At 57.9% G+C, this 52,136-nt stretch overlaps 2 protein-coding genes across 2 annotated transcripts; one reads left to right on the forward strand and one right to left on the reverse strand.

Moving 5' to 3' along the window:
* Positions 1–272: 272 nt before the first annotated feature.
* Positions 273–12,662, reverse strand: PLPP7 (phospholipid phosphatase 7 (inactive)). Its single transcript, XM_040963091.1, has 2 exons — positions 11,996–12,662; positions 273–1,218 (listed from the first exon to the last, which is right to left on the reverse strand). Exons 1-2 carry the CDS (start codon positions 12,444–12,446, stop codon positions 854–856), a joined length of 816 nt encoding a protein of 271 aa, XP_040819025.1. The 5' UTR covers positions 12,447–12,662; the 3' UTR covers positions 273–853.
* Positions 12,663–20,286: 7,624 nt separating this feature from the next.
* On the forward strand, positions 20,287–31,193 carry FAM78A (family with sequence similarity 78 member A). Its single transcript, XM_041004304.1, has 3 exons — positions 20,287–20,379; positions 20,738–21,681; positions 28,932–31,193. Exons 2-3 carry the CDS (start codon positions 21,359–21,361, stop codon positions 29,458–29,460), a joined length of 852 nt encoding a protein of 283 aa, XP_040860238.1. The 5' UTR covers positions 20,287–20,379; positions 20,738–21,358; the 3' UTR covers positions 29,461–31,193.
* The last annotated feature ends 20,943 nt before the right edge of the window (positions 31,194–52,136 follow it).

Here is a 52,136-nt window from a genome sequence, read left to right on the forward strand (position 1 = left end):
AGAGCCAGGCTCACTTGGTCCCAGGTCCACTTTCCTGGGGTAGGGGTAAGGAGATCAGCCACAATGGTGGGCTCTGCGTCCCAGGGGAAATCTCCATCAGCACCCCAGGGGCCTCCCCGAGGCACAGCAGTTCACACCCATAAACCCGGATCTCAGGAAGCTGCCTGTGGACCAAGACCCCAGTGTCCCCCACTTCCGCCCCGCCCGTCCCAGGCTGGTCAGTGTGCCCAGAGCAGGTGCCTCCTGACCAAGAAGAAAGCACAAGAGAGGACCATTTGCATAGGGTCTGTATTGTCCTGTGAAACACTTCCGCAACAGCTGTTTCGGAAAGGACTTATTAGGTCACACAGGAGCCAATGTCCCTGGGCTGTGGGCTGTGGCTGGTGCTTTTTGCGGAGGGGCTGTGGCCTGGGGACCTGGGCACCTGAGCACCCCAGCAGGCATCCACGTGGGCCTTATCAGAGCCTTGCGGCCTCTGTGGAGCCAGAGCTGCAGCACTTCGCGCCGGTATGGAACCACAGCCCCCTCTCTGCCGCTAAGCACCTTGAGAGGCAGGTGGCCCCTGGGGTGGCTGGCGGCTGGATGTCACGCTGGGCATCGTGCTGTGGCAGGATGGGAGCAGCCGGAAACTCTGTTGAAACGACGGTGGAGGAACAGGCCAACCTGGAGCTCCTGGCACCACCTTGCTTCTCGCCCGCCCCTTCTAGAGCAGGAGCAAAGCAACCAAGTTCCCACCGCGGGCCCTGGCCACCAAAGAGCAAGAGGCTGGGCGCCGCTGAGGAGCGAAGGAGGGCAGGTGAGTCGGGGCTGGCCCCGCCCCGTCCCCACCTGTTCCTGCGCCACTGCGGCAGGCTCACCAGGCCGAGATGAGCATCTGGCAGGTGTTGGAGGACATCCAGACCAGCTCCACCAGGCGGAAGTGGAAGTAGCCGATGATGAAACCCGAGATGACGTCGGTGACGTGGTGCCGCCCGATCATGACGCGCGACAGGCCCACGCAGAAGGCCCAGAGTACCAGCAGCACGCGCAGGGGCACGGCCAGCACCAGGTGGCTGAGGAAGAACTTGGACACCATGGCGGCGCGGCTGGCGTGGCCGGCGGGGAAGGCGTACACGTCCATGGTGAGATAGTCCAGCAGGCTGGGGCTCGTCTCGTAGGGCCCGCGGCGTTTGATGAGCTTCTGCACGCCGGCCACCGCCATGATGTCCAGGAGCAGGGCTGCAGGCGGGAAAGAGAGCTCTCAGGGCCACCCCTCGGGCATCTGTGCCCCCAGTGCCCTCCACCCACCCACTCGGCCTTTTCCTGTTTTCTAACTTCCTCCCCTCTCCCCCATGACACAGATGGTCCACTTCCTGTTCTGCAAAGTGCTAGCCTGGGAAGGTCCCAGTCCTGCCAGATGCAGTGCTCTGGGCCCCCGTGGACGGGCCCCCAGTCCTGGGAGCCCCACACTCATCGCCATGCTGTTTCTCTCCAGAAGAGACCCCCTACCACCACACCCATTCCCAGGTCATGCCGGCTTCCCCTCCTCCTGTCCCCAGCAGCTCCCAGCCATGATGCACCATTCCCTATGAGCACCAGTTTGCATCCCAGCTGCTCCACTTCCGGTCCAGCTCTCTGCTAATGTTCCTGGTAAAGCAGGGGAAGCATGGACCAAATCTTTGGGCCCCTGCATCCACACGGGACACCCAGAAGACCCTCTTCCGGGTCTCCCACGTAGGTACAGGGTCCCAAGGCATGGGGCCATCCTCTGCTGCTTTCCCAGGGCATAACCAGGGAGCTGGATGGGGAGTGGGGCAACCGGGACACGAACCAGTGCCCTTGTAGGATGCTGCGCATGCAGGCAGAGGATCTGCCAGTTGAACTATCACACTGGCCTTGTAACTCTGCCTTTCAAATGAATCACTCAAGGGATTCAGGGAAAATGTGTTACGAGAACCTACCCATACTTACAAAAAAAATTTTTTTTTTTTGCACTGAAATCAACTTCTCTGTTAATTCCGTTCCCCAGGCTCAGCTCAGCATTTGTCGGTGCCATTGTCAGACCTTGGGGTGGCTCCCAGAGTGAACTTGTGGGGTCGTGGGGTCACCCTATGTGTAACTTTCTGGGGACCCTTCAGAGTGAGAATCACAGCCACGGCTCTTTCCTTACTTTAAGGGGTTACAGGGAGACCTGAGCCTCCACTGTGTTGCAGGGCATCCCTCTGCTGTGTAGCTTCAAAGCCACAGCTCAGCCTCTCTGTGCTCAGATGAACGCACTGCTTCAGCAACCCCAGCACCCCCAGCTTCACCCATCTGGTCACATAGCACCCGGCCAGTTAGTGCCGGCAGCACAAACGCTCCCTGTCCTTGGGGAAACTCCTGGATGCCCGTGATCTGTTGTGGGTGGGGGGCTGGGGATATGGGGAGGGTAGGGGGTATTTGCAGCAGCCAGGCTGTGCCCCCAGGGCAGGTGCAGTCATCAGGGAGCCAGCAGCCTTGTTGCCCCGCTGCCCTCTGACCCCACTGAGGGCACAGCACCCGCAGGCCCCTCTTCAGTGATCACACAGTCAGCCCAACCGAGCGAGGCAGAGGGCCGAGTTTACAGAGACCCAGGCTGCGTGACCCTGAGCGAGTCATCGGACTCTCCCAGAGGGGCCAACCCTGGGGGCTCTACAGGGTGACCGCTGTGTCCAGGACGCGAGACATGTGGGCTACCGCAGGGAGGACCAGCAGTCCAGGCTGAGCCGGTGACCCTGGACGCCTGACCCAGAGGGAGGACTGCTCTGCAGGGACTTGGGGCTCCAGACAGGTGTAGTGGAGCCAGATGTGGGAGCAGTGTGGTAGATGCTCAGAACAAGGGCCCAAGGCAGACAGGGCAGCCAGTCCAGCTCCTTCTTGTTGGTTTCATAAATGTGGACCGTGTGTCCTGCCGTACCACCTCCCCCTAGGCACACCAAAGGCTTTGCAGGAGCCTGGACGCCAGGCAGGGACAGAGGCCGCTCTTTCACGTACAAGCGCCCCAGGCATCCTGCCCAGCAGGTCCGCCCTGTCCTCTGCCAAGCAGGGGTTTGGTGGCGGGGGCCTGGGAAGGTGTCTTGCACCACATCTGCGGTCCAGTCCTGCCTCCTGGGGCCACTGGCAAAGGCATGCGCAGCCTTATTCTGTTTCCCCCTCCTTGGGGCCACAGGTCCATCCTGTCCCTGCTTCTTTCATTCATTTGGGTACATACTAGGCCCAGGGCTGCGGTCTGGCTGGCAGCGTGCCCTACGGCCAAGAGATACAAGGGAACTGGGAAGTGGTTGTCCGAGGATACTTCCGAAAGTTTCTGGAAAATGTGTATCATGGGAAAAAATGTGTGGACTGCAAACACTGCTTACACCTGACTCAACTTTTTAGTTGCTTTTTAGTTCCATTTTCCCTAAGAGCTTTCTGAAGTCCTGGCCCATGGAGAGTGGGGGACCGTGGGGGAGATGGGAGCACAGGAGGGCTGTGACTACAGGGCACAGACAGCAGGAGGGGCCCTACCTTCCCCCGCCCAGATAGCCACCCCAGCACGGCCAGCCAAATGTGGCCAGGACTATGTCGTGGGCCAGTGTACAACCTTGTGTCCTGAATAGGCGTGCCAGCAGTGCCACCCCTGAGGGTGCTGTGTGTGCATTCTGCCCATGTGCCCCAACAGGCTTCCAGACCTGCACCCCCGCTTGGCTCAGACATGTGGAGTCACTGGGCAGGAAGGAGGTCTGCCTGGCAGAGGCTATGCCAACCTGACTTGCTGAGTGACCTGGGCAGATCACAAGCTTCTCTGGGCCTCCCGTGGTGACCACACACTCAGAGGCCAGTAGCAAGGTCAGCTGCTGTGGAAACGGCAGGGCCTTGGTGAGCCCATCCCTACAGGCCTCCCACCCCTCCTGCAGACCACAGGACCCTGCCCCAGGGCTGGTGCAGTTCTGTAAGAGGCACGCATAGCAGAGGGCAACAGAGTTTGTCTCCCCCCCACCAGCTCTCACTCCCTCTGGCCCCAGTCATCTCCAACCTCAGCCTCTCTCCGGGGGCAGGACCTGAGATGCTGGAATTTTCCAGCAAGCAGCACAGCTGTCTCAGAGTCCTGGGGAGCAGGTGAGAGCCTGCCCTGTATCCCTCTCACTTCCTGGGACCTTGGCTGAGGAGGCAGAGCCCTAGTGGACCCTGGGGCGAGGCAGCGGTCAGCCAGGGAAGTCTTAGTGGGAGCTGTTCCTTAGTGGAACAAGGTCCTTCCAGGGCTGCAGGAAATCAGAGTGGCCCCGGTGTGCAGAGCCATGATTGGGGCAGAGCAGGGGCTGGGCTGGCCTCAAGCAACCCCTCTGGGGCTGGGTGCTTTGCCCTTGGAGGTGTAGGTAGTTGCAGGACAGGGTCTCCAACCCACCAGGCCTGGGGTAGGAATGGGTGGGAAGATGAAGGCTGCGGACAAGGCCCGGGCCTCCCGGCTTCTCTGGGGACAGCTATGTGGACCCAGGTCCCCAGCTGGCTGCTCCCTGTCCTGGCTGTGGGATGTGAGCTCTGCTGCAGGGGACATCAGAAAGGTGTCCTCTGACTCAGCTAATCCACCCGCCCACCTGCGGGAGGCTCTCTGCAGGAGACAGCGCCGGCCCAATGGCTCCCAGCTCCTGGGCAGGGATGTCCACTGCGCTGTTATTTATAACCCCCCGGGAAGCAGCGAACAGCCAATGCCCTCCAGCAGGAGACAGGCCCGGCTGCGGCCAGTCTAGACAGCCAGCACCGGGTGGCCAGGGCGGACACAGTGGCCTGCATGTATTTATAGCTGCAGAGAGCGGGGATGGATGGCGGCAGCCTCGGGGAGGGAGCGCAGGTGCTCAGGGCGGGTGTAGGGTGGGGGTGCTGTGACTGCATTGACACTTCTGCTTAACAGGAACACACCTCATCCGTGTGCTGACAAATCCTGAGGGTTCTGGCTGCTGGGAATGACTGAGAGATCAAATGCAACACAGAAAGTGCGAGGGTCGGGGTGTGCGGATGCACACAGGCCGCTGGGGACAGGAAGATGGCAGGGTGACGGCTGCACCATGACCTGGATGTGAACACCCAGGATCTGCACCCTGAGAACGGTTTTCTGCAGCATGTATATTCCACGTATGTTACACACATGGAAAGTTAAAGATCAGTACAATGGTCCAGGACACGGCTGCTGGGGGGCATTCGATGGGCGGGGGCCGCAGTGCAGGGTGAGTCTGAGGCCAGAACGTGCTGTGTTGGTGCAGAGGGGTGTGTGTGTCCTGGGGCACACATGTGCCCATGTGTGTACATGAGTGTGTGGGTGTGTGTCATATGTGTGCCTCTGTGTGTGTGGTGCATGTGGGTGTGGGCACGACTGGCATCTCCTGAGCAGTAGGCCTCCTTCCCATGAGCCGGTCTGAGCGCTCTGACCCTCGGCAGCCGCAGAACTGGCCGCAGGTCCTGCCTGGGCCTCTCGGTCTGCTGTCTCAGTGGCTCTGAGGAACCACAATGTCACAGGTCTCCATTTTCTCACCTGGAGAATCCGTGTGACAGGGGCAAAGTCACAGGCCTTAGGGTGACTGTCACCCAAGCCCAGGGAGTCGCACGTGCTGGCAAGTGAGGAGGGGCGGTGGAACGCAGCGTGGAGGTTGTCTAAGGTAACCCCGGGGGGAGACCCCTGAGAACTGGGAGCGTGGTCTTGAGAGACGTTGGTGCCCCTGTGCCCCCAGCAACATCGCTCGCTCTGATGCCCCGCCCCAGGCCTTTCAGTGGAGGACAGGGCAATCATGGCAGGGGCACCGCAGAGTCGAAGGAAATTCCGACCCAGGCAACAGCAGGGACGGCCCTTGGGGACATTCATAGTGAGATCTGGGGCGGGCACTGTGGGCATAGCAAGTCAAGCTGCCTCCAAGCGCTGGCATCCCATATGGGTCCCAGTTCCTGTCCTGGCTGCTCCATTGCCAACCCAGCCCCTTCTAGTGGCAAAGCAGCAAAGGATGGTCCCAGTGCTTGGGCCTCTGCACCCATGCGGGAGACCTGGTTGCAGTTCCCAGCTTCCACTTGGCCCAGCACTGGCCTTCGTGGTCCTTTGGGGAGTGAACCAGCAGACAGAAGAGCTCTCTCTCTGCCTCCCCCTCTTCTCTCTATAACTTTGATTTTAAAATAAATAAATAAATTTTTTAAAAATGTGCTTAATCCGAGTGAAATTGGTTTGGTGACATCAACATCAGAGAAGTGGAGATGGGAGGGCGGGGGGCCAGGGGCTGTGGTGGGGGAGGGGAGATGGGGGCCAGGCCACACTAGCCACTTGGAGAAGTTGTCACGGGAACCATTCCCCACAGCAGAAAACGGAGAGCAGCGGTTGGGAGAGGTGACGAAACAGGCCCTCTTGGGATCAGCCAGGACCAGGGCCGGGGGCAGGCTGGCTGGCTGGGGGAGTTGGTTCTGGTCCCTGAGCCCTGCCCCTCCCCGGGGGCCGGGGCTGGGGGCAGGCAGCCTGGGGGAGCTAGCTCTGGTGCCTGAGTCCCTGCAGTGTGAGGTGAGTGTGAGGTGAGTGTGTGAGTGTGAGTCCCTGCAGTGTGAGGTGAAGAGACCAAGATCCCGGTAACCTCGCAGTCATCCCCTGAGCCCAAGGCTGGATAGGCAAAGCGTAGTGGGGGAGACCCTGATTTGTGGGGTTTAGGGAACAACCAGGAGGCCTCTGGTGCCCTGCAGCAGAGGCAGTGGGGGGCAGAAAGTGGAGGCAGTGTCTCTGTGGTGTCCAAGGTCATTTCTATGGAGGGGCTACTTCCCAACACTAAGCATGCTAGGCCACGGTCCCGGACGCTGGGAGACACCGCCTCGTACGTGGGAGGGCAGCCAGGGTGTGGGCCCCGGAGCCGAGGGCAGGAGCATGGGTGTGGCTACAAGCCCCACTGAAGAGGAAATGCAGCAGTGCCACTCACACCTACAACTCCGAGGATTCAACCTGAGCTCTAGAAGGCAGGCGGGACAGACACAAGGACTCCCATCCACATGCATGACAGCCTTGTGCCCAAGAGCAAGAGACCCAAGCTGCAGGAGACGCATGGTCAGGAGCAGTATGGGGCAGCCATGCCAGCAGCTGCCACACGGGCGGGCCTTGAGGAAACATGCAGCTGGTTTTGCCCATGGGAGGACAGGGCAGTCAGCGATGGGTGACTGCCAGGGGCTGGCCTGGGAGACTGGGCATGGGCTCTGGAGATGGATGGATGGAGGTGATGCTGGCAGAGCCGTGTAAACGCACCAGTCCCACTGACCTCATCGACACCTGAAAATTACAACCGTGGAGGCAAGTGTTGGGTCTGGCCCCTGAGAGGCCATTTGGGCTGCCTGCACCCTCTCTGTCAGCACATGGCTGCTCCCTTCCTGATACCCACAACCTGCTCGTGGGCACTGTGGGAGGCAGCAGGGGATGGTGCCAGTGGCTACGCCCATGACACCCACGTGGGGGACCTGCACTGAGTCCCTGGCTGTTGCCAGCACTTGGGAAGTGAATCAGCAGATGGAAGGGCCTTCTCTCTAGATCTCTCTGCCTTCCGATTGAGTGAAAAGAACAGATTCACATGCTCATTTTCATATACTTTACAACAAAAGATGACATATTCAAATTCATAGCTTTTTTTTAGAGATCTATTTTGTACTTGAAAGACAGAATTAAAGAGAGAGAGAAGGGGATACAGAGAGAGAAAGAGGTCTTGCATCCACTGGTTCATTCCCTAAATGGTTTCAACAACCAGAGCTGGGCTGATCCAAAGCCAGGAGCCAGGAGCTTCTTCTGGGTCTCCCTCAGGGGTGCAGGGACTCAAGCACTTGGGCCACCCTCCACTGTGCTTTCCTGGGCACATTTCAGGGAGTTGGATCAGAAGTGAAGTACCCAGAGCTTGAGCTGGCCTCCATAGAGATGCCTGTGCAGCATTTTATATGGTGGATTAGCCAGCTACATCCACAGTGCTGGTCCCCAGAGCTTTCACATTCAGGCAGACTTCTGTAGAGACACTTTTTATTTTTCATCTACATAAAAGGTAGAGCGAGAGCTAGCGAGAGAGGTGCTCCCTCTGTTGATTCCATTTCCAAATGCCTACAACCAGGACTGGCCAGGCTGAAGCAGGAGTTTTGCTCATGGGTCACCCTCATGGAGTGCAGGGGACAGGGCACTCGAGCCATCATCGGCCACTTCCTAGGTGGGTCAGCAGGGAGCTAGACTGGAAGTAGATGCACAGAACATGAACCTGAACTCTGACACTGGGTGCAGGCATCACAAGCCAAGGCTTAATGTGCACACCACAACACCTGTCCCCAGGCACTTTTTCCATAAAGTCCATAAAGTCCTTTTTCCATAAAGTCCACAGGTGACAGCCATGAGGCCACTCTCCAGTCCAGAGCCTGCCAGTAAAGATGAGGGTGTTGTGAATGGGATGTGCCTGGCCACCGCCACCTGGGCTCAAGGAGGCAGGTGCTGCAGGGTGGGGGTGGGGAGATACAGAAGTGGGAGTGGTCACCTCACAGGTGTCTGAACTTGCTGGGCACCTGGCAGGAGGCTGGGTCTGGGCTGATTTCTGATAACGATGGTGGTAATGTCTTCAGGAGAGAGACAGGAAAGGAAGGGAGCTTCCACTTGCTGGCTCATCTCTCCGATGCCTGCCAAGGTAGAACAGCCAAGGCCGCGAGCATGGAGCTCAGTGCAGCCCTGCATGAGGGTGACAGAGGTTCAAGTGCTTGCCTCCCGACCACTACCTCCCAGGATGCCCAGTAACAGGAAGCTGGGATGAGAAGCAGCTCTGGGATACAAACCTGGGGCTCTCATGGCATGAAGACCGCTTAACCAACTGCCTGCCCAGGGATAATCATTAACTGGCATCAGGCTGTGCCAAGAACTTTGTGTGCAATTCTCCAGTGAAGTGTCCCAACCATCCCTGAGGTCCTGAGGGGCTCCAGGAAGGTGGGTTGGCCCCAGCAGGGCTCCCTTACTCACCCCCTGTAGACCCTGTGCTTCCCCTACAGGGATGTCAGCCGTTCCTTGAGCACGTGCCGCTTGCCTCCAATCCCCATTGCTCCAGGCCTCAGACCCATTGCCCACATCAATAAAACTGAGTTTCAGAGAAGGGACCCACCCTTACACAGTGAGGGTCAGTGCAGGTCCCTGGATGACAAATCCGTCTGACCTGGACCCTGTGCACCAGGGAGATGTGGAGTCTGCACAGTATGCACGGGGAGAGGCCAGCTCTCCTGGGCAGTGCAGAGGTCCAGAGCTGTGCAGCTGCTCGCTTCCCCCAGGCTGAGGGCTGGCCCACCTTCCACCGTGCGGGCAAACCCAGCCATCTGTTCTGGGTGGCTAGCAGCTGCTATGCACCAACCTTTCTCTTGCCAGTCTCAGCGCCTGGCTGTGCAGCTGACCAACCTCCTGAACTATTCCACCTGCACGCCTGGGGTCAGAGATTTGCAGTCAGGAGGCCTCGGACGGGTTCCTGGGCTGGTTAATTCCCCAAAATGTCCACAACAGTTTGGGCTGGGCCAGGCTAAAGTCAGGAGCCTGGAACCCAATTAGATCTCCCAACCAGGTGGCAGCAACCCAAGGACTTGAGCCATCCCTGCCACCTCCCAGGATGTGGTCCAGAGGAACCAGAGCTGGGGATCAACTCTGGCTGTTGCGGCCACTTGGGGAGAAACCAGTGGACGGATCTTCCTCTCTGTCTCTCCTCCTCTCTGTACAACTGACTTTCCAATAAAATAAGTAGATCTTTTAAAAACAATAGGAAACAACCCCTGCGCCAAATCTCCCCAGCAGGCTTTCTCCATCACACACAGTATTTGGCACCTAATGAAGTTCAATACGTGATGTTTTTGAAGATTCAAAATTCAATTGCCGGGCCCAGCAAAAAAATTGGTGTGGCCTAGTGGCTAAAGTCCTCGCCTTGAACGCCCTGGGATCCCATATGGGCAGTGGTTCTAATTCCGGCTGCTCCACTTCCCAACCAGCTCCCTGCTTGTGGCCTGGGAAAGCAGTCGAGGACGGCCCAAAGCCTTGGGACCCTGCACCCGTGTGGGAGACCTGGAGGAAGTTCCTGGATCCTGGCTTCAGATCGGCATAGCATCGGTCGTTGCGCTCACTTGGGGAGTGAATCATTGGATGGAAGATCTTCCTTTCTATCTCTCCTCCTCTCTGCATATCTGACTTTCCAATAAATAAATAAATGTTTTTTTAAAAAAATAAATAAACAACAATTCAACTGCCATCTTTCTCAAGAAGGAAGACTCTTACACCTGCTCACCCTGTGGAAGACCCCTTCATGCCCATAGCAGCTGGTGGATGGAATGTTCTGGAAACATCTGCTTAACAAGTTGGCTACAAATGTTACCTGCTGGGGGCCGGGGAAGCTTTCTTGGTACCAATACCCATATGCCCTGTGAGCAAAGCAGAGTCACTGGGGGTGATGATGATGGCAGCCTCCCGCACACTTCCTGTGACGGGGAGCTCATTTCTCCCCAGACAGCAGCTTCCGATTCTAATTCTGGCTCCATCAGAGACCAGCATATAACTGTGGCTGTGTCTTCTCCCTGAGCCTGTCTCCACCTGCTCCATGCTCTGGGGCTTTATGGCAAAGATGATAAGGGATGCTGAGGGGCCAGCGCTGTGGCATAGAGGGCTGAGTCGTTGGCTGCAGTGCCAGCACCCTGGTTGCTCTACTTCCGACCCAGCTCCCTGCTAATGCAACGGGGAGAAACAGCACAAGAAGGCCCACATGCTTGGGCCCCTGCATCCACATGGGAGACCCAGAGGAAGCTCCTGGCTCCAGGCTTTGGACTGGTCCAGCTCTGGCCGTTGCAGCCATTTGGGGAGTGAGCCAGTAGCTGGAAGTCTCTCTCTGTAATTCTGCCTTTCAAATCAATTTTAAAAAAATAAAATTACATATAAATATATAAAAACAAAATAAAATGGAAGTTTCTGTTCCTTTTCCCCTACTCCCGCAGACATCGGGCAGCCTAGCAACTCAGCCTTCCCGAGCTCAGCCTGGCTCTTGGGAACTCCCAGCCCAGTGCTCTGGCTACCTGGCTCAGATCCGCCCCCGGGAAGCTTGGCTGGGCACCTACGCAGAGCATCAGCCGGCGAGTCAGGGGAACCTCGTGCAAACCCCAGGCCACGGCTTGGCCAGGTGGCTTTCCATGTAAAATGGGAATGATAATGGCACCAGCCCCGGGACTGTTTTTCCAGGATGGAAGGCTCAGGACTGAGCATGGACAGTTTAGTGGGAAGGACAAGGCAGCCTGGCTGGCAGCAGACCCCTCCCTGCCCCCTACCATCTCCTACACCTGGCACCTGATGCTGCCTGCTCCTCCGTCACTGGCTTGGCTTCCTGTAACTTCCCCTGGGACCATCCCACCCACTTTTGAAGTGAGACCCATTTTCCTGTTTGCTTAGCCTGATTTCGCATCCCCCCAGCTGTTCCCCAACTAATGGCCACACCAGGTAGAAATTTCAAGGGGGTCCCCTCAGTGCGTATGTGTGTGTGTGTGTGATTCGGGAGCTCAGAGGTGCCCACAGGGAGCCGGGTAGGGTTGGGCATGTCTTCCAGGATGGAGAGGACGGCTCGCCCTCCACAGAGGTCCCAGGAAGTCCTTGGCTCAGGACACGAGCTGGTGGCAGAAGCTTCAGAAAAACCCAGGAAAGGCACACCCCAAACCCTGTGGGGTCCCTGGACCAAGCACCAGGTCCCAAGCCGGATGATCACAGGCCCCCAACCAGTACCTCCCGTGAGAGGCTGGTGTGGCCAGAGACGCCCCTGTTCCCTGACGACCCTTCAAGGCCACCACACTTAGGCAGTCCTCAGGGGTTCACACCGGCCCTGGCATGCTTGTGGCGCCCCCAGAGGTCTGTGTGTCCCCGTGCCCAGGCCCTGCCCGTTTCTGGGGCACCCTTGCTGCCTAACCTCATTACACAGCTCCAGCTGGCCGGGGCCAGGCTGCGGCAGGTGGGCCCCTCCCCGAGGAAGGGCGCTCCAACACTCACCCAGCAGCAGGTTCAGCAGCACCTCCTGGCCGGCCAGCGTGCTGCTCTTCACCAGGCACAGGATGGTGCCCCCGATCCAGGGGATGCCGTGGCCCGTGATGCCGATGAGCTTGACCATGGAGCGGGCACCGGCCCAGGACGCAGCCCGGCCAGCGCACACGCCCAGGCGTTTGGACACGCAGATGTCGATGGCCAGCAGGGAGTTGAAGGCGATGCCCCTGAAGGAAGGGTTCAGCTGCATGCAGTCCTCCTCCGGCAGCTGCTGCGACTGGCGGCGCTCACGGGCCCCGTCGCCGGCCGGAGGGGGCTGCGCCGAGGGCCCCGGCGCCTTGCGGCCCGAGCAGCGGGGCTCCGGGGCCCCCTTGGGGGGCTGGTTCAGGGACAAGAACTCGGCCCGGTTGAGGACGTTGCTGCGGTCCCGGGCGCGGGCCCGGCTCTGGGAAGCCGGCATGGTGACCTCGCCCCGGGGCCCGAGAAGGCCGGTGCCAGCCGGGCTCCCAGGCCCTTTCGGATCCCCCAGGCGCTGCCAGACGCCCCGGCTTTTTGACGGCCGCCGCAGCTGTTAAATATAGCGTGCAGGCTCGCACGTGGCTGTTTACCTCCGCGGCCACCGGGCTCTGCGGGCGGACGTCAGCGCCAGCGGGACAGCCAATCCAGGCCACCCAGGCGGGGTCAGCGCCAGCCGAGCCCAGAGCTGCAGGCTGGCCGCTGGGGCTATTTAAAGCAGCCAATGGCTCAGCCCCGGCTTGGGGGGCTCTGGGAAATGTAGTCCTCTTGCTGCTCCGTGGGCACAGGCGGGTTGAGTAACATCTCTGCTTTTTCCGGTGGCTTCCCTCTGACCCCTGTGAGCCGAGCCTGCTGCCCCGCTAGCCCAGGGCAGCGTGGACATAGTCCCATAGCCTTGAATGCCAAGGCCAGCCTGCAGACCCTTCCAGGCGCCTGTAAAGCTCATGTCACAGCAAGCATCGCATGGTCTTGGATGCCCTGAGCATGCTGGCTCCTCCCTCTCTGATGAAGTTGGCAGCCCCACGTCTTGTTTGCTTTAATTAGTCTCCAGTGCATCGCATTCTAATCCAACCTGTGAGATGTGATTTGTTAGAGGGAGGGGAGATTGCTCTGCCGCTGGGCTCAAAGGACTCGAGAGTCTCCCCCCCCCCTTCCCCCCCCCCAGGCAACAGCCCAGGGGCCCTAGCATTGTGCTGGCAGGGGCCCTGCAGGAAGGGGATCCCACTTCAGCCCAATCCTGGCGAGCTCACAGTCAAATGTGTAACCCACAGGCCTAGAGCAATGGCTCAATGGCTCAGCCTCGCCTTGCAAGCGCTGGGATCCCATATGGGTGCTGGTTTGTGTCCCAGCTGCTCCATTTCGCTTCCAGCTCCCTGCTTGTGGCCTGGAAAGCAGTACACTGTTGATCGAAAGCTTGGCACCCTGCACCTACGGGAGAGACTTGAGGGAGAAGCTTCTGGTTTCAGAATGGCTCAGCTTCAGCTGTTGCAATCGCTTGGGGAGTGAACCAATGAATAGAAGATCTTTCTGTCTCTCCTTCTCTCTGTAAATCTGCATTTCTGATTAAAAAAAAAATGCCCCATGCCCACAATACCAAATGTGGGATGTGTGTATGCCTTTCATGACAGCCAGGCACCAGGCCTGGCCCAGGGAGTCCCAGAGATCTTACTCCTGGAAGAAGGGCAGGTGGAAGGGCCTGGCAAGGGTACGGCTACCACGGGAGGACACGGGGCGTGGCTGTTGCGGGGAGGGGAAGCAGGGGAAGAGGCCACAGCCTGCAGAAGGGGACACAAGGCCCACTGAGGAGTCAGGATTTGAGCCAGGCCCCTCTGAGCTGCCTGGGAACTCAGGGGTCCCCTGAAGTCTGCACAGTCCTGGTTGGCCTGGGACGCTAACCTGAAGGGTGACAGGTGGACCCTCTGCTCCTGTGGCCATATCTGTGTGCTCTGCCACCCCCTGCCCCCACCAAGAGCTCGAGGACAGTAAGATGCCCGGGTCTGGGGGCTGCTGTGTGGCCACGAGGGAGCTGCTATGACATGAGGGCCCCTACCGCCAACTGGGTCTCTGTCTGCCCAGCTGGAATCTGAGTGCAAGAGTCCTCCTCTTAGTGCTGTTGGGGCACTCGGTGCAGTGACATGTGGCATGGTCAGCAGGCTCCTCGTCACGCAGCGAGATGGACATGTGGCCCTCTCTCAGTGCCCCCTTAGAAGGCTCTGCCCCCTGGGGCTGGCACTGTGGCACAGTGGGTTAAGTCACCACCTACAGTGCTGGCATCCCACATGGGTACCAGTTCAAGTCCCAGCTGCTCTGCTTTCAATCCAGCTCCCTGCTAACACACCTGGGAACGCTATAAAAATGGCTCCAGTGTTTGGGCCCCTGTACCGCTGTGGGAGATCTGGAAGAAGCTCCTGGATTCAACCTGGCTGTTGCAACCATGAAATAGTAGATGGAAGGTTTTGTGTGTGTGTGTGTGTGTGTGTGTGTAACTCTGACTTTCAAAGAAATAAATATTACAGAAGGATCCACCCCTGCAGTCAGGTCCCAGCCACACCCCACCTGGTTCCTCACAGATGCTCTAACTGGGTCCTGCTGGGCTGCACACTCGCCTTTCTGGGTGTTCCATTCAGACCACGTGACCATGGAGGGGCCTGTCCCTCTGCCACAAGCTGCAGATGCCTGTGGACACTCAGGCCAGGCACTGGGCTCCCTGCCTGATCAGCATCGCCTATCCGGCTTTCCCGTGAGCTGGCGTGATGTCTGCCTCTGGTCACAGATGTGGAACTGGGACCTGGAGGAGTGAAGAGGGGACGGCCCATCCCGAAGCAGCCCCTGGGGCAGCGCGGGCCTGGGTCGGCCTCTTCAGGCCAGGGGACCATGTTTGTTCAGCTGTCCAGCAGGTCACCATGCCACTGTTGCTGGAGGGCGTCCAGTGTCCGGGCTGGCGGCGGGTAGGGGTCAGGAGCCCGGCCTAGACAGGGGTAACTCACAGCCAGGAGCTGGGTCAGCACCTCGCTGTGGCTGGAGCTGGCAGCTGCTTCTGAGCACACAGCGGGACAGGGCTGCCGGGCCTGCTCTGGCTCCTGACAGAGGCTGCAGACAAGGCCTGCCTCAGGTCAAACCAGCCGCTTAGCCCCAGGGCTGCCTCTCCTGGCCTGGGTCTCCCCCTGGGGGCTGGTGGACAGCTTGATCATGGGGGGGGGGGAGGGCACCGCGTGGCCCTCAGGCCTGCACCCTGCGCTGTGACATCCTCGCGCTTATGAGCAACTGTCACAGGCTACACAGCCCCACGTGCTTCATGCACTCGGTCAATATTATCATTGATCTCTTCTCACTGTCTCGCGGAGACACACAGCCACAACATAAGTCATTGGGTTGCAACACGGTCTAACTCTTTTTTTTAAAGATATATTTTTAATTTTTATTATAAAGTTAGATATACAGAGAGAAGGAGAGACAGAGAGGAAGATCTTCCATCCGATGATTCATTCCCCAAGCGACTGCAACGGACGATGCTGCGCCAATCTGAAGCCAGGGGCCTGGAGCTTCTTCCAGGTCTCCCACGTGGGTGCAGGGTCCCAAGGCTTTGGGCCGTCCTCGACTGCTTTCCCAGGCCACAAGCAGGGAGCTGGATGGGAAGTGGAGCTGCCAGGATACGAACCAGCGCCCATATGGGATCCTGGCATTTTCAAGGCAAGGGCTTTAGCCACTAGGCCATGGTGCTGGGCCCAACTGTATAACTCTTACCAGTATCCTTACTTTACTCACAAAACAGGATAGCTTATTTCAATAAATTAGATAGATGCAAGATGACACAGGTATGATGTGATGGCCTAGAGAGACCGATTCCTTAATCCTACAAAGAGTAAGGTGGAGATTATCATGTTATCACTCGCATCATTTCCAATGGTTGAAATATTCTACATCAATTATTAATAAATCAGAATATTATTAATCTATATCTGTGTTTGTGTGTCTCCCAGAAATGCATTTGCGTAGAGCGTCCAGGGAGCAGTTGTTTAGCCTACTGCTTAGAACACCTGCAGCCTACATTAGAGCATCGGGTTCGACTCCGAACTCCAGCTTCCTGGCAACACACACCCTGGGAAGCACCACCAGCTGCTGGCTTCATTCCCGGCCAATCCTGACTGCGTTGGCATTTGGCCAATCAGCAGGTGGAGTGCTTTGGTTTTCATAAATATTTAAAACATAATTTAAAAAAATATGGCTGCTTTATTCAGCCTTACAAAAAAAAAAAAAAGAAAGAAAAGAAAAAGATAAAAACTAAGCCTCCCCCTTTCCCTCAGTAAGATAAGCCTGGCCTTGTTTCTATGACAACCGTCATTTGTCAGTGGCTGCCTGGGATCTTGTCCTGTGGGCGTGTCACCTGCCTGCGGAGCGTGTGTCTGTTGTGGACTCCCCGGGGCTGTTCAGGGCGGCTGTCCTTGCACACATATCCCTGTGCACCGAGAAGCATCCAGAGCAGGGATTACACCAGCCAGCGAAAGGCTGTGCACTGGACATGCCCCGGGGCTCGGCAGCCCAGCCTGGGCCACCCACCACAGACGCAGGCAAGAGGGACGGGCTGCAGATGCTTGTCGCGTACAGGACAAAGGCCATCTCCTCTTTCCCAGAGTGGTGATGGCGTGTTCAGGGTCCGTACATGGGACTTGGGCTGGCTGGTCCCTCTAACTGTAGCTTGGCAACTTATTTCCCGAGCCACATCTCCCGTGTCTCTGTTCCCTGTCTGCCTCAGTCTCAGACCCGTTCATTCATTCGTGGGCCGCTTCCTGAGGCCAGAGCCCCAGCAAAGAGCAGGAAGAAGGGACTCTGCTGCCCCATCACCCGTACAGGCCCCAATAACCTTCCCAGGCTCTGACGCAGGTCTCTGCTTGCAGCACAGTTCCTAACCAGTGAGCCACATTCCTCCCTCTTACTGGAGAGTAGGAGGAACTCCATGACAAGCTGGTGAAGCCACCTCCATTTGGGCACCTGTTGTCTTTAACAGAAATTGACTACCAATGCCAACCGGCCTCTTTAAAGTGACTTGAACTTGACCGTGCGGTGTGCCAGTCTTGCAGCTCAGGGGTTTGACTTTGCATCAGCTCCGATCACCACCACAGCGACGTGAGAGACGGACCTTGGCTCTTTGTACAGCTCAGTCTGAGAGGTTCAGGAGTCGCCTGCAAGCAGAACGCACCCTGCCCTTTCACCCACTCCCGCTGTTTTCTTCTTGCTGTTCTTCGAAGCCTGTTTCACCTCACTTTCACTCCAAGGTCCGCATCCTTGCAGCAAAATGGAAAGGCTGCCCTAGGGACCCCCGAGGCCAGCGGGTGAGAAGCTCCACTCCCGCGGAGGACCCCCTCCAAGGCGGGACCGAGAGGGCTGGGGAGCCCCACTGAGGTTGGGAGCAGGTGTCAGCAGCGCCTCCCCTCCCCGGGCGCCCGGCGGGGATCGCTGTCTCAGTTCGCATTTCTAAGGCCGCGCTGGGTTATTTTGGTGGGGAAACCTGATCCTTCGCTGGGTTTATTTTAGCACCTTGGAGAACTCCCAGTGCCGCACCCGATCCGGCCGCGCCCCGCCTGCTGTCGCCCCGCTCGCTCGGTCCTTCCGGGCGGGTGGCGGGGGGACGGTGCGCGCGGGGGCCCGGCAGCTTCCAGGCGGCGGCGCCCGTGTCCTCGCACCGCTCGCATGCGGGCTCCTTGCCCCGGGGGCGGCCGGTGCTGCGGGGACCGGGCGCGGAGGCGAGCTTGGCACTGAGCGGCCTCGACCTTGGGACGCCCGAAGCCGCTGGGTCTAGAAGACTGGGCCAGGTGCGCTAGGGCGCGCTCACCAGGGTTGGGGAAGAGGCTAGGAGCTCAGAACTGAACCTGGGCGGAGCTGGGGGTGTCTTGCTGGAATCTGGGAAGGCACCCCCCATTCCCTGAGAACCCCAGAGGGAAGTGCGGCTCCAGCTGGTTTCTGTGACCCTATCCAGCCTGGGGGCCTCTTATCCATCCAACAGCTTGCTCCGCGCTGACGTGACACATCTGCCCACATAATCTGACAAATGTGCACACACACCTGAGGCATGTGCACATAGACACACAGCTACACATGGGCATGCACTTTCATGTACATGAGACACATGTATGTACACACATCCTGACAAACATCCAAGCACATACACTGGTGTGCACCCACCCACCCCTGACACACCCCACGTACACCGTGCATGCCCGTGCCCGGCACCTGCCTGGCTGGGCAGCCCTGCCTGTCTCCCCAGTGGACAAGCCAAGCCTCCCTATCGGTTCTCCCTCTGTCCCCAACAGCCAGGGGAGGGGACCTGGTCACAGGGTGTCACAAAGGCTGCACCAAGCATTTCCATCTGTACAACTCTCTGCTCTCCCTCTTCTAAAATGCCCTCGTGGCCTTGTGCCAAGCTCACACTCCACAGTGGTGGGCCCTGGGGGGCAGAGCAGGGGGGCAGCAGTGGCCCTGGACACAATTGATCCATCTCCTGGGGGCCTGCAGCATTCACATCTCTCAGAGCCTGGTGGCAGGCTCCGACCCCTGCCTCCCCCTCGCTGGGCAGTCAGCAGGAAGGAGTTCCCTGCAGAGAGGGGTGATGGAGGTCTGAGAGGCCAGGGGCTGTTTCCTTTCAGAAATGGCATGAGGGGATTTGCGGTGTGGGGTGTCCTACTGTGTGGTGTTAACACAGCACGGGAAGGCCAGTGGCACTGGCTCCACTGTCCAAAGTCTGCAGGCTAGGAAATGAACTCCCAAGCAGGTGACATGGAAAAGGACGGGCCCCTTGTAAGCCGGGGGGGGGGGGGGGGTATGGCTATGGCAGGGACCGGGGGGGGGGGGGGGGGGGCTGGGGAACAATGGCTGCCTTCAGTAGCTCACCTCGACTCTATGCGATGGACAGCCAGGCCAGGCTGCTCATTCTCTCAAAAGAGGACCTCCAAGTGGCCAGAACCCTGTGGTGCCCAGCCACCTGCTACCCGCACAGCTGTTCTGCACGGGCTGCTCAGGCCCCTGCGCCTGCCAGAGATCACCTTAGGGGTCAGGCTCCTGGGCTGGCAGTGGGGGATGGGGGCTGCTAGGTTTCCTGATGTCACAAACCCCGGTGGCCTTTGCCCACTCCGGCTGGCAGGGGAGGGGTGGGGCTCCCCGCCAGAACTGCGGTCCAGCCTCAAAGCCTCTTTGAGTCTCTGCACACAGACAGGCGGACCGCGGGGACACAGGCCAAGGTGGGGCAAGTGCTGGGGTCTCCCACTGGGGCTTCCTTCCTGGTAAAAACACTCACCGGCAGGCCTGTCCCGGAGTGGTGGTCGGGAGTCAGGCACAAGTGGGCAACGCTTTAGCAGACACTCACTTAGCTGGGACCCAGCAGGCGCAGCGTGGGCGTCACAGACTCCCACCTCCCCGGTATTTCTTGCTCCTAGTCCCCAAGCCTCTCAGGGCCTCTGTGCAGTCTTTACCCAGGGGCTCTCCTCCGGGTGCGCGCTGAGCCCGGGAAGCCCCTGACCCCGCGGCCCTGCAGGGGTCAAAGGGCACGGGGAGCAGCCCACCCGCGCCCGAGACAGAAACTAAACTACACTTCCCAGAATTCCTGAGGCTCGCCAAAAAGGAAATGTCTTTTTTTTTTTTTTTTTTTTTGCAAGGAGAGGCTCAGCTCCTACAGCAGCTGCAGAGAGGGCGCGAGAGGGGGGAGAGGCAGAAGGAGAGGGACTTCCAGGGGGAGGGTAGGCGGGCTGCGTGCCGGGAGCGAGGGTGGAGAGAGCCTGGCGGGCAGGGAGGAGGCGGCGGCGCCCGTCCACCGCCGCGCCGCCTGCGGACCTGCATCCCCGCGGGGCGTGCGAGCGCACGGTGGTCCCTGCGTGTGCCGGCCGCGGGGGCCCAGGCCGGCGCAGGGACGAGTTTCTGCAAAGTTTGACCTGGTTGTCTTTCCGATGCTGCAGCAGAGCGAGGCAGCGCGGGGCGCGCCAGGCGGCTGCGGCGGCTCGCTCGAAATGATCGTCAAATAAAGGGGACGCGCGGGGTGGGGGCGAGAGAACCCCCCAGCTCGACCCCGACCGCCCCCTGTCCTCCTGCCCCAGCAGCCGTCTTAAGCCGGGAGCCGCAGGCGCCCACGCCGGCGCCAGACGTCCCGGAGCACCCAGAGACCCTGCCCTGGGGACGGGGGGAAAAGCAGGTGGGGGCGCTCCGAGAACGCGCCCGCGGCGGGGCCAGGCCAGGGGCGGCGGCCCGGGCGCGCGGAGCTGCCCGAGGGGGCAGGTGAGTCGGTGGCACCGCCGGGGTAGGGGCCTGCGCGCCAAAGTTGCCCGGTTGCGGCGAGCGCGCCGGACGCGTGGGGATCTTGGCGGCTGGCAAGAGGGAACAGCGCTGCTCTCTCGGTGAGCCGGGGTGCGGTGGGGGAGGCGGGGAGGGATCACCCCGGCCGGGAAGGGGCTCGCGCGCGCCCCCCACCCCAGCTGGCGGGCAGGGTCCCGAGGGGAGGCAGCCACGCGCCCCCGGAGCCGGGCGGGTGTCAGCGGAGATGTCACGGGAGGCGATTATTCGCTGGTGCGCGCGGTCGTGCGGCCGCCACTGACGGGGCGCACTGGGGACGGGGGCGGGGGCGCCACCTCCGGAGAGACCGCCTTAAGCTGTGCCCCGCGCACAGGCGTCGCCGCCCCCCTTGCGCCCCCACAGCAAAGTTCGGCTCAACTTCGAGGCGGGCCTGACGCCCTCTTCCCTCCCACCTCCCCCCAGGTCCTCGGCGGCATAGCCCGTGGCGCCCGCACGGTGGGCCGGCGGCCACAGCGATCGCGGCGAGGGGGCGTCCGGCCCGCGTCCCGAGTGGGCGCCTTCGGGGACCTGCACCCGGCGCGCCACTCGGACGCTTGCTGCTAGCCGTGGGTCGGCGCTCGCTCCGCCCGGGGCGTCCGGAGCTCGGCGGCGGCCGATCGAACAGAAACTTCTCCGGGCTTGATTGGGCCCCCGCTGGACCCGGTGCCCGAGGGAGGCGTGCGGAAGGCCAAGAGGGGCAGGAAGTCGGCGTGCTGCGGCGGCGAGGAGGGCGCGGAGCAGGAGCCTTCCTTATTCCTGCCTCTAGTTCCTGCGAAGGCTTGCTTGCGGCACACTCCCGCAGCTGCCCCCGCCGCGCGCGAACCCCGGAAGGGAGGCCTGGGGACCAGGGTAACAGGATCATCTGCTAAAGCTCCCGACTCTGCCCCCCTCCTTTTTTTTTTTTTTCCCCAAACCTCAAGAGTATCGGTGACTTTTGGGGCGAGCGCCCCGCGGCAGGCATGCAAAGGCCCTGGGTTTGGTGAAGCTTCTCTCCTATAGCTGTCAGCCTTGAACTTTGCAACTGACAAACCGCTGCGGCCTTCCATGTTCCCGACCTCCTCTGGACCTGCTGGTCTTCTCTGGATTGGAGTGGTCCTGTGTGCCATGGGCTGTATTCAGAGCATCGGCGGCAAAGCCAGAGTTTTCCGCGAAGGGATAACGGTCATTGACGTCAAGGCCTCCATCGACCCCATCCCCACCATCATCGACGAGTCCTCCAGCGTGGTGCTGCGCTACCGCACGCCACACTTCCGGGCCTCAGCGCAGGTGGTCATGCCGCCCATCGCCAAGAAGGAGACGTGGACGGTGGGCTGGATCCAGGCGTGCAGCCACATGGAGTTCTACAACCAGTATGGCGATCTGGGCAAGTGAGTACTACCACGTGCGGGAGGGACGGAGTCCCCTGGGCAGGTGTGGAGGGGGGATGTTGCCGTGCTCCCTGGTAAGCAGACGGACAGGTCCTCCGTCTTTGGCCAGGGCCAGCGGGGTCGCTGCAGGGGCCACAGCTCTGGGTCTTCAGGCCTAGGCTCTTTGGACACACGTGGCAGCCACCATGGGGAGGGGGGTTGTTTGTGCAGGACCCTAGGGAGCAGCTGTGTTGTTGGGAAAGCAGGGTCACCTTCACTCCCCATCTACCAGGAACCCCCACCCCCAAGATGGGGAGTTGGCCTAAGGAGTGGAAGACCCTCCGTTCTGAGGGAGCCACAGTCCCCCGCTCCAGCTCTGGCTCCGCCCTCACTGGCTTCACTTCCCCGTTATGCGGAGGAGGAAGAGGGGAGAGCCTCCCTGGAGTTGCAAGTGGTGAACATCCTGGGCCACGTGTGCCAGAGGGAGGCAGAGGTAGCTGCTGGCGGCTCGGTCCAGTTCGGAGGGGTCCAGGAGCACACGGGGCAGGCCACATGGCCAGCAGCGCCCTGCTGACCCCTCTGTCCCTTCCCCTGCACCACAGCAGCTTGGGATCTAGCTCAGGGGCAGAGTGAGGGAGAGGCGTGTGCCTTGTCCCCTCCCCCAGCCTGCCACAAGACACTAGGACAGCTGTCCAGAGCCCAGTTTTCTGAAGGGTTTTATGCAAAGCCTCATCCCTTTCCTATAAGGGCAGCCAGAGGCTGCTCCTGAATTTGGAACAGCACGTGTGCTGGGAGGGACGGGTGGTCCCGGTGGTCCCTCTGAGCTCAGATGTCCAGGTGCCAAAGCCTGGTTTCTGTTCGGGGCTGGGACCTGAGGTGACCTCGCTGTCACCGTGCCAGCTCCCGGTTCCTGGTGAGAGGGGCTGTAGTCGGCGGTCAGGCAGGGCCTGGGTGGGAGGCCAGCCCTGCCGCTCTCCAGCGTGTGACCCTGCAGAGGTTCCTGCGCTGCTGGGAGCCTCGATTTGCTCATCTGGAAACCAGGACCAACCCAAGTTTCCATGGCTCCCTGGGAGAAGTGAGAGGACACCTGTCCGACCACTGGCGCCACGCTGGGTTCACAGCCAGGATGTCGTCCTGGATGTTGTTTGGGGGGAGGGAGTTGTGGCAGTTGGCTGTGATGATGGCTTTGGACAGATGTCAGTCACTTTTTGTCCTGAATTCTCGCCCTAGCCCACACCTGGTATTTGACTCAGGACTCCATTATAAACATTTGGGAACAAGTGGAGTTTCAGAGTGGCTGAAGGTTGTTTGCCTGTCCTGCTCTGCCTGGACCCTCCCCTTTTCTAATCTGCGTCTCTCATGACATCCTGCTGGGTGCATGGGGTCACGACTCCTGTGGGGCCAGGTCAGTAGGCAAGCTCTCAAAAGACGACCCTAGGAACAGAAGAACAGAATAGCCACCTGCCCTGGCGCCTGACCCTCGGGCCAACCCGGCAGCTTTACCACTTGGGAGTGGAAAAGTCAGGAGAGAAGCCCCCGAGGGCCGGTGGGCGAGTGGGCAGGTGCAGGGGACGGTGCCGAGGCTGCGAGTGGCTCCCGTGTGCCCACCCGTCGTCAGGGGAATGAGTAGCGCGGTCCTGCAGTCCGCAGGCTGGGCTGGCAGCTTGTGTCCTGGAGACGAGAAGGGGTCATTTGGAGAAGCTTGGCTGCAGCTATGTGAAGTCAGTGGAGGCGTTTCGAAGCTGCCATCCCTGAGCCCCACACTGGTGGGAGAGCGAGCCGAGAGCTTAGAAGGGCGGATGGCGGGGACAGGTCAACCTGAAGCCTCCACCAGCCCAACTTGGTGCCTTGGCTTTTGGCCAGGCGCAGATGCCGGGTGGCACTTCTGGACTCTGCTCGCTCCGTCCCTGCGCATTCCCAAACCATGTGACTGCTTTGAATGAGACCCTGGCTCTGGGCATGAGTGGTGGGAGTGGGGGACAGCCAGGTGACCCGGGCAAGGGCGCTTCCTTCTCTCCTCTGTAAATGGGCTTATCTTCCGAAGCTTAATACCAAATGCTTAACTGCAATCCCTAATGCCCCAGAGTTCGCCTGGCTCGAATTAATCTCTGAGCTATGGAGGAGATTCTGTGTGTATCCCACTAGGGGATTGGATGGTTAGCAGCACGCGCCCCACTCTGTCGTACCCCGATTTGTGCGGAGTGGGCTGGGAAACTCAGAGCTGCTCCCTGCACCACCGTGAGGCCCCTGCATGGTTTGGGTCCAGCCTGCAGTTGCACACCCCCTAACTTCCTCTCCAGGCACTGTAGCAGACACCTGCCTGCAAAGCCTGCCCCCGCAATTCCTCAACCACCACCTGTCAGCTGCCGCAGAGTCTCCTCCATGACAAGTCAGTGCCTCGCCTGTGTGGGGGACACTTCTCTTTGTCCCCTACGTGCCCTTCTCTGGAGGCCCCCAGGAAGCCTGGCCCGTGGCCAAGGTCAGCAGCAAGGCTGAGGGCTGCCATGCTACCCAAAGGAGGGGACAAGCGGAGCAGCAGCCTCCTGGCTTGACAAGGAGGCCACCTTCCCACTGTGCCCGGGTCCAGCCAGGTCTTAGGCTGTCCGCGCCTCACGCTTCCCGTCCGTGGATTGGGAACCTGCACACTGGCCTGCTGGGCTGGCTGTGAGCTAATGTGAGCGGATGTGGGATGAATGTCCGGTGTGCTCCGAGCACTCCATGAGGGTGATCGGCAAGTGCTGGGTGATCCCAAATCCCAGGGGCTCAAAAGTGATTACTCCTGGCTCTGCACCGCCCGGCCAGCTGAAAGATGGCTGGGTTGCTATCACCACGGGATGCTCCCCTCTCTCCCTCGTCCGTGAAGGGCAGAGCCGGGGACTCCTCTGAAGGTGCTTCTGGGGCACCCCCATGCTAACCTCTGTCAGCACAGGCTTAGGAGAGGCTGCACCTCCCGGCTGTGGCTGCCTGGGCTCTCTCGCTGCCCCAGCCCCAGTTTTAGGACGTGATGAGAACCCTGTGCTGCTTGCCGGAGGTGGCCTGCTGAGTGAGCGTGGCACATGTGGGGGACGGGCCCTGAAGGAATGTCCCCAGGACCACGTGGCCACTTCCTGAAGCTGGGGTCTGAGTTCTGGGCCCCATGGAGAACAATTGAAGACGAGGCTTCCTCTCTCTGAGCTGACCGGAAGGCGGCTTCCCCGCTCTGGGTGGAGGCCAGGGTGGGGTGGGTGGGAGAGGGAACTCCTTGCTTCAAGGCTTTGGGGGATGGGGAAGAGGGGAGGCAGGAGGTTGCCTGCCCCTCCCCATTGACCCCTGCTCCCATTGACCCCTCCCCCATGACCCTTCTGGCTAGTCACTCACTCCAGCCCCTGTCATTGGAAACCAAAGCTGGCATTCCCCAGAGAGGGGACCCTGAGGCCCCCTGCCGGGTAGCCGTGCCTGTGCCATCAGGGAACTGCTGGGCTCTATCTTGAGCCCTTCTTTGCTGGTGGCATCTGGTGACTGTGCCAAAGATGGTTTGAGGGATGCACTGGTCCCAGTGTCCCAGGGAGGGGCACGGTCTCCCTGTTGACAATGGAGTGGACTGAGGCTCTCGGTGTAGGGGTCGGGAGGGTAGTGGGCCTGGTTCTCCCATTCTGGCTTCAAAGATTTGTGCCCGCAACCCAGGGCCTGGCCTGATGGGGTGCCCAGAAGCAAATCTACCGGACAGTTGGCCTGCTGCACGGAGAGGGCCAGAGGCTGGGACAACTTCAGGGTTTGGGAAGAGGGGGAACCGCCAAGCACGGCGCACAGTGGGGTGAGGCCGCCACAGACAAATGACGGGATATTCAGCAAGTGAGCGACTGTTGGTGCCTGAAAAAGAGAAGAAAAAAAAAGGCTGTCTGGGATGGGAACCCACTTTGGTGCAAAGGAAAATGCTGAGGACAAGCACACATCCGGTGTGTGTCTGCAAGGATGTTTATGGAGTCACGTGGCAGGGAGTGCCAGGTGGCCGCGCTTGGTGGCACGTGGATGGAGCATGCGCTGTGCCTCGCAGTACAGACCCAGAGCTGAGGCCTGGGGCCCCAGGAGTGCCTGGGCAGGAAGAAGGTTGGGGGCAGGCCGGAAGGAGCAAGTTCCCAAGGGGCTCCCCTCCCCCATCTCCCCACTGGGGGCTGGGGTACAGATGCCGGGGATGGTCAGGCGCAGGCTGAGGGCAGCCTGGAGGTGGCAGCCCAGGGCAGTGAGACCCAGGTCACTGTGGAAGTGTGTAGGGACCTGAGCTTCTGTGAGCTTGGGAGACTTCCAGAAAACATGCTCCATGGACAAATTTGTATCAAATTGTAAAATCGATGCCGATGGGGACCCCAGTGAGGTGGTCCTTGAGTTCCAGGCTGAGCCTCAAGGGGGTGGGAGCCTGGGTTGTTCCCGGGCAGAGCCCCTGTCTTTGGCCACCAGGCCTTACCTGGGCAGGTCTGTCTGCCTGCCTGCCTTCCAGCCAGGAGCTTCTTCCAGGTCTCCCATGTGGGTGCAGGGGCCTGAGGACTTGGGCCGTCCTTTGCTGCTTTCCCTGCCCAGGAGTAGAGGGCTGGATGGGAAGTGGAGCAGCCGGGACACACAAATCAGTGTCCATTTGGGATGCTGGTGCCTGCTATGCCGTGGCACCAGCCCTGGGAGAAATCATTTAAAATTAAGGCCATATTTATATTAGAGTTGGGACGTGGAGCCACTGGGATTAGAACCAGTGCCCATATGGGATGCCAACATGTGCAAGGTGAGGACTTTAGCCACTAGGCTACTGCAGTGGGTCCAAAGCTAAGTTATATGTCAAAGCAACACATTTAATGCATCTTAACAAATGTATCTCTATGTGTTCAGTGTTTTATGACAAAGCTATTTTTTAGCGGGGACTCAATCAGATTGCATTTCAAATACCAATATGATTGATTGGAAAGGAACACGTGAAATGACTAAGACTTGAGGGGATGACTAGACGGGACCGGCGTGAAGAATTAGAAGTAGTGTCTGGTGACCTTCACCTTCAGACAGGGTGGTGGCCTGGAACTTCCCGGCTCTGAGAGGTCACGGCTGCCACCCCGTGGCCTGGGCGTCTGTGGCCTAGACTGCACACAGCCTGTGGCAGTGCTGGGGAGAAGGCCAGCCCCGCACGCCTGGCAGGAGGAGGGCTCAGTGGTGCAGTGGCGCACAGCAGAGCCAGCTGCCAGACCCGGAGGAGTGGAGAAGAGGGGGTGCTCCTGGCAGCTGACCCTGAGGTTGCAGAGGTGGCTGGCCCATCTGCTTGGGGCTGTGCCAACCCCTGGCGGGCTGACGACTGGGCCTGGAGCCCTGTGCTGAGCCAGCTCCACACGGAGGCCCAGAGCAGCCCACGTGCCCCAGACACGTGGGGACCCCATGAGGCCAGGGCCTGCAGCGGGGTGCCAGCACAGGTTACTGCAAGGGCCTGATTGGCCAGGGTGCCTGCCCTGCTCCAGTGCTGCTGCCTGGGGTAGTGATAGCAAGCCAGCCATGGCTCTGGCCCTCTCAGCTCTGGTGGGCTCCCTTGGGGGGAGGAGACTGCCCACAGATGGTGGCAGAATGACTGTCACCTGCTCAGGTGTCTGGAGCTGGGGGTGCAGCGTCAGGGGCCCCGGCCAGGGTGGAGCTCCTAGACGCAGCAGCACGGGGAGCTGGTGCCACGCTGAGATTCTGTGTCTGAACAGTGTTCTTGGGTCTGAGATGTGCGTGAGCTCTGCTAGTGCGTCACCAGCCTTATCTTGCGGGGTGGCGGAGGCCAGTGCAAGGGATCTGCCTCATTGGGAGTTCAAGGTCGTCTCGGAGTGAGATGTGACGGAGGGAGCGGGAAATGGGCAAACATGGCTGAGGCTGGAAAAGTCTGCAATCCTGGTAGTCGTCAGGGGACACCTCTACCTGCTCACCCCTTCTTCAGGGGTTTCCAGAAGTTTCCATGTATTGTTACCAACCATGCGTTTATAGAAACGTGGCTGCCTGTGGAGGCCAGATGAGGGAGTTGGCGGCTCAGAGAACTTGTGGCGTGAGCCCGGAGCTGGTGGCCGGGGCTGAGTGTGGACCCCAGATGTCTCCCTGTTCCTCAGAGCAGGATCCTTGACCACTGTCCCTCCTGTGTCCCCAGCCATGGGGAGACCCACGCTGGCCTGGTGAAAGTGCAGTCTGGCCCTGGTTCTGAGTAATGAGAGGCTGCTGGCTGCCAGCTCGTGGGGTTGTCACCTGTCTGTCTGGGCCAGGGCTTGGGCATTCAGGGGTTAGGGTCTTGCTCCATCCCCGCTGTCCTCAGGGCTTTGGGATGGTGTACAGAGGCCAAGGCCAGAGTGGAGTGTCATCTGCTTTCTGCCTGAGGGGAGGGGGAAGTTTCCAAGCCAGAGTGGACTCTGGCGAGAACGGAAGTGGCTCCTTGCAGGCACACAGGTGACACTTGCTCTGTGCCTCAGCTGTTTCATGGTACAGGTGGGCACGCCCACCTTGCTGGGTGGCCATCACCCCCACCCCACCCTGCCCCCTGCCTGCCTCTGACACTCTGTCATTGCCCCGAATGCAGACTCAGTAAATGAGTTTCCTGTGTTCCCCCAGGCCCGGGCAGGTGCCCATGGCATCGTCTGCTGTGTCTATGGCTGGCATGTTCCGGCTGGCACCATGTCCTTGGAGTGTCTGTCCCCTTCAGAGCTAAACCACACCTCATGGATGCCAGGAGGGTGCAGGGGTGGGGTGGGGAAGGGACGGGCAGGAAGGGTGGTATCTGAGGTAGCCCCACAAAGTGTGTAGGGGCCAAGAGTGGGGCTCTGCAGACACCTGCCGGGGTGTGCTGGGAACAGGCTGGAGCAAGCCAGACCGCTCCCTGCCCCTCCCTGCACCAGTGGTCTTTGCAGTAACCACAGGGATAAATGGGACGAGTTTGGGGTCCAGGTAATGGAGGTGGAAGCTTGCCCAGAAGGGCTCCCACGCTGAATTCTCTACCACTTGACCACCCATTACACCCTAAAATCAAGCCTCCCCCCTAACTCCCTCGCCCCTGCAGCTGGGCCCCCGACAGTGCAGGAATCCAGACCTGGCATGGTGTGGAGTCTTGGGACAGGGAGGGGCAAGGCTGGCTTGGGATGGAGCTGGGGCAGGGCCTTAGCTCATCTCTCTCCCTTCTGTCTCCTCTGTGAGGGCTCCCACGGGGAAGCCCCAGAGATAGGGGACTGGGTGTGCCTGAGTGCCCTCCGGCGGGGGGTGGACACCAAGTGACCATACGTGTGACCTGTGGCCTCCTACTCCAGGTCCAGCTGGGAACTGCCTGACCTCCAGGCGGGCAAGATTGAGGCCATCAGCGACTCGGACGGGGTCAATTACCCCTGGTACGGCAACACCACCGAGACGTGTACCATCGTGGGCCCTACCAAGAGAGACTCCAAGTTCATCGTCAGCATGAACGACAACTTCTACCCCAGCGTCACGTGGGCCGTGCCCGTGAATGAGAGTAACGTGCCCAAACTGACCAACATCTACCGGGACCAGAGCTTCACCACGTGGCTGGTGGCCACCAACACCTCTACCAACGACATGATCATCCTGCAGACTCTGCATTGGCGCATGAAGCTCGTCATTGACGTGAACCCAAACAGGCCCCTGGGCCAGCGCGCCCGCCTGCGGGAGCCCATCGACCAGGTCCAGCCCAAGATCCTGAGCAAAAATGAGCCCATCCCACCCAGCGCCCTGGTGAAGCCCAACGCCAACGATGCTCAGGTCCTCATGTGGCGGCCCAAAGACAAGCCGCCGTCAGTGGTCATCCCCGCCAAGCACTGGTAGCGGCAGGTGCAGAACGGGGGCGGGGGGACGCAAATAATAATAGTGCTCAGAGCAAGCCCACGTGCTCTGTGCTCATTCACCGCTCTGCAGCGGCAGCGGGCAGGGCAGGCGGGCAGGCGGAGCGCGCTGTGCAGCGCCCGCCAGTGGGAGGGACCCCCACCCCATCCCACCCCACGGGACGTGCGCCCTTCCAGGTCACCCCATTCCCCTCTGCCCTCTCCCTCTCCTCTCTTAATCTCAGCCGTTCACTTCGCAACTTTTTTTCTTTTTAAATTTCTCAAGTTTCAGGGGGCGGGGCATGCTTTAGCCGGGAGTGGCGGCGGCTAGCCTTCTCCGTTCTCGCCTCTGACATGCGGCCTTACGTACCTAGACTTGCTTTGCCAAACTTTTGCCTTAAGCTGAACTGAGAAGAGCACAGCCTGGGTTGGGGTGCTAAGGGCTGTGGGGGCAGAAAGCCGGGTCTGTCTCCTCCTGGGCTTTCTTCTGGGCCGAGGGGCTTCTTCCAGGGTCTCCTGGGAGAAGGGCAAGGGAGACCCCAAACCAGCTGTTCCTTCTTTGGTTTCTGCACCCTCTGTCTGGGCACCTCTTCTGCCTGCTCCCAGGCGGGGGCCCCTGCCAGGTACTTGTCGGAAGGCGGCTTGCTGGGGCGGGGGTGGGGATGCACCCTTGTAGCCTTAACTTGCCTTTGGTGGTTCTGGAGGGTGGGAGATTGTGGGGTGGGGTCCAGGAGCTATGAGGTTCCGGGAAGAATTTCTGGGTGCTTCCCTTCTTCCTTCCTGCCCCAGCTTGGGTTCCAGCAGGGCTTCCCCCCCTCCTTTTCAGGGGTGCCGCCCCCAGGCAAGGAGAAAGCTGCGGAAGGCCCCCAAGGGCTTGCCGGGGGGATGTGGCAGGGTACGGTCCAGGGCTGCAGGGGTCTTCCGAACCACAGTTGGGGGTCCTGGGCTGGCACAGCAAGGGCAGGGAAGTCTCAGGGTGGGCCTTCTGGTGCCCAGGGACCTAGTCCTGAGCCAGCAGGGTGTATGCCTGCAGGCTGCCACACGGCATGCTTGGGTGACACCTGCTAGAAGTCCCATTCTGTCAGCTTGCCAAACCCGCTCAGCCCCAGCCCCGGGTCCCACATCCACATGCAGCATAACCAAGCACAGAGCACTCATCTCTTCCTGCTTCAGACGAGCCGTTTGTGGGAGGCACGTGGTGGGTGGCCACATGCCAGGGTATTAATTCCAGGGGTGCTTGACTTCCAGGCAGTCAGGGAGTCCTTGGGCCACACCAGGGGTTGCAGTTGGCCTGGCTCGCACAGGCCTGGAACTGATGGCAGGTGCAATGCTAGGTGGCCCTGGTTGGGGTGGGCTGCCCTCTTGGTTTGCATCAAAGGGGTACCTGCCAAGGGACCCCACCTCCCATCCAAGAGAGAACTCAGCCTCATCCTGGAGGGGGCCTCTCTCTACACTCAGGTCTTTCTCGTGCTGAGGAGGAGACCGGCTTGGCTGGCAGGGTGTGCAGGGGCCCAGCGCTGCTCTGTGGTGGGTTCTGAGTGGGAACCCTGGGGGGAGCAGAGGCGACAGCCCCTCCCTTGCATGCCCAGCCCCCTCCAGTCTTGCTCTCAGATTCACCTTCCCCGCCCCATGGACCTCCATCCCAGGTCCTTTCTGTCCACTCTTCTCGCCTCACTGAAGATCAGGACTGGGGTGGCTGCCAGGCCTGAAGCTTGTCCCTTGGCCTGAGGTTTCCTGCCCCAGGGTCCCAGGATCCCCAGGGTCCCCAGCTCAGACACTCACCCTCTTCCTTCAGCAATAAGAGCCATCTTCTGTTGCGCGGAGTACTGTGATGTTAAAGCAATGCACTTGCCGCCAGGCACGCACTCTAGGAGCCGATGTCAAATGAACCTGTTTTGTGTGTGTGTGCGTGTGTGTGTTTTTCTAAAAATCACAATTATAAAGAGAAATAAAATGTAATTTTAAAGTAGACTTGGCAAGAGACTGGATGCTATTGGGGGACGGGGTTTCACTTTGGGGTGAGCGCACTGTGCCATGGGGGTGTTGGGGGATCTGAGGCTGAATCTGGGTGGATGCGAAGGCCTGGAGAGAGGGAAAGCCAGAGCCAGTTCAGGGGTCCTGGTCCCTGGGCCCCATGTGTGGAGCAGGGGGTATGCCAGGAGGTAGAGCTGGCACTTGGGGGCAAACATCTGGGCCCCCATGTCCAGGTGATGGGCATTTCGGTTTAGGTTGGGCCTCAGATCCCCCAAGGCCTGACTGTGGCCACGGGGCCAGCACAAAGTTGGTGGGGATTGCAGTGCTGGGCCTGTGCTGGCCAGTGGCTGATGGGGGTTGGGAAGGGGTGAACCTAGCCAGGAATTTTCTTCTGGTGGGAACTTGCTCTCACATGGTGGTGGGAGCCTCAGGTCCTGCAGTGGCTCTGGGCTCCAAAGCTGGACCCTCAGGTTCAAAATCATTCAAGGACAGTGTGTGCAGAACAAGGGTTCTCGGAGTAGCTGCTTGCTGGCTATTATGATATGAGCAAGTTGTCATTGCACTCAACCTCCCCACAGCACCTCTGGGCATGCTGGGAAGGCAAACAACCCGAGGTGATTTCAAGGGCTGATGTTGGGTTAAGCTACCCCCTGCCACACAAGCATCTGTCCACAGAACCAGTGCTGGCTGTTCTGCTTCTGGCCTAGCTTCCGGCTAATGTGCCTGAGAAAGTAGGCAAAGATGGCTCCTGTGAGAGACCCTGACGCAATTCCTGGTTCCTGGCTTCAGCTTGGCACAGCCCTGGCCATTGTAGCCATTTGAAAGTGAACCACCAAATGAAAGCTTGCTCTCTCTCTCTCTCCCTTCCTTCTCAGCACTGCTCTCAATCAGAGCGCAGCACAGTGGAACACACAGTGAACACCCAGTAGTTACTGGTTATTACTCATAAGACAACCCTGTGCTTCTGGTCCTCCCTCGTTTGGGCTCCCATGGCAGGATGTAGGACACAGTGATGGGTCCACAATGCAGTGGCCCCAAGCCTGCATCCTGCCTCCTGGCTGGGAGATGTTCCAGAGGGAATTGCTTCACGGCGGGAGCTGCCTGCTCTCCTCCCACATGGCATCTGGGTGCTGCGACTCACTGTTGTGGTTGAGGCTTTGGTGTTAGTTTCAGGACACAGACCACAGCAACTACAGAGTGAGTATACACAAAATATAGGCATGTGTGTGCAGAAGGAGAATGTGCACAGGAGGAGAATGTGTGAGTGAGCAGAGAGGACAGTGTGTGAGTGAGCACAGAGGACAGTGTGAGTGTGCACAGAGGACAGTGTGTGAGTGTGCACAGAGGACAGTGTGAGTGAGCACAGAGGACAGTGTGAGTGTGCACAGAGGACAGTGTGTGAGTGTGCACAGAGGACAGTGTGAGTGTGCACAGAGGACAGTGTGTGAGTGAGCACAGAGGACAGTGTGAGTGAGCACAGAGGACAGTGTGTGAGTGAGCACAGAGGACAGTGTGTGAGTGAGCACAGAGGACAGTGTGAGTGTGCACAGAGGACAGTGTGAGTGTGCACAGAGGCCAGTGTGAGTGAGCACAGAGGACAGTGTGAGTGAGCACAGAGGACAGTGTGAGTGAGCACAGAGGACAGTGTGAGTGTGCACAGAGGACAGTGTGTGAGTGAGCACAGAGGACAGTGTGTGAGTGAGCACAGAGGACAGTGTGAGTGAGCACAGAGGACAGTGTGAGTGAGCACAGAGGACAGTGTGTGAGTGAGCACAGAGGACAGTGAGTGAGTGTGCACAGAGGACAGTGTGTGAGTGAGCACAGAGGACAGTGTGAGTGTGCACAGAGGACAGAGTGAGTGAGCACAGAGGACAGTGTGAGTGAGCACAGAGGACAGTGTGAGTGAGCACAGAGCACAGTGTGAGTGTGCACAGAGGACAGTGTGAGTGAGCACAGAGGACAGAGTGTGTGAGTGAGCACAGAGGACAGTGTGAGTGAGCACAGAGGACATTGTGAGTGTGCACAGAGGACAGAGTGAGTGTGCACAGAGGACAGTGTGAGTGTGCACAGAGGACAGTGTGTGAGTGTGCAGAGAGGACAGTGTGAGTGTGCACAGAGGACAGTGTGTGAGTGTGCACAGAGGACAGTGTGTGAGTGAGCACAGAGGACAGTGTGTGAGTGAGCACAGAGGACAGTGTGAGTGTGCACAGAGGCCAGTGTGAGTGTGCACAGAGGACAGTGTGTGAGTGTGCACAGAGGACAGTGTGTGAGTGAGCACAGAGGACAGTGTGTGAGTGAGCACAGAGGACAGTGTGAGTGTGCACAGAGGACAGTGTGAGTGAGCACAGAGGACAGTGTGTGAGTGAGCACAGAGGACAGTGTGTGAGTGAGGACAGAGGACAGTGTGAGTGAGCACAGAGGACAGTGTGTGAGTGAGCACAGAGGACAGTGTGAGTGAGCACAGAGGACAGTGTGAGTGTGCACAGAGGACAGTGTGTGAGTGTGCACAGAGGACAGTGTGAGTGAGCACAGAGGACAGTGTGAGTGAGCACAGAGGACAGAGTGAGTGTGCACAGAGGACAGTGTGAGTGAGCACAGAGGACAGTGTGAGTGAGCACAGAGGACAGTGTGAGTGTGCACAGAGGACAGTGTGAGTGAGCACAGAGGACAGTGTGTGAGTGAGCACAGAGGACAGTGTGTGAGTGAGCACAGAGGACAGTGTGAGTGAGCACAGAGGCCAGTGTGAGTGAGCACAGAGGACAGTGAGTGAGTGTGCACAAAGGACAGTGTGTGAGTGAGCACAGAGGACAGTGTGTGAGTGAGCACAGAGGACAGTGTGTGAGTGAGCACAGAGGACAGTGTGAGTGAGCACAGAGGACAGTGTGAGTGAGCACAGAGGACAGTGTGAGTGAGCACAGAGGACAGTGTGAGTGAGCACAGAGGACAGTGTGTGAGTGAGCACAAGGACAGTGTGTGAGTGAGCACAGAGGACAGTGTGAGTGTGCACAGAGGACAGTGTGAGTGAGCACAGAGGACAGTGTGTGAGTGTGCACAGAGGACAGTGTGTGAGTGAGCACAGAGGACAGTGTGAGTGAGCACAGAGGACAGTGTGAGTGAGCACAGAGGACAGTGTGTGAGTGTGCAGAGAGGACAGTGTGAGTGAGCACAGAGGACAGTGTGTGAGTGTGCACAGAGGACAGTGTGTGAGTGAGCACAGAGGACAGTGTGAGTGAGCACAGAGGACAGTGTGAGTGAGCACAGAGGACAGTGTGTGAGTGTGCAGAGAGGACAGTGTGAGTGAGCACAGAGGACAGTGTGTGAGTGTGCACAGAGGACAGTGTGTGAGTGAGCACAGAGGACAGTGTGAGTGAGCACAGAGGACAGTGTGAGTGAGCACAGAGGACAGTGTGTGAGTGTGCAGAGAGGACAGTGTGAGTGAGCACAGAGGACAGTGTGTGAGTGAGGACAGAGGACAGAGTGAGTGTGCACAGAGGACAGTGTGTGAGTGAGCACAGAGGACAGTGTGAGTGAGCACAGAGACAGTGTGAGTGAGCACAGAGGACAGTGTGTGAGTGAGGACAGAGGACAGTGTGTGAGTGAGGACAGAGGACAGTGTGAGTGAGCACAGAGGACAGTGTGAGTGTGCACAGAGGACAGTGTGTGAGTGTGCACAGAGGACAGTGTGTGAGTGTGCAGAGAGGACAGTGTGTGAGTGTGCAGAGAGGACAGTGTGAGTGAGCACAGAGGACAGTGTGTGAGTGAGCACAGAGGACAGTGTGTGAGTGAGGACAGAGGACAGTGTGAGTGAGCACAGAGGACAGTGTGTGAGTGAGGACAGAGGACAGTGTGTGAGTGAGCACAGAGGACAGTGTGAGTGAGCACAGAGGACAGTGTGTGAGTGAGGACAGAGGACAGAGTGAGTGAGCACAGAGGACAGTGTGTGAGTGTGCACAGAGGACAGTGTGTGAGTGAGCACAGAGGACAGTGTGTGAGTGAGGACAGAGGACAGTGTGAGTGAGCACAGAGGACAGTGTGTGAGTGAGCACAGAGGACAGAGTGTGAGTGAGCACAGAGGACAGTGTGAGTGAGCACAGAGGACAGAGTGTGAGTGAGCAGAGAGGACAGTGTGTGAGTGAGCACAGAGGACAGTGTGTGAGTGTGCACAGAGGACAGTGTGTGAGTGTGCACAGAGGACAGTGTGAGTGAGCACAGAGGACAGTGTGAGTGTGCACAGGAGGAGAATGTTGAGTGAGCACAGAGGACAGTGTGAGTGAGCACAGAGGACAGTGTGTGAGTGTGCACAGAGGACAGTGTGTGAGTGAGCACAGAGGACAGTGTGAGTGAGCACAGAGGACAGTGTGAGTGAGCACAGAGGACAGTGTGAGTGTGCACAGAGGACAGAGTGAGTGAGCACAGAGGACAGTGTGAGTGAGCACAGAGGACAGAGTGAGTGAGCACAGAGGACATTGTGAGTGTGCACAGAGAACAGTGTGAGTGAGCACAGAGGACATTGTGAGTGTGCACAGAGGACAGTGTGAGTGAGCACAGAGGACAGTGTGAGTGAGCACAGAGGACAGTGTGAGTGTGCACAACGACAGTGTGTGAGTGAGCACAGAGGACAGTGTGAGTGAGCACAGAGGACAGTGTGAGTGAGCACAGAGGACAGTGTGAGTGTGCACAAGGACAGTGTGTGAGTGAGCACAGAGGACAGAGTGAGTGAGCACAGAGGACAGTGTGAGTGAGCACAGAGGACAGTGTGTGAGTGAGCACAGAGGACAGTGTGAGTGAGCACAGAGGACAGTGTGAGTGAGCACAGAGGACAGTGTGTGAGTGAGCACAGAGGACAGTGTGTGAGTGTGCACAGAGGACAGTGTGTGAGTGAGCACAGAGGACAGTGTGAGTGAGCACAGAGGACAGTGTGTGAGTGTGCACAGAGGACAGTGTGAGTGTGCACAGAGGACAGTGTGTGAGTGTGCACAAGGACAGTGTGAGTGAGCACAGAGGACAGTGTGTGAGTGAGCACAGAGGACAGTGTGAGTGAGCACAGAGGACAGTGTGAGTGTGCACAGAGGACAGTGTGTGAGTGAGCACAGAGGACAGTGAGTGTGCAGAGAGGACAGTGTGAGTGAGCACAGAGGACAGTGTGTGAGTGAGCACAGAGGACAGTGTGTGAGTGAGCACAGAGGACAGTGTGTGAGTGAGCACAGAGGACAGTGTGTGAGTGTGCACAGAGGACAGTGTGAGTGAGCACAGAGGACAGTGTGAGTGAGGACAGAGGACAGTGTGTGAGTGAGCACAGAGGACAGTGTGAGTGAGCACAGAGGACAGTGTGAGTGTGCACAGAGGACAGTGTGAGTGAGCACAGAGGACAGTGTGAGTGTGCACAGAGGACAGTGTGAGTGTGCACAGAGGACAGTGTGAGTGTGCACAGAGGACAGTGTGAGTGAGCACAGAGGACAGTGTGTGAGTGTGCACAGAGGACAGTGTGAGTGTGCACAGAGGACAGTGTGAGTGAGCACAGAGCACAGTGTGACTGTGCACAGAGGACAGTGTGTGAGTGAGCACAGAGGACAGTGTGAGTGAGCACAGAGGACAGTGTGAGTGAGCACAGAGGACAGTGTGAGTGAGCACAGAGGACAGTGTGAATGAGCACAGAGGACAGTGTGTGAGTGAGGACAGAGGACAGTGTGTGAGTGAGGACAGAGGACAGTGTGAGTGAGCACAGAGGACAGTGTGAGTGAGCACAGAGGACAGTGTGTGAGTGAGCACAGAGGACAGTGTGAGTGTGCACAGAGGCCAGTGTGAGTGTGCACAGAGGACAGTGTGAGTGAGTGTGCACAGAGGACAGTGTGAGTGAGCACAGAGGACAGTGTGAGTGAGCACAGAGGACAGTGTGTGAGTGAGCACAGAGGACAGTGTGTGAGTGAGCACAGAGGACAGTGTGAGTGAGCACAGAGGACAGTGTGTGAGTGAGCACAGAGGACAGTGTGAGTGAGCACAGAGGACAGTGTGAGTGAGCACAGAGGACAGTGTGTGAGTGAGCACAGAGGACAGTGTGTGAGTGTGCACAGAGGACAGTGTGTGAGTGAGCACAGAGGACAGTGTGAGTGAGCACAGAGGACAGTGTGAGTGTGCACAGAGGCCAGTGTGAGTGTGCACAGAGGACAGTGTGTGAGTGTGCACAAGGACAGTGTGAGTGAGCACAGAGGACAGTGTGTGAGTGAGCACAGAGGACAGTGTGAGTGAGCACAGAGGACAGTGTGAGTGTGCACAGAGGACAGTGTGAGTGAGCACAGAGGACAGTGTGAGTGAGCACAGAGGACAGTGTGAGTGTGCACAGAGGACAGTGTGAGTGTGCACAGAGGACAGTGTGTGAGTGAGCACAGAGGACAGTGTGAGTGAGCACAGAGGACAGTGTGAGTGTGCACAGAGGACAGTGTGAGTGTGCACAGAGGACAGTGTGAGTGAGCACAGAGGACAGTGTGAGTGAGCACAGAGGACAGTGTGAGTGAGCACAGAGGACAGTGTGTGAGTGAGCACAGAGGACAGTGTGTGAGTGTGCACAGAGGACAGTGTGAGTGTGCACAGAGGACAGTGTGAGTGAGCACAGAGGACAGTGTGAGTGTGCACAGAGGACAGTGTGTGAGTGAGCACAGAGGACAGTGTGTGAGTGAGCACAGAGGACATTGTGAGTGAGCACAGAGGACAGTGTGAGTGAGCACAGAGGACAGTGTGTGAGTGAGCACAGAGGACAGTGTGAGTGAGCACAGAGGACATTGTGAGTGAGCACAGAGGACAGTGTGAGTGTGCACAGAGGACAGTGTGAGTGAGCACAGAGGACAGAGTGTGAGTGAGCAGAGAGGACAGTGTGTGAGTGAGCACAGAGGACAGTGTGTGAGTGTGCACAGAGGACAGTGTGTGAGTGTGCACAGAGGACAGTGTGAGTGAGCACAGAGGACAGTGTGAGTGTGCACAGGAGGAGAATGTGTGAGTGAGCACAGAGGACAGTGTGAGTGAGCACAGAGGACAGTGTGTGAGTGTGCACAGAGGACAGTGTGTGAGTGAGCACAGAGGATAGTGTGAGTGAGCACAGAGGACAGTGTGAGTGAGCACAGAGGACAGTGTGAGTGTGCACAAGGACAGTGTGTGAGTGAGCACAGAGGACAGAGTGAGTGAGCACAGAGGACAGTGTGAGTGAGCACAGAGGACAGTGTGTGAGTGAGCACAGAGGACAGTGTGAGTGAGCACAGAGGACAGTGTGAGTGAGCACAGAGGACAGTGTGAGTGTGCACAGAGGACAGTGTGAGTGAGCACAGAGGACAGTGTGAGTGAGCACAGAGGACAGTGTGAGTGTGCACAGAGGACAGTGTGTGAGTGTGCACAGAGGACAGTGTGAGTGTGCACAGAGGACAGTGTGTGAGTGAGCACAGAGGACAGTGTGAGTGAGCACAGAGGACAGTGTGTGAGTGTGCACAGAGGACAGTGTGTGAGTGAGCACAGAGGACAGAGTGAGTGAGCACAGAGGACAGTGTGTGAGTGAGCACAGAGGACAGTGTGTGAGTGAGCACAGAGGACAGTGTGAGTGAGCACAGAGGACAGTGTGAGTGAGCACAGAGGACAGTGTGTGAGTGAGCACAGAGGACAGTGTGTGAGTGTGCACAGAGGACAGTGTGTGAGTGAGCACAGAGGACAGTGTGAGTGAGCACAGAGGACAGTGTGTGAGTGAGCACAGAGGACAGTGTGAGTGTGCACAGAGGACAGTGTGTGAGTGAGCACAGAGGACAGTGTGAGTGTGCACAGAGGACAGTGTGAGTGAGCACAGAGGACAGTGTGAGTGAGCACAGAGGACAGTGTGAGTGAGCACAGAGGACAGTGTGAGTGTGCACAGAGGACAGTGTGTGAGTGAGCACAGAGGACAGTGTGAGTGTGCACAGAGGACAGTGTGTGAGTGTGCACAGAGGACAGTGTGTGCGTTTGCCTGGATCACTGACCCCCAGCACCCCTCTGCGGAATGCTGATGGTTGCCCTCATGGAGCCTCTGGCATGAGATGTCCCCTCGGTGGTTCTGGGCGAGCAGTGGTCCCATCCCGCTGGTTAGTTTTCCAAGCAGGGACTGGAAGCTGGGGGAGCAGTTTTTGCCGTTGCCTGCAGATGATCACAGGGTAAATCAGGTCATGCTGCATGACAGACACACTCCTCCCGGCGACGCAGGCTCCCCTGTCCAGTCCTCGGGAAGTCAGCTCACTCCTGCAACTCGCACCCGAAAATTCGTCCTTGGTCACTTTCACTAAGCTGTGGCTTGGAGCCATTCCACAGGCGACATTGAGTCTGTAGGCTGGGTCAGGAGGCTGTGGCAGGTGACATGTCCCCAGAAAGTGCGGCCTCACCTGCAGAGTGGCGGCCATGGCTTTGTTGGGGCTCCCTGTGACAGCCCTGGTCTGCTTTCCTGCAGGGCACCCTCATGCCGGGCTTCCCCCAGGTCATTCATCACAATCTTCAACCGCAACCCATCACGGGCAGTACGCATCCTCATGGTCACCCCCAAGCACGTGCACTGCCACCCTCTCCCTCCCTTCCCACCCCAGCTATGCAGGACCCAGCTCCACCGCGTTGCTCTTGACCATTCCCCTGCCTACACTCTGCACAGAAGTTGCAGCCATGGTGCTAAGTACAAGCCACCCGCGCAGAATCAATGTATGCTAGGCTTGTGTCTGGGCAGGGCGCCCCCAGACCTGTAAACTCCCAGATGGGAGCAACCCAGCTCCCATCTGGCAGGACTCTGCCTGTCTGTGCCCCCAGCTGAGTGGTGGTGCAGCTGGGAGAGTGGAGACAGGATTAGTCCTGCGAGGGCTTGGGCGCCTAGGAGGCCGACAGCTGCAGGCTGTGCAGCAGGCATGTCCGCAGCCAGAGCCCCACACGAGTGCTGCCGTTTGCTCAGCAGGGTGGCAGCTCCTGGCCTGGCGTGCCTGTTTCCTGACCCACAGGTCAGAAGTACACGTGTGCTCACACACACAGGCACGCCTCGCCTGCCCCCGGAGCCCGAGGAGGACTGTAGCTCCCTGGAGAACCATCACCACGCGAGCCAGGCTTGGATAGCGGCCCAGGGAATGCTGCCTGAGGACATGGCTGGCTTCCTCCATCCTCTGTATACCAATCCCCGTGACAAGGGCCAGGTCTGCCAGCTCAGAGAACTTAGCCTCCTCAACAGGTGCACCCCAAGTGCCAGACAACAGCTTAGTGGGCTCAGTGCACAGACCGGGCGGTGCCCTGGGTGACAGGTGTGATCTTGACCTTGAGGGCGACCACAGCCACAGGCATGTCTTCATCCACTTCTTCACTGCTGCTTCACCGCGGTGCTGCGCTGGCACAGACACAGAAAGGCACTCCTTTCTCATGGATCTGGAGGCCAAGGTCAGGGTGGAGGTCCCAGGCACTGCCTCCACAAGCCGGGAAGGACAAGAGAATTCTTGGGAAGTCAGGAAGCTGGACCAAGGGGAGGGCCCAGTCTCTTGTCACAATGCCACTCCCTTGGGAGTTGGCTCTGCGAAACCAAGAAGTTGCCCAGACAGCCGTGACCTCAGTGACTTAGCCACTTCCCAGCAGGCACCGCTGCCTCTCCCAGGACACGTCACACCAGGTCCGCGATTCCAACACATGAACCTCTAGGGGGTACATGGAACTCACACCTAGACCGCAGCTGCCGCCACTGCTGGCCACGTCCGTGAACACTCTCGTGGCAATGTGGGTACTGGGTGGCTGCTGTCCCCTTGCCCGGCCGTACACACGGCTGCAGGTCATGGCCAGCGTGGCCGTCCTCTCTGGGCGGCTGGAAGCTCTCGTCTCGTGGCGGTCTCAGGTCAGGGCTGCCTTTCATTGGCCTCTACACACTCAGCCTTTCGTGGTACCAGGATTTTGTCTTTATTCTACTTCTAGACAAAAATCAGTATATTTTTATTCGAAAGGCAGAGTTGAGAGAGAGAGAGAGAATCTATCTACTGGCTCATTCTGCAAATGGCTGCAACAACAGCTGGAGCTGAGCTGATCCGGAGCCAGGACCCAGGAGCTTCTTCCAGGTTTCCCATGCAGGTGCAGGGTCCCAAGGCTTTGGGCCGTCCTTGACTGCTTTCCCAGGCCACAGGCAGGGAGCTGGATGGGAAGTGGAACAGCCAGGACTCAAGCTGGTGCCACTAAGGGATGCCAGCACTCCAGGTGGTGGTTTATCCTACTTTGCCAGGGCAGGGGCCTCTATTTATTCGACTTTTAATTGTGACTGAAAACACGTGACGCATGAACTGTGTGTGTGCCATACTGAACTGTATATTTGTGTTACCATGCAACCTTCTCCAGAACGTTCTCGGTACCTGGAAGCTCTCCCCTTCTTCTGTACCTGATATTTCTGTGCAGGTATGGGCAGGGAGAAGTCTTGGCCAAGCGCCCTAGTGAAGCTGCCTTAAGGGTGACCTTGAAGAAGATGAGAAGCCTAAGGTGTCAACGTGGGTGTCTCAGTTGCTTTTAAACCTGAACACGCATCATCCGGAGAGCCAAGCTCCTCGCACTGGGCCAGCAGTGCGTGCTGCTGTGGGCTGGCGCCAGGGATGCGGACTCTGGCGCACAGTTGCCCTCCCTTGGTTTGGGCTGCAGATCTGGCTGTGAGCAGTGGAAAATGAGCCCCTCTGGGGGCCTTCTCACCTCCCACGAGGGAGCAGTTTTGCCCAGCAGGGCCCCTGGGAGTCGGGCCTGCAGCTGGTGCCACAAGCGCTGAGCAGGCTGCTTTGTGCTGGGCTGCGGCGTTTCCTGTAAACAGCCTGCCACTTCCTGTGCAGGTGAAGCTCGCGGGACGGCGGTGGGGCTGCAGCCACGGCCGACTGCACCGAGCTGATTCCGTGGCCCTCGGAGGGGAGGTGCAGCGGAGGCACAAGCCGGTGATCCTGCAGGAACAGATGATTGTCGCATAGGCATTGTAACAGCCAGGGGTCCACAGGCTCCTCAATATGTGAGCGACCTGGCGGAGACAAACACCCCAGGAGAAAATACGGCTTTGTCACAAGCCGGTTGGGGCTCCTGAAATCTGGGCTAGCGGACGCCACAAGCTGGAACCGAGGGGAGCAGATCTACCTCATCCATGGCATGACAGCCACAGAACATGATGACTCTGCTTGCGTTGTGGAGGAGAGACTTCATGCCCCGGGTGTACCTGGGTCTGCTCAGTGGCTCCCTGCTAGCCTGACCACCTGCCATCAGAACACTGTTTAGAATTCTCTCTCTTGGCGCTGGCGCTGCGGTGCAGTGAGTAAAGCCACTGCCTGCAGTACCAGCATCCCATATGGGCACCGGTTCTAATCTTGGCAGCTCCACTTCCCATCCAGCTCCCCGTTTGTGGCCTGGGAAAGCAGTCGAGGATAGCCTAAAACCTTGGGACCCTGCTCCAGTGTGGAAGACCTGAAACAAACTCCTGGCTCCTGGCTTCAGACCAGTCCAGCACAGACCATTGGTCCTATCTGAGGAGTGAACCAGTTGATAGATCACTCGCTCTCTGTCACTCTGCCTTTCAAATAAATCATCAAAAAACAAAAAACAAAAGCTTTTTTTCCCTCTCTCTCAGGTTTGTTTATTTAAAGGTAGAGAGAGAGAAGCTCAGCCTGTCAGTTTATGTCCGAGGGCCACAGCAGCCAGAAGCCAGGAACTCCGGCCAGGCTTCCTGTGCGGGTGGTGGGAGCCCAGGCACTGCACCTGCTCTTTCCCAGGCAGACTGGCTGAACCAAGAATGGAGCAGGTGGAATCGAACTGACACTCTGAGAAGTGACGCAGTTGTGTCTCAATGTCTGCCCCAGAATTCTCTCTCTCTCTCTTTTTTTTTTTCCTAGAGAAGGCAGAAGAAAGGGCAGTGTTCCTGAGACTGGTTTGAAAGCAGTGGCCTCCTTTGGGGGTGACGGTGCTAATGGTGCTGGGCGTGGTGCACACCTGCCACCATCAAACAGCCCAGACAGGAAGCAGCCCCCGCCCTCAGGGTCCCCACCTGCTCCGGGACCTGCCTCTGCCGCCCTTCTCCACCTGCCCCCTCGCCACACACCCACAGCCCTGCTTCCTGTCTCTACAGGAGTCTGTATTTTCTAGATTTTTGTATTAATGGAGTCACCCAAGATGTAATTTTTTTTTTTTCTTCTCCCGACTGGCTTCTTTCACTCTGCATCACCACTTGTAACAGTCGCTAGCTTGGTGGAGGTTGTTGTCCCTTTTGACGCGCAGTAGGAGCCCAATGCACACAGCACACCTGCTCTTAGCACCTGCCCGTGAACAGCTGGCTGGCTTCTTGTTGGAGCTGTCACCACCAAGCTTGCTGCAGATGTTGGTTCACACGCCACGGTCACTGAAAGCTCTCGGCTCTCTCGGCTGAAGGCCTGGGAGAGGGATGGCAGCTGACATAATAGGTGTCGCTGTCAGTTTTCTCTTTTTTTGTTGTGTAAGAAAGAATTATTTATTTTTATCTGAATGATAGAATTATAGAGGAGAAACAGATCTTCCATTCATTGGCTCACCATCCAAATTCCTGCTCACAGCCAGAACTGGGCTGATCCGAAGCCAGCAGCCAGGCAGGAACTTCCTCTGGGTCTCCTGTGTGGGTGCAGGGTCCCAAGCACTTGAGCCATCCTCTGTTGCTTTCCTAGGCCACAGGCAGGGAGCCGGATGGAAGTGGAGTGTCCATGTGGGATGCTGGCACTGCAGGGGGCTGCTTAGCCTGTTCCATACAGCACTAGCTTGCCTGTTTTTATTTCATTTCTATTTTTTTTAAACTTAAGATTTATTTACTTTTACTAGAAAGTCAGAATTATAGAGAGAAGGAGCTGCAGAGAGGAAGATCTTCCATCCACTGGTTCACTCCCCAAGTGGTTTCAACGGCCAGAACTGTACCGATCTGAGGCCAGGAGCCAGGATCTTCTTCCTGGTCTCCCACGCAGGTACAAGGTCCCCAGGCTTTGGATGTCCTTGACTGCCCTCCCGGGCCTATGTTCTCATTAATGGCTTTCAGAGTTTCGAGTTTGAATTTGGAAATGTATCTGTCATGAGGAGCTTTCATGCTATTTAATATTTTCTGAAGAATGGACGTTCTTAATTCTGATTAAGTTGACCCTATTAATACTTTGATAGTTCGTGCTCATTAAAAAAAAAAAAAGAAATAGGATACAGCGCCCAGCACGTTGGCTCAATTGGCTAAATCTTTATCTGGTAAGCACTGGGATCCCATATGGGTGCTGGTTTGTGTCATGGCTGTTCCACTTTCCATCGGCTCCCTGCTTGTGGCCTGGGAAAGCAGTCAAGGATGGTCCAAAGCCTTGGGACCCTGCACCTGCATGGGAGACTCGGAAGAGACTCCTGTCTCCTGGCTTCGGACTGGCGCAGCTCCAGCTGTTGCGGCCGCTTGGGGAGTGAAGCAGCAATGGAAGATCTTCCTCTGTTTCTCCTTCTCTCCATAAATCTGATCTGCCTTTCCAATTAAAAAAAAATGTAATAGCACACAAGCATCTTTTTTTTTTTAAAAGAAAAGATTTATTCAAAAGGCAGAGAGGGCCCGGCGCGGTGGTGCAGTGGTTAGGGTCCTCGCCTTGCACACCCAGGATCCCATATGGGCGCCGGTTCTATCCCGGCAGCCCTGCTTCCCTTCCAGCTCCCTGCCTGTGGCCCGGGAAAGCAGTTGAGGACAGCCCAAAGCTTTGGGAACCTGCACCCGCGTGGGAGACCCGGAAGAGGCTCCTGGCTTCGGATCGGCATAGCATCGTCCGTTGTGCTCACTTGGGGAGTGAATCATCGGACGGTAGATCTTCCTCTCTGTCTCTCTGCCTTTCCAATAAAAAAATAATAAAAATAAATCTTTTAAAAAAAAAGGCAGAGAGGGTGAGACACACAGAGGGAGAGCTCCCATGTGCTACCTCCCTGCCTTGGGGGGCTCCCAACAGCCAGGCATGGACAGGCTGAGAGCAGGAGTCAGCTCCTCCCTCTGGTTCCCCCTGGGGCGTCAGGGACCCAGCTCCCTCCTGGTGCATTAGCAGGCAACTGCATCGGAAGTGCAGGGTGGCCAGGATTTGATTTGGCATCCCCATGCGGGACCTCAGCATCCCTAGAGGCAGGCTAACCGGCTGTGCCACCACACTGGACCCCAGACTGTGCTCGGGGCAACTGCCAAGTCTTTGTTTAATTCTCTGGAATGCTCACAGCTCCACATCCTACACAGATGTCTACCACCCACTGTGAATTAACTGTGTACACGGTGCAGACCAGGAAGTGAAAGTTTTCCCATTTTAAAAAATGTACTTATTTATTCGAGCAACGACTCCAGAATACCTGCCTTTGCTAGGGCTGGGCCAGATGGAACCCTGGGACTGGGGACATTAATCTGAGTGTCCCATGTGATGGGCGGAAGCCATCTGTGGCTGCCTCACGGGAAGCTGGGGTCAGGAGGCTCTCGGTTGGATCTCTGTCCATATAATTATGGTGTCCAGTGATTCCAGCCGTGCTTGTTGAAAAGTCCACTTCCCCGCTGTGCTTGTTTTCCGCTTCTGTGACCGAGTGACCACCTGTGTGGCTCCGTGTTGGACTCTGTCCTGTTTGCTCATCTTGACATCAGCCCTGCATTTATCCCGAGTAATATTCTTTGCCCTGAAATCCACTTTGATAAAAAATAGAGCCAGTCTGGATTTTTTAAGTTGTGTTATGATGCTTCATCTTCTCCCATCTTTTTTTAAACAAATATCTTTATTGTTATTGGAAAGGCAGATTTAGACAGAGGAGAGACAGAGACACAGCTCTTAGATCAGCTGGTTCACTCCCCAGGTGGCCACAACGGCTGGGTCTAACCCAATCCAAAGCCAGGAGCCAGGAGCTTCTTCCAGCTCTCCCACACGGGTGCCAGGATCCCAAGAGTCTGCGTCACCCTCCGCTCCTTTCCAGGCCACAAGCAGGAGCTGGATGGGAAGTGGAGCAGCTGGGATCCCGACACATGCAAAACAAGGACTTTAGCTACTAGGCTACCATACTGGCTTCCCCTTTCCCCCATCTGTTTGTCATATGTGTTTTTAATATTGATTTAAAAAATATTTTTACTTATTTTTATTTGACATGAAAGAAAGAGAACAGAGCTAGCGCTTCCAGCTGCTGGTTTACTCCCCTGATGCTTGCAACAGCCTGGACTGAAGCCAGGGATTCCCCTCGGAGCAGGTTTCTAAGCTCTGTCACCCACGGTCTACAGTTCACAGTTCGATTTTACTTATTGCCTTGGTTCCCTGCTGTTTGTTTGCAGTCACTTGTGCCACTCCCTCCAGCGAGTTCCAGGTCTGGGTTCTTAGGTTAGATTTCCACCATGGTCTCCGTAGCCCCAGCTCCTGCCTCACCACGCTCCACCTCCTGTTAATCCGTGCTGAGGCTGCAATGTTGTCTGTGCAATCTTTCTCCCACTTCTGGTTGGAGCAGGCCCCAGGATTAGGGGTACAGTAGGTGTCCTATATAGCTAGGTTGTTGTTGGTGCTAATCTTGCCAGAACCTGTTGGCCGTTAGGTCTGAGACCACATGGACCTATTTTGACCTGTACAATGCCACAGTCGGTATTGTTTTCCTCTGGGACCAGTGCGATGCTCTGAGCTAGTGACTTCTCCTGAGCTCCCTGCATGGAGAGTTCATTGTTGTCCCCTGCAGTCTTAAATTCTTTGCCACACTGTAAGAGGTGGCACCTGATGTGCCACTACTAGAGCTCTTGATCTGCTGGCCAGCAGGTCTGAGGGCTACCCAGACCTGTTTTGGGTGGGACCTGTGGGATATTGTAGTTCACTGAGTCAGAAATGAGTTCACTCCCAGCTCAGTGCATGCGCTGTCCTGCCCCGTAGCCCTTGCCTCCTTAACAAAATGGCACTAATTCAGCTCTAGAAGCCAGACTGGGCTGTGAAATCCACCCTGTTCCCACACTGCCCATCTGGGTCCTGCTCTGTCTCTAGTCCTGACCAGCAGGATGGGCAGTTCTTTGTCTGGGTTCCCCTCCAGGGCTCCCAGTCAATATCCATCCCTTCCCACCTTGTTGCTGGTGGAGCTCAGATCTCCATTTGCTGGATGCCGCTGCGGGTGTCGGTCACTGCAACACCACACCGTTGTGTCCACTGCTTTCCTGTGTCTGTCAGTCTCCAGGTGCCCCTCTGCTGTTGTTATGTCTTCTTCTGTTTCCTGGACCGTGCCCTCTGCTTCACACTGGCCAATATTCTCTGACTGTTTAAATGTGTCCTTACCCTATCCGTCATCCTGATTCTCTCCCCTGGGGCTTATTTTTTTAAAGACCATTTTCAACATTGTGGTTGTTGATATGGTTGATGTTGATGTATTTGCTGTTTTCTATGTGCCCTATCTGTTCATTCTTTCCCCCCCTCTGCCCCCTCTGCCTGCTTTCTTTGAGTCCGTGCTATGGTTCCATTCCCTTTGTTGGTGTAGGGTGTGGTCCGTTTGTTGTGTTAGGTCAGTGCTTGCGGTGTGGCTTATCAAGGCATCACTGGCTTACAGAGGATCATCGTTGATGCTGTACCACTTCCGGTGTAGTAGAAGAAACTTTTTAAAAGATCTTTAATTTTTATTTGAAAGGCTGATTGACAGAGAGGAGAGACTCAGACTCACTCCCGACAAGCTAGGGACAAGACAGGACAAGCCATCATTCTCCCCTTTCCTAGATGGGGAACCTGAGGTGCCAAGAGCTGAAGGGATCTTCCCAAAGTCCTGCAGCTGGGACGTCTGCGCCTGGCACCCCCACGGTTTGGGCTGAGTCACTGCCTGCCGGGCTTGGTACTGTGTCCGGAGAGGGGATGGGTGGGATCCTGCTCAGTCCTCAGGTCCTGGGCCCCCTGCAAGTCCCTGGCAGGCCTGCTTTGCCACCTACCCTTCTGGGAACACGAGAACTGCAGCCAGCGACAAGAGGACGTGGATGACAAGCACTTGGCTGCAGACGCCCGCCCACAGCCTCACCCCGACGCGGTGCGTGCGCGCGAGCTGCACTCGCGGTGGGCGGACGCACGGCGGGGTCCTCCCCGCGAGGCTGACAGCCGCATTGCGCAGTCTGACACGCACTGGGCCTGAAGGTCACGAGGGCAATGTTTATTCCTGTTACCAGCTAAAAGGGAAATACCCCAGTGCCCCGAGGCCAATCGGGCTGGAAGGACCACAGCTCCAGGGTGGGGCCAGCGGGGAGGAGGCGCTGCGGAGGCTGCTCCACTTGCACCTGCTGCTTGGTGGTGATAAACAGATGAGCCAAGCCCTGGGGCCCGTGCCCAGGCTCGGCTGTGCTTCACAGCACCAGACACAGAGTCTGAAAACCCACTGTTGCCGTTTCACTTCCCAGCAGAGGTCGGAAGCCTCGTAAAAGCAAATAGCTCAGAATTTGAGGGGTTCTAACTGCCCCGAGAATATCGGATGGTGACAATGACGCTATTCTATCCGTTCAGGATCCTTCCCCCTTTAAACAATTTTAAGGTTTATTTATTTATTTGAAAGGCAGAGCAGGTGAGCAAGCATTAGAGATCTTCTACCCATTGGTTCACTTCCTAAGTGGGTTGCAACCAGCCAGGTGTGGGCCAGGCCAAAGGCAAGAGCCGGGGAGCTCCATGCACGTCTCCCACATGGGTGGTGGCAGGTGCCCATGCATTTGGGTCATCTTTTGCTGCCATCCTAGGTGCCTGAGCAGGGAGTTAGGGGATCAGAAGTAAAGCCTTGCTACGGGTGGTGGTTTAACCCGCTGTGCTACAACACTGCCTCCGTTAGTCACTCAGGATCCAGCAGGCTGACCTTTCAGTGGGTGCAGGGGGCTTCGGTACTCAGCTGTCCTCCTCCCCTGCAAGGACTGACTGGACATGGAGTCACAGCTGGGCCCCTCCTAGGCGCTGGCACTGTACACTGTAGGGTCAGGATACGGCCGAGGGGTAATCCTCTTGGAACCCCATTCCTGATATGGGTGCTGATGGCCAGCGCTAAGTTGGGGAGGATTTCAGGAGTGTATGCCCAGCACGGGTGCCTCTCACAAGAAGATGGCATAGCCACCTGTGAGCGCCCCAGTGGCTCTGTGCCTGGCCGTGGCCCCACACTCTGGGTGGCACATCTGTCCCTGGGGACAGAGGTAGTTAATCGTCCCTGCTGGGCAGTCTCAGGCGAGCCTCTTGCCCTGGCTGTGCCCTCCCTGGGCCTGGCTGGCCTGGGTCACTGTGCCGTCAGCCCCTGTGCCGCCATCCGTTATTAACACGCCCCCTCCTGCCTTGCCACCCCCTGGGCTCTGGCTTCAGCTCAGGCTCCTTTCTAGAAAGTCTTTCCAGGAGAAATTGCTCACCACTTCCGTGCCAAGGCTGTGGACTGGCAAGGCTACCTTGGTGCCTGGCCTCATGGAGCTGACCCATGTTGGGGGCGGGGAGGGTTGGACAAAATCAAACCATCAGGTGTGCAAATCACTGCACCTGTGCCACGTGCCTAGGCGCTGGCATCGTGGCACAGCAAACTAAGCTGCTGCCTGTCATGCCAGCATCTCACACAGGTGCTGGTTTATGTTTTTATTATTATTATTAACACATAGTGCATAAATTAGCCCTTCCTAAAGGAAACGGAGATGGTTTTGTCCCCAGACTGTCATGCTCCCTAGCTCTTCTGGCCGTTGCATCCCTGCGAGCTTCCTGCGTGTGTGTGCTCTGTTACGTGTCCCTTGGCTCCTGGCATCACTCCTTCCATCCCACTCCTCCCAGGGACTCCACCGTGGCCGCCTTCCCGTCTCCCTTTGCTTGTAGGCACCGGGGCTTTGGCTCCGGCTCCTCTCCCCCCTGCCATGGCCTCTGCTGCTCCCTGCGTATCTTTCAGATCCTCTGTCTGGGCCATGGTGACGGCTCCCTTTGCTATTCTCTCCAGAAGGTTTCTGTTTTAAAAACCCAGGCTTTTCCCCGGCTGTTTTCCCGCTGTGACTGCTAGAAAGTTCTTCACAAAGTTTCCTCTGCTGAGGTCTGTCCTCTTCAGAAGCATTTTTGTTCCCTGAACGCTTGCTTTACTTCTTTTTTTTCCCTTCCCTTTACTGTCACTCTCACTTTCACTACTGCTTTCTGAAGTGTCGGTGGAGGAAGAGGAGCCTCGCATTTTGAACCTGAATACCACATGGCGGAGCTCTGATGGCATGTCCTCTTGGCCGTGTTTCGGGGCTCCTTTCCGCCGTTCTAACTGGTCTCTGTCTCTTCTTCCTCTGGGTTTTCTCCTCTAGCTCCAGGGGGGGCCTCACACGTGAAGCAGGCGGTTCTTCACAGGTCACCTTCCACAAGCAGCCTGTTATCAGGACTCTTGGTCTGAGATACTGTTGCGTCAATTCTTGGCATTTGATATTTTCTGCTCTGCCATCCCTCCTCTTTTGATGTTAGACTTGGAGGCCGGGTGAGTCTTTCTCGCCCATGAAGTTGGTGACGCATTTTCCCATCTTGGAGCTGGCGGCCCCTGGAGCTGGGCAGTGCATCCTGTCTGTCTTCTCATCCGGCTCCCTGCTGATGTGCCTGGGAGAGGCCCCTGCCACCCTGCGTAGGACCAGATGGATTCCAGGCTCCTGGATTTGGCCTGGGTCCAACCCTGGTCGTCGTAGCTCTTCAAGGGGAATGAATCAGCAGATGGAAGATACAGAGATAATTTTTAAAAGTTGCTGAGTCAGCAGACAGCGAGGCAGGGGCCACAGACGAGCAGAGGGAGGCCGCGGGATGCCCCAGAACGGATGAGGACAGAGTGGCCTAGGCTGCGGAGGAGAAGGGGCCTGCAGAGGAGTGCTCAAAGTGCAGAGGGGTCCCAAGATCAGGGACAGCCCCACAAGAAGAGGACAGAGCCCAGCAGAGGCTTGGTCCCCACCTGATTCTCCTAGCCCTCACAGCAAGGTGCCACAGGCCTGGCTGGAGGCTGCTCAGCCTTGCTCCCCCCTCCCCCCCTGCCCTCCTCCCCACCCCTCACCGCAGCTGGTAATCTCAGCCTGAAAACAATGTGGAGAATCTCCGGCCAGGCTGTGTGCTTTGGATGGCTTCTATTTATAAGAGGCGCCTACTGACAGCCACTGTCGCTGGGCCATGGGTGTGTGGCCTGCCCTCCGGTGGGTCTCTGGAAAGCCTCCAACTCAGACCCCAGAAGCAACAGCAAAAGGCAGGTGGGTGGACAGCAAGCAGAGGGGCCTGGCACCTGCAAGGCCCCACCCGCGTGGGTTTGGGCCCACTGCAATTCAACACCCCCAACTTCAATCCCGACCCTCCTTCCTGCCCAAGGCTCCTGCTTAGATGAGAAGGGAATGAAACCAAAGAAGCCACAGCTGGGGTCACTGTGGCACAGCAGGTTAACCTGTTGTCTGTGATGCTGCCATCTCGTTGGGGACAAAGGTTTGTGTCCCAGCCGTGTCGCTTCTGATCCAGCTTCCTGATCATGGCCTGGAAGAGCAGCCGAGGATGGCAGTGCTTGGGCCCGCATCCACATTTCAAGAAGCTCCTGGCTTTGGACTGTCTGGCTCTGGCTGTTGTGACCTTTGGGGGAGTGAACCAGTGGGTACAAGGTCTCTTTCTCTGTAACTCTGCCTTTCAAAACAATAAAATGAATAAACAAAAAAAGTCACAAATGGCAGAATGGGGCAAGGGCAGCTCACTCTCGGGTGGCTGGGGCAGGGGTGACAGGTGTCCAGCGCTAAGGGGACGTGTCCTT

Source organism: Ochotona curzoniae, unplaced genomic scaffold, assembly GCF_017591425.1.
Source record: "Ochotona curzoniae isolate NIBS_2020 unplaced genomic scaffold, NIBS_Ocur_1.0 scaffold_3208, whole genome shotgun sequence".
NCBI lineage: Eukaryota > Metazoa > Chordata > Mammalia > Lagomorpha > Ochotonidae > Ochotona > Ochotona curzoniae.

Bases quoted from the DNA above. Each gene is read 5' to 3' on its own strand.
- FAM78A (XM_041004304.1), top strand. From the start codon at position 21,359: ATGTTCCCGACCTCCTCTGGACCTGCTGGTCTTCTCTGGATTGGAGTG. The intron at 21,682-28,931 runs GTGAGTACTACC...CTCCTACTCCAG, and splicing joins CAGTATGGCGATCTGGGCAA to GTCCAGCTGGGAACTGCCTG.
- PLPP7 (XM_040963091.1), bottom strand. From the start codon at position 12,446: ATGCCGGCTTCCCAGAGCCGGGCCCGCGCCCGGGACCGCAGCAACGTC. The intron at 1,219-11,995 runs GTGAGTGTTGGA...TCCCGCCTGCAG, and splicing joins GCTGCTGAACCTGCTGCTGG to CCCTGCTCCTGGACATCATG.